The following is a 72,089-nucleotide window of genomic DNA, read 5'->3' as shown; positions in this document are numbered from 1 at the left end:
CAAAAGCTTTCTCATCCAGCGTCTGTAAAACCATTTTGGTTGTTTATCTGCCAACATTTTTATGAGCCTCCTTATGAAACTCCTTTTACTCAATGAGTTACAGTGCCTTGCAAAAGTATTCATCCCCCTTGGCATTTTTCCTATTTTGTTGCATTACAACCTGCAATTTAAATAGATTGTCAGGATGGTGTATTGGAGGTGAAGTCAAGTGTAGGAGAGCAGATTATAATAAACAGGCACACTTTTATTATAGATCCAAAAAACGAGAGCACTACATGAATCAAACTCACTCAAAAAATGGAACATAAAAGTAGAGCGCGTAAACTAACACCACCTAACATGAAAACAATTGCACACAAAACATGATGGGAAACAGAGGGTTAAATACAAGTAGCTTCATTGGGGAAATGCAAAGGCATGTAAAAAAAAAAAACAAGGTTATGTTCCTTTGAATATATAGAAATTAGTCCAGACAGCTCTGATTTGGCAATGGCTCCTATGCACAGAGGTCGAATCTGTGTGTGTGTATTGGTCATCTGTTTTTCAGACATGCACATTTCCAGCAGCAAAGTGTCACCAGGGGGTAGCCCAGTCAAATATCCAGATACATCGAAAGAAAACCGGAAGATATTGCATAATGTCAAAGAGGAGCGCTATGAGGTTCCTGTCTTGGGAACCTTCAGATCAGATACCAATTATAAGCATAAAGTGGGCTAGGTTAAATGCAAGTTCAGTTACTGTATTGCCTACTTATCAGTGATGCCAAACTCCCACATACCAGTCCGTCTCATGTACGATGGAAATATGTTCACATCCAGTCAGCTTTAATTGGAGGTTCCATGTTACACAACAGAAAGATTGATTGTGAAATCATAACCCTTTGATGTCTGGGCACTGACTCAATAGTAGGAGCATCCAATGCCCAGTGTTCATGGGCACAGAACAGCTGTCCCAAGGGAAACCTTTCCATGCCATGTCAGATACTATCTAACACAAGCACTGGCACATAATCATTACTCTCTGCAGCACACATCAATGGAAGAGTAAATCAGGTTGCTATCGAGCTCTGAGCATGGGCAACTGTGATAACTGGTTATGAGCTGTATAGCTGGTTCCCTTTAACGAGTGTACCACACGCAGTGTTGTGATCTAACAGGACTGCTGCGAAACAATCATTGATCATAAAGGCTACATTAATGAACCAGTGCATGTAAAGTGAGGTTTACATTTTTTCACGTAGTTATAGAAACACCCTTATAAACACACATCAACACAGTTTAGATGTTATTGTGGAACTGTAGTGTTGCAGGTTGAAGGAATAGCACTGCAAGATAAGGAGGAATAGTATTTAACAAGAACACATCAGAGAGCCTGTTAGGAGAGACTGTTATGTGTGCCTGTGGGATATCCTGCTACATGCAGTATGTTACTGGCCACTTAAATGTTGGTTTCTCTCTTTAATATGCTACTTAATGTCCCAGCCAATAACACACACAGCTCTTTTGGCTGATTTACACTTGAATTTGGTCCATGTTGTTCTAAGACCATTTCATAAATAATTGAATACTTCAAATGCATATACAGTATAGTTTACTGTACGATCCTATTCATTAACATAACTTTACAGTGAGTCGATTTGGATTGTTAGCGATTGAGTTATGGGGGAGAAATGAATGAATGATGGTAATCTATAGCAGCATAAACTGGACTGGCATTTTCCTGAACGCATAATATCAAATTACTAACCATGTTTATTAAGAGTAAATACATTAGGCATCATCCCTCCTGGCTCACTACTCTGGGTATCCCAGCTAACCTGGCTGAAATAATTGCAATGAGCTCAAGTGTCAATGCCTGTCTGTGCTGTGTCAATGTGTGTGTGTGTGTGTGTGTGTGTGTGTGTGTGTGTGTGTGTGTGTGTGTGTGTGTGTGTGTGTGTGTGTGTGTGTGTGTGTGTGTGTGTGTGTGTGTGTGTGTGTGTGTGTGTGTGTGTGTGTGTGTGTGTGTGTGTGTGTGTGTGTGTGTACTGGGGGAGGTGGGGCCCTTACTATCTCTCACTAATGGGAATCCCTTTCCTGTCAAGAACACTAGTCCATCTAAAAAGCAAAAATCTGTTCTTATAGAGCGGGCCCCATTTGGGACATCTGTTTCTCTTTTCCACAGTTGTATTTTCCCATCATATGGTCAGGATCAGAGCAAACTCCGTAGGTGTGTTTGCCCTCCAGATAGATAGACATTTTCGCATGTGGCCATGTTACGGAAGGGAAAGAGTGGGGGAAGGGAGGACAGTACAGTCCTTGTTTGTACAGAGAATTCTGGGAGGCAGGCAGTAAAGGTTGAGCAATAAGGAACAGTGAGACACAGAGGAGCTGTGATGTCAAGTTGCTAGACAACAGGTGAGGAGAATCTGTAGCATCACTCCTCATTTAAATGACTCTCCAATAAGAGTTCCCCGAGACATGGCACTGTATCCATCTGCCATGTTTAATCCCGGAACAGATTTAGTAACACACTAACTCTTCCAATGATGGTGGATAATGTGGTTTTAATTAAGGACATACCGTATGGGTCACAGCAATGCATTTTAATTTCAATAATTCATAAATTGATCGTCCTGTCCACTACAGTGACGAAATATACTACATGACCAAAAGTATGTGGACACCGTCTTGTCGAACATCTCATTCCAAAATCATGGGCATTAATATGGAGTTGGTCCCTCATTTGCTGCTACAACATCCTCCACTCTTCTGGGAAGGCTTTCCACTAGATGTTGGAATGTTGCTGCAGCCACAAGAGTCTTAGTGAGGGTGGGCACAGATATGGGGCGATTAGGCTTGGCTCGCAGTCAGCATTCCAATTCATCACAAAGTTGTCCGATGGGGTTGAGGTCAGGGTTCTGTGCAGGCCAGTCAAGTTCTTCCACACCGATCTCGACAAACCATTTGTGTATGGACCTCGCTTTGTGCACAGGGGCATTGCCATGCTGAAACAGGAAAGGGCCTTCCCCAAACTGTTGTCACAAAGTTGGAAGCACAGTATCGTCTAGAATGTCATTGTATGCTGTAGCGTAAAGATTTCCCTTCACTGGACCTAAGGGGTCGAGCCCAAACAATGAAAAACAGCCCCAGACCATTATTCCTCCTCCACCAAACTTTACATTTGACACTATGCATTGGGGCAGGTAGTGTTCTCCTGGCATCCGCCAAACTCAGATTCATCCACCGGACTACCAGATGGTGAAGTGTGATTCATCAAACCAGAGAACGCGTTTCCACTGTTCCAGTGTCCAATGGCAGTGAGCTTTACACCACTCCAGCCTAAGCTTGGCATTGCACATTGTGATCTTAGGCTTGTGTGTGGCCTGCTCGGCCATGGAAACCGATTTCATGAAGCTCCCGATGTACAGTTATTGTGCTGACGTTGCTTCCAGAGGCAGTTTGGAACTCGGTAGTGAGTGTTGCAATGGAGGACTGATGATGTTTACGAGCTAAGCGCTTCAGCACTCGGAGGTCCCTTTCTGTGAGCTTGTGTGGCCTACACTACCACTTCGTGGCTGAGCCGTTGTTGCTCCTTGAAATTTCCACTATATCAGCACTTCTAGTTGATGGGGCAGCACTAGCAGGGCAGACATTTGACGAGCTGTCTTATTGTCCTATGATGGTGCCGCGTTGAAATGTACTGAGCTCTCCAGTAATGCCATACTACTGCCAATGGTTGTCTATGTTGATTGCATGGCTGTGTGCTCGATTTTATTCACCTGTCAGCAACAGGTGTGGCAGGAAATAGCCAAATCCACTAATTTGAAGGGGTGTTAACATATATTTTGTATATATAGTGCAGCTACAGTAGATTTTGTGTTGACCTAGGGGTCAGCTGGAGGTCATCAATAACATTAAACAACAGAATGCCACCGGATATATACAGTTGAAATATACAGTTGAAGTCGGAAGTTTACATACACTTAGGTTGGAGTCATTAAAAAACGTTTTTCAACCACCAAATTTCTTGTTAACAATATAGTTTTGGCAAGTCGGTTTTCAAGGCCTACCTTCATTTTCAAGGCCTACCTTCAAACGCAGTGCCTCTTTGCTTGACATCATGGGAAAATCAAAAGAATTCAGCCAAGACCTCAGAATTTTCTTTTGTGAACCTCCACAAGCCTGGTTCATCCTTGGGAGCAATTTCCAAACACCTGAAGGTACCACGTTCATCTGTACAAACAATAGTACGCTCGTATAAACACCATGGGATCACGGAGACGTCACACGCTCAGGAAGGAGATGCGTTTTGTCTCCTAAAGATGAACGTACTTAAGTGCGAAAAGTGCAAATCAATCCCAGAGCAACAGCAAAGGACCTTGTGAAGATGCTGGAGGAAACAGGTACAGAATTATCTATATCCACAGTAAAACGAGTCCTATATCGACATAACCTGAAAGGCCCCTCAGTAAGGAAGAAGCCACTGCTCCAAAACCGCCATAAAAATGCCAGACTACGGTTTGCAACTGCACATGGGGACAAATATCGTACTTTTGCAGGAGGGACTGGTGCACTCCACAAAATAGATGGCATCGTGAGGAAGGAAAATTATATGGATATATTGAAGCAACATCTCAAGACATCAGTCAAGAAGTTAATGCTTTGTCGCACATGGGTCTTCCAAATTAACAATGACCCCAAGTATACCTCCAAAGTTGTGGCAAAAACAAAACTCAATCCTATAGAAAATTTGTGGACAGAACTGAAAAAGCGTATGCAAGCAAGGAGGCCTATAAACCTGACTCGGTTACACCAGCTCTGCCAGGAGGAATGGACCAAGATTCACCCAACTTATTGTGGGAAGATTGTGGAAGGCTACCCAAAACGTTTGACCCAAGTTAAATCAAATCATATCAATTTATTTATATAGCCCTTCTTACTTCAGCTGATATCTCAAAGTGCTGTACAGAAACCCAGCCTAAAACCCCAAACAGCAAGCAACGCAGGTGTAGAAGCACAGTGGCTAGGAAAAACTCCCTAGAAAGGCCAAAACCTAGGAAGAAACCTAGAGAGGAACCAGGCTATGAGGGGTGGCCAGTCCTCTTCTGGCTTTGCCGGGTGGAGATTATAACAGAACATGGCCAAGATGTTCAAATGTTCATTGGGACAGGTAGAACGTCCGGTTCCATAGCCGCAGGCGGAACAGTTAAACAGTTAAACAATTTAAAGGCAATGCTACCAAATACTAATTGAGTGTATGTACACTTCTGACACACTGTGAATGTGATAAAATAAATTAAAGCTTTTTTTCTGACATTTCAAATTCTTAAAGTAAAGTGGTGATCCTAACTGACCTAAGACAGGGACTTTTTACAAGGATTACATTGTGAAATTGTGAAAAACAGAGTTTAAATGTATTTGGCTAAGGTGTATGTAAACTTCCGACTTCAACTGTAAGTGTAATTTTGCTTTCATGATAAGGCCGGACAGAGAAATACAACACAGCACAATCACTTGGATTGGGCGTGGTGTGCGGTTATAATCACTTCAATGTGAATAGGATTGATAGTAATAATCAACACAGTGCCATTGTCCTCCCTCTGTTCACTGTGCTCTATAGAGAGCAGCACCAGAGTAGCCCCAGGTAAATGCCATGCAGTGTTTAGGCTATGATTAATTATTCATCAAATGTTCCACCCACTCAAGATGTTAATGGCCTCCAACAGCAGCCACTGCTGAACCACTCAGAAACCAGATTATTTCATCCTGACAAACAGCAGTTTGTGTATCTAATTGTAATGTACACAATACTTCCCTCATATTTGTTTGTTTGTTTTCTTCCCTTAGACCTCCTCGATAAACTTCTTAAACTTAGACGTTATAATTGAGTTTCAATTCATAATGGCCAAACCTCTCTCAAATAATCCAATATGCAAAGTCTTTGATCACATAGAGGCACAGAATAAGTTAAAGGAAAAACAAAACGAAATGGAGGAACTTATTCAACAAAGATCAAGTGTAATATATTATAAAAAATAAAGTGAACTGAATGGAAGTTGGGGAGGAATGCATCACATTATTTTTTAATCTTCAACATAGAAATGCTACCAAAAATGGTTAAATTAAACTTATGACAAATGATGGAGTCAACCATGATTCACCAAACAATATTTTGAAAGAGGAAGCAAAGTACTTTAAGCACATGTTTTTGTTTCAGTCTCCTCCATCTCCACTAACCGAAGATAACTGTATGGATTTTTTTCTTTGAATAATGTCAAATTAATAGCTGTACAGAAAGACTCATGTGAATTCCAAATTACAGAGGAAGAACTTCTTGATGCAAGCATGTTTTAACCACGCCTACAAAAATGGTAGATTATCAGATACTCAACAAGAAGGTCTGATTGAATTATTACTTAAACAGGATCCAAGTGGAATATACAGTGTAAAGATATGATCCATTTAAAAAACTTACACTTCTGTGTTGTGATGCAAAAATTCTAGAAAAATGCATAGTGCATAGAATTAAAAACGTATTGTCGGATATTATTCATCCTAATCAGACAGGTTTTTTACATGTACGATACATTGGAGATAATATATGACAAGTACTGGAAACAATAGAACACTAAGAAAAATCTGGGAAACCAGGCCTTGTATGCATAGCTGACTTTGAAAGGCTTTTGATAAAGTACGACTGGAATTTATATATAAATGCCTTGAATATTTAAATTTTGGAGAATCTCTTATAAAATGGATTAAAGTTATGTACAGTAACCCCAGGTGCAAAATAGTAAATAATGGTACTTCTCTGAAAGTAGTAAACTGTCGAGAGGAGTAAAACAAGGTTGTCCACTATCGGCATATCTATTTATTATGGCCATTGAAATGTTAGCTATAAAAATAAATCAGATCCAACAATAATATCAAGGGGTTAGAGATCCAGGGCTGAAAAACAAAGGTGTCATTGTATGCTGATGATTCATGCTTTCTTTTAAATCCATCTTTTGGATCCCTCCACAGCCAAATAGAGGATCTCTTGATCACAACCAAATGATGATAAGTGTACTACATTAGCGTGTAGTTAACCAATAAAATGGTCTGATGGGGATGTGGACATACTCTGTATTCATATCCTGAAAGAAATAAATGATCTCACTCACTACAATACATTGTAATTGAACGTTAGCAAAAAATAGATACGATTTTTCTACGATGGAAAGTAAAACATCTGTCTATTTCTGGAAAAATCACCCTGATTAACTCTTTAGTCATATCCCAGTTTACCTATTTACTTATGGTCTTGCCTACACCAAGTGACCTGTTTTTTAAAATGGTATTAGCAAAACATTTTCAATTTTATTTGGAACGGTGAGCTACATAAAATTATACGGGCCTATTTATATTATGAATATAAATTCGGAGGGCAGAAATGATAAAATATTAAAGCATAAGACCTCTCACTAAAGTCAGTCATTCAAAAGTTATACTTAAATCCGAACTGGTTCTCTAGAAGATCAGTAAGAATGCCTCACCCCATGTTCAAGAATGGCCTTTTCCCCTTTATTCAGATTACAATCACTCACTTTCAGGTATTTGAAAATGAAATAATCTCCAAAAGGTCTGTTGGCCAAAATTGGTTAAAGAAAATTGTGATAAACAAAAAAAGTATACCCGTTTCATTTAAGGACCAAAAAATTGACAGCTGTGCTATGTACCATGGCACATGGTTTATGAACTGATACGCAAACCAACGCCAGATTCAAGACCTTAAATTATTATAAGAAAGTATTGCAACCAATACAATGTTAAATGTTATATAGGTGGGTTACAACCATCCCAGCTCTGAATATTTACCTGTGAAGGGACAGAATTATTAGATCATTTGTTTTGGTACTGTCCATGGAGCTTGTTTTTGGTCTCATGTCCAGGAATGGGTGAAGAAGTGCAACATCTACCTGGAGCTAACTCTGCTGATAGCGCTAATGGGGGTTTGAAAAGTCAGTCGACCAATAATAGAATAATACTTTTAGCAAAAAAAATAATATTTCATTTACAATCTGTAAAAACTATGAGAATAGAAAGGTTCAGAACTTTTGTGAAACATCCCAGCAGAGTTGAAAAATATATGGCAAATATAAATAATATAAATAAAACATGGATGGCATTGGGGGATAGATGGAAGGGATTGTTATTGTGTGGAGCTGAAGGGTGGGATTAAAAACAACAAGACAACGAATGTAAAATATACTGTGTACGTAAAATGTACATGGTTCGGAACATTTGAGAAACAGCACAGTTAAAAATATAAAAATAAAAAAAAGTAGAAATCAAACATGAACAATGGATGGAAGTGGTTGATGGTAGCTGAAGGATGGGATTCAGAGATGGATGTGAGGGGTTGATGGTAGCTGAAGGGTGGGATTCAGAGATGGATGGGAGGGGTTGATGGTAGCTGAAGGGTGGGATTCAGAGATGGATGGGATGGGTTGATGGTAGCTGAAGGATGGCATTCAGAGATGGATGGGAGGGGTTGATGGTAGCTGAAGAATGGGCTTCAGAGATGGATGGGAGGGGTTGATGGTAGCTGAAGGATGGGCTTCAGAGATGGATGGGAGGGGTTGATGGTAGCTGAAGGATGGGATTCAGAGACGGATGGGAGGGGTTGATGGTAGCTGAAGGATGGGATTCAAAACAAACAGAAGATAACTGTTGTAAGGTGCATTGTGCACATTAAATGAATATAATACTTATAAGCTATAAGTAGAATCCTAAGTGTTGTTGTCCATTAGTTTACTCCAATTAGGAGAGGTTGGGTAGGGTTATGGGAAATGAATAAAGGAACATATATAACAAATAGAAAATGAAATACAAATAAAAAGTATTTGATCACATACTGTGCCATTAGGTGTTTGTAATTTAACATTTTGTGGTGAGAAGAGACATGTTTCTGAGACACTTCCTCACTGCTACTCAGCGGTAAATATGAGTGAAAAAGTTTTCTCCCATCAAACAAAGATGACTTGCCGTTAAGTGCTCATTAAAATTTGCCAAATGATAAATGGACACTGTTGAGACTATTGCTAATTATTGTGGTTTGGGTGCAACAACAATGGTCAAAGTCTTAAAGAGTGACTGGAAAAGCTGCCTAATGCTTTTGCAATTATGTGGTTAGTCACTTGAGACAGGTCTGGTCCAATCAGTGAACCTAATCTTAGCAAGGAAAAAGTATATTGTTTAGGATGATGAACACAATATCCTGCTACATTTCCTGTTCAAACAGTAATTTAATAGAACACACAATGCAGGAATTAGAAAGCACTTACACAGAATTAAACATAATACAATTTCTCACAAATTATAGTGTGCTAAAGTCAGTCTGTCTCCATGAGTCATCCTTGAATCCTTTAGACACTCTGACAAGGATGTGGGCACACTGACAAATCATCAGTGACTTGGTCAGGATTTAGACACAGATTCAGCCTTTAAAAGGCACAGAGAGGAAGAACTGTTGTAGCAATAGATGTTTTTCAGATTGGATTTGGTAGCAACAGATTGTCCCCTTGTAGATTTAAGTCTGTTGAAATGTTATTCACCGGACAATAGCGCCTGAAAATCGTAACATGTTCTGTAAAATAGTGGACAGTTAAGTATTTTTCAATAGAGTGGAAATGTTAAGCGAAAAATCACTGACCGAGTCTCATCTCTGGAGTTGAGAGTGAATCTATTGCTTCATACAAATGTAATGTTAATTTGTCCACATTTCCAACCTTGCTATGATGCAGAGAATGATGGTTTCACACTGCCCTCAATCATTAGCTAGCAGCTATACTCCCAGCAGGGCCATGCAAAGCAGTGACTAAGCCTGAGCTGAGTAGCAAACATTAGCTGGCATCAGTGGAGGCTCCTCAGAGGAGGAAGGGGAGGACCAACCTCCTCAGTGAATTTCATAAAAATAAAATTGTAAAACATAAAAGTTAACCTTTTTAGATAAACAATACTAAATATATTCACGTCATCAAATAATTGATTAAAACACACTGTTTTGCAAACCACACTTTGTAGGGTAGCACCATGGTGTAGCCGGAGGACAGCTAGCTTCCATCCTCCTCTGGGTACATTGACTTCAATACAGCATCTAGGAGGGTCATGGTTCTCACTCCCTTCCATAGACTTCCACAGTAATGACGACAACTTCCGGAGGACTTACTCCAAACTATCAGAGCTCTTGCAGCATGAACTGACATGTTGCCCAGCTAATCAAAGGATAATTAATATATTACTGAAAGCATAAGCTACAGCTAGCTAGCACTGCATTGCATAAAATGTGGTGAGTAGTTGAATCAAAGAGAGAGAAAGACAATAGTTTAACAGTTTTGAACAAATTAATTTCTTATAAAATGAAGGAGAAGCAAGAGAGAGATAGAAAGAGTGATTTTTTTAAACATTCAGTTTCACTTACTTAGCTAGAAAATGCAGTTAGCTAATTTTGCCTTCTCAAACACCCTGCATAATTGTAGTGGGTTTATTAACGCGTTAGTTCTATTACCTATGTTGCTATGACGTTACTTCAGCTAATATGGTGATGACGATGTAGGCTGTGTGTAGCGGTTATGATATGGTTTGGCTTGGAAAGTTTTTTCACCTGGTCACATACAGTCAATGTGTTGTGCATTGAAGCTCACAAACAAAGGACAAAAGGTGAAAGGAGGAGAGCTCATAGATGCAAGAAGGAATACAACGTGGATGCTATGAAAGTGTTTACTGTGTTTACGCTTGATCAGGGGTGTGTTCATTCCGCAGATTCCACAGTGCCTCTTTAACCTCAGGAGGCTGAAGAAATTTGGCTTGGCACCTAAAACCCTCACAATTTTTACATATGCACAATTGAGAGCATCCTGCCGGGCTGTATCACCGCCTGGTACGGAAACTGCACCTGCCGCAACCACAGGGCTCTCCAGAGGGTGGCGTGGTCTGCCCAACACGTCATCGGGGGCAAACTATCTGCCCTCCAGGACACCTACAGCATCCGATGTCACAGGATGGCCAAAAAGATCATCAAGGACAATAACCACCTATGCCTGTTCCCCCCGCTATCATCCAGAAGGCGATATCAGTACAGCTGCATCAAAGCAGGGACCAAGAGACTGAAAAACAGCTTCTATCTCAAGGCCATCAGACTGTTAAATAGCCATCACTAGGCTGCCCCATATACATAGCCTTCTGTGGCTCAGTTGGTAGAGCATGGCGCTTGTAACGCCAGGGTAGTGGGTTCGATTCCCAGGACCACCCATACGTAGAATGTATGCACACATGACTGTAAGTCGCTTTGGATAAAAGCGTCAGCTAAATGGCATATATTATTATTATTATTATAAATCACTGGCCATTTTAATCATGGTAAACTAGTCACTTTAATAATGTTTACATATTTTTCTTTACTTATCTCATATGTATTCTATTCTACTGTATTTAGTCTATGCCACTCCGACATTGCTCGTACTAATGTTCATATATCCCTTCATTCCATTATTTTACTTTTAGGTTGTGTGTATTGTGTGTATTGTTGTGAATTGTTAGATGTTACTGCACTGTTGGAGCTAGAAACACAAGCATTTCGCTACACCCAAAATAACATCTGCTAAACGCTGCCAGAGCCTTCCTCCTGTCCTGAGCCGCCAGAGACTCCCGTCTGTCCTGTGCCACCAGAGTCTCCCGTCTGTCCTGAGCCGCCAGAGTCTCCCGTCTGTCCTGAGCTGCTAGAGCCACCAGTCTGTCCTGAGCCGTCAGAGCCGCCAGTCTATCCTGAGCCATCAGTCAGCCAGGAGCTGCCAGAGCCGTCAGTCAGCCAGGAGCTGCCAGAGCTGTCAGTCAGCTTGGAGCTGCCAGAGCCGTCAGCCAGCCAGGAGCCGCCAGAGCCGTCAGCCAGCCAGCCAGGAGCCGCCAGAGCCGCCAGTCAGCCAGGAGCCGCCAGAGCCGCCAGTCAACCAGAAGCCGCCAGAGCCGCCAGTCAGCCAGGAGCCGTCAGTCAGCTTGGAGCTGCCAGAGCCATCAGCCAGCCAGGACCTGCCAGAGCCGTCAGCCAGCCAGGACCGGCCAGAGCCGCCAGCCAGCCAGGAGCGGCCAGAGCCGTCAGCTAGCCAGGAGCTGCCAGAGCCGTCAGCCAACCAGGAGCTGCCAGAGCCGCCTGTCACGCCAGCGATGCTGGAATCTGCCTCCTGTCCGGAGCTGCCAGAGCCGCTCCTCAGTCCAGAGGTGCCTTTCCGTCCAGTGGCACTCTCTACAATGATCTTCAGTCCGGGGCCCGCTGAGGGCCCCAGAGGCGCCACCTAAGTGGGCCAAGACTGAGGTAGAGCGGGGTCCACGTCCCGCACCCGAGCCGTCGCCGTGAAAAAGGCCAACCCAGACCCTCCCCTTTTGATTAGGTTTTTGTGGCCGGAGTCCGCACCTTTGTGGGGGGGTACTGTCACGCCCTGACCTGAGTATTCTTTGTTTTCTTTATTTATTTTGGTTAGGTCAGGGTGTGACGAGGGTGGTATTTGTGTTTTGTCTCATCTAGGGTTTTGTATGTCTAGGTGTGTGTGTCTAGGTATAGGCATATTGTAGGTCTATGATGTCCTGGTTTGTTTCCCAATAAGAGGCAGCGGTTTATCGTTGTCTCTGATTGGGGAACCTATTTAGGTTGCCATTTTCCAGTTTGGGTTCGTGGGTTATTGTCTATGTGATGTTGCATGTTTGCACTCAGATTTGATAGCGGTCACGTTCGTTTTGTTTGTTTGTTTAGTGTACTTCGTGTTTTTTCGTCTTTCATTAAAAAATAGATATTCACATCACGCTCCGCTTTGATCTCCTCACTACGACGATCATGACCATATGTGACAAATACAATTTGATTTGATTAGGTTGCAGCAACCTCATGATGCGTATAGGGAACATTTGAGTATCACGTAGTAGCCTAAACCTATAATAAGGTCATGCTATTCTTAAACGGCACCGACCGCCACTGGCTGGCATTGACTGTCTCTAGAGACAGAGGCTCAGCTGCCATTCCTACTAGTGTACAATGGCTCCACCACTATTCATTCACCCCAAAGCCTTAAACAGGTTAAACAGGGACAGTCAGCCCTGACCTCTCAGCATAGATCTCAGCTGCTACTGTATCTCTGATGAACTCTCAGGTGTTGAAATATAGCTCTGATTTTGGTAGCAGAGTTGCTGTTGGCCTAAAGCAATTCCCCCTCTCTTGAAACCCGAGTGCATGCAAGACATTTACACCAATTATGAAAAAAATGACAGACAAAAATAAAATGTATAACGAAACTGAATCTTGTGAAAAATAACTTTATAATTTTCCATTCAAGAACAGTACATCATAGAGTTGAGGAAGAGTTATGCTATTCAAGGGGAAGAAAATCATACTACTTGATACCCATTGATACCCAACAGTAACTTAGAATTTACTAATATCAATTCATATCCAGAATTTTGTTCACTAAAATCTAAGACTGCATTGAACTATGACAGGTACAAGGTATTCACACATCAGCATACAGATAGTTCAACCTGAAAATGTATTCCAGCTGAATATTGTATTATGTTCATATTTTGTTTGGAATATATTTAAAATGAAACAGTATGCTGTAAAGCAGTAGTATTCAAACTTTTTCAGCGGGGACCCCATTTATTTCGCAAGAATTTCCGGGGACACCATTTTATTCGCAAGAATTTCTCGCGACCCCACCCCAAATCTAAAGACACAACCTTAAAATCTGTACGTTGAGCTTTTTTTAATCAAAATTAAACTTTTACTCAATAATTTTGTTTCTAATTATCTTTCTCAAAAACATTTGTATACAGTCCCACAACAATAATCTGTACTCTTAATCTTTTGTTCCAAAAATGTTTATAAAACACTTTTATTTAAGGGTCTCCCCAGTGGCGCAGCGGTCTAAGGCACTGCTTGAGGCGTCACTACAGACCCGAGTTCCATCCTAGTGTAAATGTTTATCTTCCGTCCCTCTCCTCGCCCCTACCTGGGCTTGAATCAGGGAACCTCTGCACACATCGACAACAACCATCCTCGAAGCATCGCTCCACAAAAGCCTTGGCCCTTGCAGAGCAAGGGGAACAATTACTTCAAGGTCTCAGAGCGAGTGATGTCACCGATTGAAATGCTATTAGTGCGCACCACCGCTAACTAGCTAGCCATTTCACCAGTGCCATTTCACCAGTGTTCCGGGTCAACAGCATCAATGTAACAGTTTAGCTTCCGTCCCTCTCCTCGCCCCTACCTGGGCTCGAACCAGGGACCCTCTGCACACATCGACAACAGCCATCCTCGAAGCATCGATACTCACCTCTCCACAAAAGCCGCGGCCCTTGCAGAGCAAGGGGAACAACTACTTCAAGGTCTCAGAGCGAGTGATGTCACCGATTGAAACGCTATTAGCGCACACCCCGCTAACTAGCTAGCCATTTCACATCGGTTACACTAGTCTGTATCTGGCCCAGCGTCGTCCGGGTTAGGGTATTGTTTGGCCCAGTGGGGGCTTTTCTTGGCTCATCGCATTCTAGCGACTACTTGTAGCCTGCAGGCTGGCCTCTGTCGTCAGTTGAGCAGTGTTTCCTGGGACACACTGGTGTGGCTGGCTTCTGGGTTAAGTGGGCGGGTGTTAAGACGCGCGGTTTGGTGGGTCATGTTTCGGAGGACGCATGACTCGACCTTCGCCTCCCTAGCCTGTTGGGGAGTTACAGCGATGAGACAAGATCGAAATTGGGGAGAAAAGGGGGTAAAAAAATAAAAAAATACAATTTTTTTTATTTATTTTTGGCTGTCCGCCCTGCAGTTCTCCCAAGACCTCACTAGGGGAAGAAACCAGACTTTGAACACTGCTGTAAAGCGTATTAAGAGGCACCTAAAATTCCTGTGTGAATACAGCAATGTGGATTGTAAATAGCTAAAACTTTTTGCTGGAACGCTGCCGATGGAAGATAACAAACGATGGACAAACACATTTCTCCTCTGAAGTACACAGGGGGGAAAAAGAGGAATAGAGTACCAAAACAATATGAAATAATGAAATCAAGATGCCCTACATATATGAATGATTGCACTTACTCATATCGATCATTCAGAGCTTTGGGATTTAGGTTCAGCTCTCAATCATCCTACTAAAGTGCATACAATACAGTAGTACCATTTTCTTATGCATACTGTAATACTGTACATGCATTTACGTTTCTTGGGTTAGTCATGTCAGGAGTAGATTCAGTAACCGTAATAGTAATGGTAATAGTAATGGTTCAGCAACATCCACAGCAATTGCCAATGCATGCAGATGGAAGGTGATTGTGAGAGATGGCTGATGGTTGTTATAGCTCTTGTTCTATATAATAGATGGCTGGATTGGCATTGTGTAATTGTCTTGGTAGTCCACGTACTGTAATTCATTCCATGATTAAAGTGGCACTCCAGTCTCCTTTTCACCTCATTCTAACACCTGATTTATTTAGCAAAAGGCATTATCTCAATAACGTTAGGTGGTCCAGGTACTGTAAAGGCATGCTTTACAGCTGAAAGAGTTCGGTAGAGTTTCTGCATATGTGACGTTTTTGTACGTTTTGGACTTCGTGGAAGACTGTTTTGGCTGTTCAGCCACACACAAAAAAAATCTGAAGGCAATCCAAAGTTCAGAGCCGAAGTCTACCCCCTTTTGTCGGTGATTGGTCAACAATAGGGATCTTCAATAAAGTTTTTGTTGTCATTCAACGAGACGACTAATTTTCATGCTATTTTTATATTGAAAAATACTGCACCAAACATCTTAGATATAAAATTGTAGGACTAAGATCTCTTCAGCAAAAAAAGTCTAAATTAATGACAGATTTCTTGAGTTATCTTAGATTAATTCTGACTATTTTGAGGAAGTGTATACTGTCTACGGCATCTCAAAATGGACAAACAGTAGTATTGCTGCTATTTTCTCGTTTTTCAAGCGAAGGTCTTTTAACGGTAGTATATGAGCACCCTTGTTCAGTTCAGCTAACGGGGTTTGACTAGGCCAGGCGAACTGAAGCATGCTAGCGCCTTAAGTCATATCATAGCACAAGTAAAGGGGAAGATTGATGACATCACATCAGACCAACTCCTTGAATTGTCCACAACAACAACAAAAAAAACATATATTTTTTTACCCTTAAGTGTATGTACATTATTGTATTACTATATTTAAACTTGGGATATTGTTTCTCAACAGGATAAGTCATTTGTTTTAAATCTTTAATATATTATGACGTACTGTATTTAGTGTTGTGAAATGCAGTGTAATGGTCAGGATATACTGAATACAAATGCTTTAAAAAAAAGACTTCCGTTTAGCGACATGTGAGGCTTTACTTCTGGAACACCATAGGCAACTACATATTAGCATGATGGATTTATAGTGTTTACTGGTCAGGTCACATAATCAAGAAAAAAGTGTTCCCTGACACAGAAAAAACTCCAGGGCCTTGGAATAATTCATTTAACTCACTGGCCACTGCTTTGAAAACATTTGTTTAGTGTGCAAAACCACACTGGTAACTGGGATAACAATGTATGTATAGAGTATGTTGATGTAATGTATCGATGGCGCCTGCTAGATGACTAAAATGTAAATGGATGGCAAAGTTGTAAATTAATAGTCATAAATACGTGCAATGGAATAAATTAATATTTTACAGATATGCATTCTTTCTTTATTCGTTTAGCTTTTCAATGGGATGGGTTATAGCAATATCTTGCATGCAGTTTACTCATTCACTACAAGCATTATGCATGTAAAAGACGGGCTGTATTAACTGTTATGTAATCAAAACATGAATTGTGTATAAATGTATTATATTATGAATGTTTTTTATTACATGCGAAATATACTCCTATAAATGTATACTTTATAACATTTTAATTACAGATACTTGTGACATATTATACAGAGTGAACAGCTGGCAAAAGTAACATCCTGAAGAATTGAATAACTATACAAATGTAAACAAACGCAGGAAACCGAAGACGTGTGGAGTCACACTAGCCTTGAGACAATCACATTCAGAATTCCCTGAACCTGACGTTCCATCTTAGATATTTATTATGATAAAGCATGTGAGGTAAGCTGTGACCACAGTTTACAAATGACACATGATAAAAAAATGGCAAAAATTGAAACGAGAAGTCCACTTCCCCTTCACGAGATCACATGGGGAGTTTCAGAATGAAAAAGTGCAGTGAAGCTGAATTAACTAAAGTGGCTATGGTGCAGACAGTGTAGCCATATTGTGTAGCAAAATTGTTTACAAAGGGGTTATATAATACAAAGAAAAAGTATTATATTACAGTATTTATATAGACATTGAGTGAAATCTAAACACAATCACCTCACAGCCTCAGCAGGATGCATCATACTCTGGTCTGTCGGCCATATAGAGCAGAGAATGCAGAGCGCAATATATACCTTTATATGTACTAAATAACACTAACAACTTCATATATTCCATTATACATGAAAACTACCACCTAATATATCAAATATGTTTGTATATTTCATATATTATAGAATGTGTACATACAGATACATCAATAACAATGGAAAACTATTTGGGAAGTGAGGAAGGAAAGGTGCACACAAATGAACTTGGATTTGGTAAAAAGACAAGGACGTTTTCTAGCACTGACCAGTGATGTTGCAGTGGCAAAAACGCAGAGTCATGACGCTAGAATGTGATGAGCACATGTGTTACAGAATACAGTGTTTCTCTTGTCAGAAGCTTGGTGACTTACACCTGACTGACACAACTATACTGTGCAGGGGACGTTGGCTCATTTTAGCATCCACCACTGTGAAGACAAAAGGCAAGATAGACATGTGTTTGAAGCCATTGAGGTACAAGCTGGACAGAAGAGATGGATAATGAATACCATGGGTATCAACTCTGTGAACCAGCTGTAAAGATTCATGTATTCTGTATAGTACGGTAGATTCTGATGAATGAATGCAGGAAAACTAAGTATGTGTTACTAGATGGCGTTTGGCATTATAGCCCAAGTTATTGTTCTGAAACTGACAGTGGATGATCATTGGTGGTAATGGTATTTGGACTGTATGCTCTGGAGACATATGTTCTTGTTGATTTATAATAGTGTGAGTAAACATGTAATAATGTTGCCGATTCATCAGAGTATGAAAAACATTTAGTGCCTTCATGCAGGTCTACATTTAGATTGAACTGCAGAAATCCCCCTAACTGCACTGCAGCAATAATGCTCGCCGTGAGTAGTCAAGTCGCATGAACATTTAAAGTGAACAAGACTACCATTAAAGCAATAAATGAAACTCCTCTTTTTGCAGAAAAAAAAAAAACTGTTTACAAAAAAGTACAGTCACACAATCAAACTATGATTAAAAACAAGATTCTGTAAGAAAAAGAAGTCAGTAAATCATATGGCAGCTATAATGCAAGACACTGGATGCAGCCTTGGTAGTAGCGGCTGCAGGAGAAGTTACAGGGCACAACATAACTAAATGTTTCCGATCGGAACAACACCCATAACACATTTTTCTACCTGTCGGCGGGCAGCTATTTGTTTAAAAAAAAATATTGATCTGAACAATGGGTCACCTGACAGCCTAAGAATGTGAGTCACTACCTAATTAAAGACGCCAACCTCTCATTTAGACTCAAGTAAGCGTTGTCAGTTTGGCATAGGTATCCACGCCAAAGAAGAAGGTCCACTTGACACATTAGTCACCTTCAAAAGGCTGTAAACAATTTGTCACGAAATGAAACGTCTACGTTGCATCTACCCAACATCCGTTCACTTCTTTTTCTTCTTCACCTCCTTCTCTCTCTTGACTTTTTCATATTTGTTTTTCTCTGGTTTTGTGACACTGTCATATGATGGGGGAGAGCCTGTGGAGTATGTCATGTCAGTTCTGTCTGAGGTAGAGATCTCGTTAAATTTGTCTATGACGAGAACCTCTTTATCAAGGAGCATCTTCTCTTTGTACATGGCAGAGGCCCGTTTAACAATACGTCTGAGCAGATATCGTCTGAAAGCTCTCTGAATTATCAGGGCAGACATGTCTTCTTGTTTACGGCGTAGCGTGGTGGTGATGGGTTCGTAGGACACCTTGGAGGGGTTGGAGGCCATAAAGCGCTCCTCCATTTGACCACGGAGGATGTCCAAGCCTTCGCCCTCACCCAGGACGCGCTTGGTGAAGGCAAACAGGATGTCTAGGCAGTGGATGCGCTCCCCACTCACCATGGGCAAATCCATGTAGATCAGCTGGATCTTGTTGGGCTTAGAAATGCGTAGCGGGGGGTCCAAGGCATCAGCGAAGTCAGACAGCTTCTCATACTCCATGAACTGGGTGGCCCGTGCATCAAACTTCTCCCAGACCTCGTAGAACATCTCAAAGTCATCCTCGCTCAAGGGCTCAGCGCTCTCCTCAGTGGCCACACTGAAGTTCTCCAGGATGACAGCAATGTACATGTTGACCACAATGAGGAAACAGATTATGATGTAGCTCACAAAGAAGATAATGGCTACAGGGGGATTCCCACAGTCTCCCCCCTTGTACTTGCTGCCTGGGTGCTCTTTTCTACTGTCACAGTCTGGCTCTCTCTTGTTTAGGATGGGTGCCAGCAGGCCATCCCAGCCAGCTGACGTGGTGATCTGGAACAGGCAAATCATGCTGTTGCCAAATGTCTCAAAGTTGAACATGTCATCAATCCCAGACTCCTTCCTGACGTATGCAAAGTTCGACATTCCAAAGATGGCATAGATAAACATCACTAAGAAGAGCAGGAGACCAATATTGAACAAGGCAGGAAGTGACATCATCAAAGCAAACAAGAGTGTACGGATTCCCTTGGCACTCTTGATGAGGCGAAGGATGCGACCAATCCGGGCCAGTCGAATGACTCGGAATAAGGTTGGTGAAACAAAGTACTTCTCTATCAGTTCAGACAGAAACATACCTGAAAGGACAGAGAAGAATTACACGTAATAATCCCCAAAGCAGACTGTCAAATTGCAGTATTACAACTATGGAAATAGGTGACAAATCTTACCAATTATCGACAGGATAACAACAATAAAGTCAAATACATTCCACCCAATGGTGAAGTAGTATTGGCGGAGTGAGAACATCTTCAGAATACACTCTCCGGTAAACATGACAATAAACACCAGGTTGATCTTATAGAGAATTCCATCCATGTCATCCGTCTGGTCGTCCGTCTCCACCATCATGGTGACCATATTAAGGCATATGAGAATCATGATGACAATGTCGAAGGCTTGCTTTGTAATGAAATCAAAGACATATCCTTGAAACTTGTTCTGGAGGAAACATAAGAAAGAAGCATTCTGAAAAACCAGGAAGTAGACATAGAGGTTCACGAAACAATTAATAAGTTAAAGAGTGATATGACCCAACCTGTTCTCAGGGCAGTTCATAGGATTTGGGTTTGGTGTTCATTTGTTCCCTCCAATTGGTATGATATATTATGTTATGTTAGCTTACATAATTAATGGAATAGTGGTCGTACAATATCATACAAATTATAGGACGTATAGTATCATACGTCTTACCCGGTCGTACAATAGCATACTAATTGAATGAACTTATCAATCACTTGGAGGACTTATAGCATTATACATCTTTCTCTGAAAACCAGGTTTACTTGTTGCATTGTAACAACAAAGGAGCATTTCGGGGAGAATTTACATTGGTGGTTGGTGTCACGCCTTGATCTGTTTCACCTGCCCTTGTCTTCACCCCTCTCCAGGTGTCGCCCATCTTCCCCATTATCCCCTGGGTACTTATACCTGTGTTCTTTGTTTGTCTGTTGCCAATTCGTCTTGTTTGTCAAGTCAACCAGCGTTTTGTCTCAGCTCCTGCTTTTCCCCAGTCTCGCTTTTCTCACTCACCTGGTTTTGACCTTTGCCTGTCCTGTCTCTGAGCCTGCCTGCCTGACCACACTGCCTGCCCCTGACCCTGCCTGCTGTCCTGTGCCTTTGCCACTACTCTGGATTACCTACCTCTGCCTGACCTGACCCTGACTGCCGTCCTGTGTCTTTGCCCCTACTCTGGATTACCTACCTCTACCTGAAGCTGACCCTGAGCCTGCCTGCCGTCCTGTGGCTTTGCCACTACTCTAGATTATCGACCCCTGCCTGCCTTGACCTGTCGTTTGCCTGCCCCTGTTGCTGTAATAGTTATTTCAACACAGTCTGTATTTGGGTCTTACCTGAAACGTGATAGTTGGAAGAACTAACGACAAATGTTAGGATAATTTATGTAAAAGGTTACGAGAACTAAAACAACAGAGATTAGGAGAAAAATGTAAAAGGTTAGAAAACTGTGATTAAGCTTAGAAAAAGGGTTAGGGGACAGGGAAGCTAAAATGCTACACTTGTCCCTGACTCAACTCGAACATGCAACCTTTGGATTGCCAGATGGTATACTACCACCAACCTCCCATCTTTAGTTTCTGTCTAAAGTAACTAGACCATTAGTACATACCATACGTCTTAGAGGTGCAGAAAAATACGTATTGTATATTCGTATGGCTTTGAGACCAGGCTGCATAACCTTACCGCTGGCCTTGGGATAGGCTTTTGGGGTTTCTTTGAGCCAAGCTTCTTCATAGCATTGTAGTATTTCTTCTGTTCCTCTGTCATGAAGATGTCTTGACCTCCAAAGTAAAGAGGCAAGACAAACCTAGTTAAATTCCTGCAGCTCTTATACATTTCTAGTCCATTATTGAGGGGAGAAAATCATCAATACCTTAAATCAGAGAAAATGTATGCACGTATCATTGCTTGATTACTACAACACAAAATACTTATCTTTTTCTTTTGCTGATTGAAGTTGTCTATAATGACACCAATGAAGAGGTTGAGTGTAAAGAAGGATCCAAATATGATGAATACCACAAAGTACATATACATGTACAGATTAACTTCATAGTCGGGTTGATCTTCCAACTGTAATAGAATAGCATAGTATTACCATACATTATAGAATTCTAATCCATAATGCTGATTGGTTAAAACCGTAATCCAACCGGTGTCTATTCCCCAAGTTACCACTGGCTAAACCTATGACGTTAAAATGCCTATTTACTCTGTTCCATCAACCGTGCCAGGAACTTTATAAACTTGATCTCCACTATAAAAAAACATCTAGACATTATCTCACATTTCTTTTAGACTAACATTTTGTTTTCAACAGCAGATTTGTATAAATCTTGTTGTCTGTCTCTCCGACATTTGCAACATTGTTTCAATATTCAAATTCTATCTCCAGCTCTGCCATAGTAATGAATGTGTTGGGAGCCGGGACGAGACAGACAGACAAGCAGGCAGCGTTTCTCAGCCAGTCGAAATCATGAATCAGCTGGTATAATTTTTATGAATAAATACAGTGCATTCAGAAAGTATTCAGACCACTTTACCTTTTCCACATTTTGTTATGTTACAGCCTTCTTCTAAAATTGATTAAATAAAACAAATCCTCATTAATCTACACGCAATAACCCACAATGACAAAGTGAAAACAGGTTTTTAGAAATCTTTGCAAGTTTATTAAAAATAAAAAACAGAAATACCTTATTTACATAAGCATTCAGAATCTTTGCTATATGATTCAAAATTAAGCTCAGCTGCATCCTGTTTCCATTGATCATCATTGAGATATTTCTACAACTTGATTGGAGTCCACCTGTGGTAAATTCAATTGATTGGACATGATTTGGAAAGGCACACACCTGTATATATATATAAGGTCCCGCATTTGTCTAGCAAAAACTAAGCCATGAGGTCGAAGGAATTGTCCGTAGACAATGGTACCTCCTTGATGAACACCTGCTCCAGAGTGCTCAGGACCTCAGACTGGGGTGAAGGTTCACCTTCTAACAGGACAATGCCCCTAAGTACAAAGCCAAGACAACGCAGGAGTGGCTTCGGGAGTCTCTGAATGTCCTTGAGTGGCCCAGTCAGAGCCCAGATGAACCTGATCAAACATCTCTGGAGAGACCTGAAAATAGCTGTGCAGCAACGCTTCCCATCCAAGCTTGTAGCATCATATCCAAGAAGGCTTCAATCGCTGCCAAAGGTGCTTCAACAAATTACTGAGTAAAGGGCCTGAATACTTATATTAAATGTTATATTCCAGATTAAATTTTTTTATACATTTGAAAGAATTTATAAAAAAAAACATTTTTGCTTTGTCATTATGGGGTATTGTGTGTAGATTGATGAGGAAAAAACAAAACAATTTGATACATTTTTGAATAAGGCTGTAACGTAACAAAATGTGGAAAAAGTCAAGGGGTCTGAATACTTTCCGAATGCAGTGTACAAAGAAATGTCAATTGATAAAAGGTTGCAACTGGTCTTTCCAGCTTAAGTTTGAAGTGATTGTTTTAGCTGTGTTGTTGGCGAGCTCCTCTGAACAACAGTGTCCTGATGAGTGAGAATATTTTCTATGCCATGGGAAATTAGATCATTGTTATGGCTGTATCCAAATAAATGTCTCTAGAAAACAGCTTAATCAAATGCAAATGCAGCTACTTTGTTGTTATTCTGGCTGCAATTTTTTGAAGTGACTGTAAGTTAGCTGTAGTTGGCTAGCTAGCAAGCAAGGGATAAGAATGTTGCCAGCCAGTATGGAACATTTAGAACGAACGACTTGGTCGCGTCTCTAGGAACCAAACCGATAGAACGAACGACCAGCTGGTTTGGATAGCAACCCTAGATTTGTGTTGGGACAATATCTTGTGGAAGGATTAAATTGTTTGAATAAATTAATCTAAATAACGATTTTTTTTAAATGAAATTATGTCAATCATTATTTGAATATGTTGGTAACCCGTTGTATAAAAGTGATAATGCCCTCGAAGCCGGTGTTTGCTATTGGCATGGTTTGCCGGTACTCGACTTCATCCCGTGCTTAACAACACCGTGCCAGTATATCATTCAAACACCAACTTCTCAGGTATTGTCACCTAATTAACAATATCATACAAACAACAACACTATGATATATAAATTGAAAATGTGCAAACACAATCAGCCATTAGCCTGAAATATCTTGTGAAAGGTATTCCTGAAAATACTTACATTGCGAGAGTCCACAGCTGCATACATGATGTCCATCCAGCCTTTGAATGTAGCCTCAGAGAAAGTAAGGAAAATGTTATTACTTAGTAGTTAAGACACTAGTTCAGTAGTACATCACCCTCACACAACTCACCTGCCCACACGGAATTGGTACAAAACCTTTCTGGTGATATGAGAGAGAGCAGCTCACCACTTGTAACAGTGCCAGATAGCCCGCTCCCACGTTATCAAAGTTGATCTTGACATTCTTCCAGTAGGCACCTTCCAAAGCCAAACATTCTGTCTTGTTAGCTACGTCTCTAACTTTGAAGCGCTCCTGTGTGGTGATGTTGACACAATGGTAGTATTTCCCTGCAAACAGGTTAACGCCCATGATGCTGAAGATGAGCCAGAAGATGAGGCAGACCAGCAGCACATTGAAGATGGAGGGGATGGCTCCGAGCAGAGCGTTGACCACCACCTGTAAGGATTCACACATGGCCTCAGTCTCAGATGTAAGAGCATAGACGATATCTCATTGGGTCATTTTCAGAACTGACAAGAAATACTTGTTGACTTTGGTGATGGTGAAAATAGGAAAACACACGAGTAAAGTGTTTAAATGGCAGTGTACACATCAGTCAAAACTCAACACAAGAATCACTAACACCACAGCTTATTAACAACAATGACAACAGCAAGGTGAGAAGCAAAGGAAAGAACAAGGAGAAGAGGGGGAGTGTATCTGTAAAGGAGATACTGTAGGCTATGGTTACGTTTTAGTGAATCACATTTAGGCTACAGTGGGGAAAAAACTAAACAGAAAAAACCTTGTAGAGGCAGGATGAAGTCACGTAATTTGTTTACTGTAAATAAAAATACAAACCCACAAGTAGTGTTCACATTAAAGGCAGTCACCCGCAGCAAGACACATCCAAACACAGTACCGTTTCAGAGAACATCAATATAGAGCCAGTGAAGCAATGAGAAGTCAGTCATACAGATGGGAGAATTCAGTGACAACCACGTGAGGAGAGACCGTCGTCACAGTACTGGTGGAAATCTAGCCAACCACAACATGCGAGAATCTGATCGATAAGAGCTACATTGATTATAGCAGTCGACACCCATCCTGCACATATGACATAAGCATCCAAACCCCTGGCTAGAGCTTGTATTGCACCGTAAAATATACATTCCAGTGAGAGTACCACACATTTTTAAGATGGTGAAGTGCAGTAGCCTCCAAGACTTCCGTTTGTTCACATTTTGTTTAAGTAAAGTGAATGCGTTATTCCGCGCCTTATTGATTTGTTTTCAATAACGCTGACATCCTCTGATGAGTGCACATGGCCTGCCAGTGGGACTGACGGAAACTCTCATCCTGAAAACCAGGGTTGGGGTCGATTCCAGTCAATCAGTAAGTACACTGAAATTCCAATTCTCTTCAATGCTTTTTAAATGAGACAAATTTGGAATTGGAGTTTGGTTAACTTTCTGAATTGACTGGAATTCAAATGGAATTGACCACAACCCCGCTGAAAACACATATAGCTGGAAAATGAGGAATAGGAGAGGAAAGGTAACTCTAAATATACATGCATGGAGTGAGTGAACTTTACATTCTCCAGCTGTTGGGTTGCAGTGGACCTTAGTTTGACTACAGAGCTCTGTGCCCATGCAGGGTGCTGATGTCACGCTGGTAAAAGGCTGTGATGATATGCACGGTGAAGCAACAGGACAGGGCTCTGGTCTGATGACTCTTACCCTCATGCCCTCGAAGCGGGACAGTGCTCTCAGGGGCCTCAGTGCTCGTAGAGTCCTCAGGGACTTGATGGCACTCAGCTCAGCGTAGCCCAGGGCGTTGGCCACAAGGCTGACAAGAGACACCTGTAAACACAATGACTCCATGAGAAGAGACGAAGGACTGGCTGGCACAGGCTTTCTCCTGGGCCTCAAACAATAGTTTTAAACCAGGAAATTAGGTCACTCCATCTTCTTAGCTACACGGCAGTAGCATTTCTACATTGAAACGTCAAGGCAATGTCTCAAAACCAGCTAATTGTGAACAATGCCAGACTACATATATTTTATGCAAGTGAAAGGGTCATTTCAAAAGAAGACCTACGTCGACAATGAGGAAGTCCAGCCAGCACCAAGCGTTGGTGAAGTATTTGGCGAATCCATAGGCCACCCACTTCAGCAACATCTCCAGGATGAAGATGTGGGTGAAGACTTTGTCTGCAAACTCCAACACCGTCTTAATGGTCTTCCTCTTCTCGATGTAGATGTCCTCAAATGCCTTGATGTAAACACACTCAAATCAGATGATCCCGTCCTATACACCACAGTAATCTCACACTCTAGGGTAGTAGCTGCTGCCCTGTCAGATCTGTTGCCAGTTATTTCTGTGTCAAGCGACAACAGAATTCTCAATGACACAATACTGAGCCCGTTGAACAACAGAGCAGCTGCATGTGGTACTGCATTTCTACTCCTTTGTAGTTTTTCATAAGGGTCAGACAATGGAGGAGAATTTGCTGTCATTCGCTGAATTTGCTGTCAGAGCAGCTCACAGATCACTGCACCTGTACATAGCCCATCTGTAAATAGCCCATCCAATCCACCTCATCCCCATACTGTATTTATTTATTTATCTTGCTCCTTTGCACCCAAGTATCTCAACTTGCACATTCATCCCCTGCACATCCTACCATTCCAGTGTTTAATTGCTATATTGTAATTACTTTGCCACCATGGCCTATTTATTGCCTTTACCTCTCTTATCCTACCTCATTTGCACACGCTGTTTATAGATTTTGCTACTGTATTATTGATTGTATGTTTGTTTATTCCATGTGTAACTCGTTGTTGTTGTATGTGTCGAACTGCTTTGCTTTATCTTGGCCAGGTCGCAGTTGCAAATGAGAACTTGTTCTCAACTAGCCTACCTGGTTAAATAAAGGTGAAATCAAATGTTTAAAAAAGAATACTTTGCCAGCCCCCTCTGCCATACTCTCACATCCTTCCCCCGATTCCTTACTTCCCCACTTACCAGCGCTCCACTGCTGAGCAGGATCATGAAGATGATAAAGCTCTCAAACCAGTTGTGCTCCACTATCCTGAAACAAGTTTTTCTCAACGTCCACCACATCTTCCACTTGGCCTCATCAACGTTCACTTGGCAGCATTGGAATCTGCGGACACATCCTGAAAGCAGACAGCATGTAAGTTCATTGGAACAGATGTTACAATTCAACTTATTCCCCCAAAGAATGTGTGTCTTGTGTTTCTAGTTTCTGATCTTATCCATTCTATTTCTGGGTTCCAGCTTGTTATGCCTGAAGCTGTTATGCAAAAGACGATACCCACATCCTGAGACCTAGACTATTGTATCTCTCACCATCAGTGAAGCAGCCTTCAGGTTCCATGGACTCCTCAGGCTCCATGCCCACCGAGCCCTCTCCCTCTCCTGGGGGCCTAATGTCCACTGTACTGCCCTCTGAGGAGCTCAGCGGATGGTCTTCAGATAGCTGCTGCAAAGGGAGCCAAGCCAGAGCAACATTAGCACGGCACACCCATGACAGGCCCTGGGACACTAGCATCTGCCCGGGAGCTGACATACTGAGCCTCATTACAATGGGTCACCCAGTGATGCAAGGGTACTGCCATATGTAAGCTCACAGGGTCTGTCTCTTTGTCTAGAGTTGTATATCATTTCATGCAGAATCAATCAAAATTACCTACAGACTTAGAAGATGAGACACGTATAGTTTGGGAAGTCAAATTGCAGGCTAACACATGCATAAACGCTGTTGAAATATATTTTTTGTATCTTAATAAAAGGTCTGTAGGTAAAAATGATTTCACTTGAGTCATTATGGCATGCGTTCTCTAAAAGTGTATGCTTGAACCAAGCCTGTGATCTAAATTATAGAACATGTGTGCTCCAGTATTTTCATGTCCAGGACTCTTTTCCCCTTCACATTTTCCTCATTGACATGAAAACACATATGTCCAGTTGCTAAGCAGTAGACAAGCCGTAGTCATTTCAAGAAGAGGGCAGCCTGCATTAGCTTAACAGCAGATATAACAGTGTTGTGCACTTTAACCAAGACAGGCATTAAGGAGTCCGCATTCCAGGCTCGTGTCAGATTAGAACCACCTGATCACGCATTAAACACCCGAGACAAGGTAACTTGAGAGAGTAATGTGATCATACTGGGGAAACAATTAATAGAATATAGAATAGAAAACTGAGCGCTTAGAACATTTCCAAATACAGTGTAAGAACTAGAGGACTAACATCTGCCAACCATGTGGATGTGACCAATAAAATGTGGTTTGAGTTGGAAAGCTGATTTTAGGAGAGGTGTGCTGGATTACAAGGAATAGCAGCCTCCCCATGCAATGATGTCAAGCATCTAATACTGTTGACAATGTTCAAAGATGTTCCAGTTTTTCCAATAATTAAGCTTATTCAGCGTCTCTCCTCGAGCACTTTGTATCTTTCTACTTGGTGTGTCTTCCAACCGCCTTGAACTGAGAGCAGCCTTGCGTTAATGCCTTTCTGGGGAGTACAGTAGCACTGAGCTGTCATGGGACCCAGCTAATGCAGAATGGTGAATGATGTAAGCATGCTACGACGATATATGCGCTGGGAATACTCAGTTTGACTACGCTACCGCAATCACACAGGTGTTTGACCTTCAATTTAGGTACTATCTTCTCATTTCCACATACAGTATACTCTACTATCTGTTGGTAGCTCAAGAAGTTGCACCTCTTTTGGACTTATCCAGGTACCGAAGTCAAATATAATTAGTCGCTACTATATACAGTAAGTACACGCTTTGAAAAATGCTATCTAGAACCTAAAATGGTTCTTCAGCTGTCCCCATAGGAGAACTCTTTGAAGAACCCTTTTTGGTTTCAGGTAGAATACCTAGAACCAAAAAGGGTTCTTCTATGGGGACAGCCAAATAACCCTTTTGTAACTATTTTTTTACCCTGAGTATAATATGTCCTGTATTCTTACCTGCACTACCATTAATAACGGTATGCCTACTAGCAACAACATTCATTTTTTTTAGAAACCCAGCTGATTGAAATAAGAATGGTCCTCTTAAAAACAAGCATTTGTAATCACCTGCTTTCGTCATTCCATTATGCATCATATTTGCCAAATGAAAATGCCATAGTAAATGTTCGGGCTGTGAACCATTCCTCCAATACATTTTTGACCGTTAAAAAACCCATTACTCTACAGCATATAAGTCAAATTTGTCATGTTCCAGGTGATCTCTGGCTGCTGAAAGATCCGCCCTCCAAAAAACTAAACCAAACTAAAGGGACAAAACTAATAACAATCATGGGTTGATCTGTGGATGAAAATGGTGGTTTTGCTCATTCATAAAAAATAAAGCATTGCAAAGAAGCCTTAAAACAATCAGGGTTGGCAGCATCAGAACGGCTGCTGAACGTATATAAAAATGAAGTAGGGAGTAAAGTATGATCAAGCAGAAACAAACATAGATGATCAATCTAACAAAAAAGGTTGTTCTTTGTTGGTAAATGGAATAGGCAATCTCCACGGTTAGTGTTATGTACAATAAAGTGGTCTTACAAGTCTCCTCTCATTGAAAACCTTGAGAGCGTCTGTGAAACAGCTGCAATAACAAATGGGGTTAAGTGTGGTAAGTTACTGTGCCACATGCTACCTTGTCTGGGAGCAAAGCAAGTTAGTCACATATTAACGTCTCAAAAAGTACATTTACAAGTGAAGTACAATCTCATCAAATTTCCAACAGTCATTATTGTTCAACGAGAAATAGGAAGTACACTACCATAACAGCACAAACAGCACAGTACAACAACGTCAGCAAAATAAAACTGTAACACAGTGACATTTTATGATTGTCTGACTGCAATGATACCATAGATACTAATTGACAGTTGGCACTCAAGTTTGCACCATGTTCTGGGGGAGAGTGAGAACCTGAAATGGGCCTTTTTACAACTCCATGCAATAAAGCTCCCTAAAGAGGAGGATGTAGCTACAGAGCACTTCAATTTAAATGGCACATCATGTCATCTGAAGACGAGGATTCCCTTGTCTCTGTGGCCTCTCCTCATTAAAGGGTTGTTGTATAAGGATCCATAATGTCACATGCATCATACTTGGCTTGCCATGTGGCGTGGGTTAAGTGCGCCAGCATGACCACGGCAATGGAACGTTCTACTCATCGGACACAGCAAATGTATCCGCAGAGGACCACACCACAGACCAACATCTGAATCGGTCTTCATCCATCGCTCATGTTCTTTTCGTCTCCGGCTTCGTTCGGCCAGAACGTGAAACCGAAAGCCGCAGAGACATCGGAGGCTCACAGGAACATGTCAAAGTAATCACTAATGGCCCAAGCCTAACATGAGATCTGCGAAATGACCTCGACTCACATGTCTGTCTTTGACATCAATACGGTAAATTATCTCGAACTGTGATACGCGTCTTGGAGGGACTAAGTGTTTATGTCCCCAGGATTTTTTAAAAAAGTGATCATTTCATGCAGCGCAAATCGAGAGATTTAAGACCAGAAAAAAACAAACAGGTCTTAACGTTAATGCGGTTGGCATGGAAACACAATCTATCTCAAAAGGCTTCTGGCTCGTGAGACTGCTGCGTCATCAAAGCTTTATTATTAAAAGGTCAAGTTTGGGAGCAGTAAAACAGTGAGCGGACATCACCTTTTTCTTTATCTATGTATTATTGTGTAGAATATTTTAGCCAGCTCCCGTTTTGGGCCATATGCCCATCATGCAACGAGAGATCAGATAATGCTGGTGACCTTTGTGTTTATTTTCCGATAACAATTGCTTGTTTTCCATTTCATATGATTGAAAACCAAGCCCTCAATAGGCTACCCTTAACCTAGGCCTATACATTCTTAGAAAAGAAAGTTCTATCTAGAACCTAAAAGAGTTATTCGGCTGTCCCCATAGAAGAACCCTTTGAAGGACCCTTTTTGGTTCCAGAAAGAACCCTTTTGGTTCCAGGTAGAACCCTTTTGGGTTCCATATGCATCCCTTTCCACAGAGGGTTCTACACGGAACCCAAAAAGGTTCTCCTATGGGGACAACCGAAAACCCTTTTGGAAACGTTTTTCCTAAGAGTGTAGGCTATAGCGAAGGCTGGTTCAACAGCAATCCATTGTCTTTTTTTATCCTGTCGATTTTATGATATCACGCTTCTGACCCCAAGCTATTTACAACTATTGTTGTTGTTAGAAAAAAAAATGGACATCTTGTTTTCTGTTTAATTTTATTAAAAAACTAATCCGGCTCATGTAACAAATAACAATAACAGTATTTAGACATAACCTCCAGTATTTACACATAACCTACTGTATTTAGACATAACCTCCAGTATTTAGACATAACCTCCATTATTTAGACATAACCTCCATTATTTAGACATAACCTACTGTATTTAGACATAACCTCCCGTATTTAGACATAACCTACAGTATTTAGACATAACCAGTATTTAGACATAACCTCCAGTATTTAGACATAACCTCCAGTATTTAGACATAACCTCCAGTATTTAGACATAACCTCCAGTATTTAGACATAACCTCCAGTATTTAGACATAACCTACAGTATTTAGACATAACCTACTGTATTTAGACATAACCTACAGTATTTAGACATAACCTCCATTATTTAGACATAACCTACTGTATTTAGACATAACCTCCCGTATTTAGACATAACCTACAGTATTTAGACATAACCAGTATTTAGACATAACCTCCAGTATTTAGACATAACCTCCAGTATTTAGACATAACCTCCAGTATTTAGACATAACCTACTGTATTTAGACATAACCTACTGTATTTAGACATAACCTCCAGTATGTAGATATAACCTCCAGTATTTAGACATAACCTCCAGTATTTAGACATAACCTCCAGTATTTAGACATAACCTACTGTATTTAGACATAACCTCCAGTATTTAGACATAACCTCCAGTATTTAGACATAACCTCCAGTATTTAGACATAACCTACAGTATTTAGACATAACCTACTGTATTTAGACATAACCTACTGTATTTAGACATAACCTACTGTATTTAGACATAACCTACTGTATTTAGACATAACCTACTGTATTTAGACATAACCTACTATATTTAGACATAACCTCCAGTATTTAGACATAACCTCCAGTATTTAGACATAACCTACAGTATTTAGACATAACCTACAGTATTTAGACATAACCTACTGTTTTTAGACATAACCTACTGTATTTAGACATAACCTACTGTATTTAGACATAACCTCCAGTATTTAGACATAACCTCCAGTATTTAGACATAACCTCCAGTATTTAGATATAACCTCCAGTATTTAGACATAACCTCCAGTATTTAGACATAACCTCCAGTATTTAGACATAACCTCCAGTATTTAGACATAACCTCCTGTATTTAGACATAACCTCCTGTATTTAGACATAACCTACAGTATTTAGACATCACCTCCAGCATTTAAAACAAGTTGTTGTTTTGTCTTGATTAGAATTTGATACAATTGTTGACTCTTTTGAAGCCTTATCAATAGTGAATTTAATATTGTTTCTTGACAACTTTTGGTAATTCCATGGCTCAGACTTGGCAGACATAATGCAACTGAACAATATATTTCCATGTTGAAGCCATGTAATTAGGCTTCTTACAACGTCGACTGCAAACATGTAGCAAAGATGGGTTATTTTGATTCCGTAGGTTATTTAACAAATTAGGCAATAGCAGACTAACATCGGAATTGGAGTTGATGACAACGCAACACATAAAAGACCATAAAAACACATCCTGAAGTAACTTCATCAAAACCCAACCCTTTCGCGCCACCGCTAGCTGCTACTAATTCCGGTTGTGAAAACAGCCCAAAATATTTCTGACACCCCCCCCCCCCAAACCTATACCGCCAGCACAAAGATTCACCATTGCGTTAGGTTTGTTAAAATACAGCCCCGAGAGTGTTTATGTTAGCTCCCTGGTACATCTGAGTCACTGCAGCTGTTCTACCTCCCTAACCTACAATTGATTAACACCCCAGTGAGTGAACAGTAGGTGGCAGGCCAGCAATCCCCTCTTTATAAGCTCTAATGTGCCAAACAAGCACACTATGATTACATTTGACCATCACCTGGCTCTGGCTGTCACAATTTGCAGCAGAGGAGGCTGGTGGGAGGAGACATAGGAGGATGGGCTCATTGTAATGGCTGTAATGGAATGGAAACCACGTTTGACTCCTTTCCATTTTTTACATTCCAATGAGTCCGTCCCTCCCCCCCCCCACCAGCCTCCTCTGATTTTCAGATACTACATCAGTGCAATAATCTCTAATGAGTCATTCTAATGTACATTTTTTAGATAATGTGTACAAACAACAGAAAACAAGCAGATTTGCATAACATTTTTTTAAAGCTCATAACGTCGCTGTCCATTTTTCAAATCCTTAACCTCGATTTCAAACTATGTACAAGAATCTGAGACTGTGAACTACTTCCACATTGTTCCACATAGAATCATGCTCACCTCTTTGCTTTCCTCTATGTCCGAGGAATCGCTGCTGAAGTCCTCAGTGTTGAGGTCCGACTCTCCCACAGCGATGGGCACTGTGACGGTCAGGCTGGCGTTGTGGATGAACGGCATATAGTCAGTGTTGTCATTCATTATGTACTTCCCTGCTGCATTGCTGCACACCCCCACTCCCAACCCACTGGTGGCGCCATTGCCATCCTTTATGTAATCGGGGTCTTTCATGATCTCCACAGTGGTGTGGTTGGAGTTCCAGTTGGTCCCCATGGTTTTGTGGAGGTCATCCAGGGTCGTGTCCTCGTTCAGGCTCCTCTTCTTCTTCCTCAGACAGATGCTTTGGAAAGAGCGGCGCACCAAGGCCTTAACGAAGGCGACGCCCTGGTGGATGCGGTCTATGGCCACCGTCAGATTGTTCATCTCGCTGTCATCATCCGTGGCCGCCAGGTTATCAGCACTGAACGAGCTCAGCAGCAAGGCCAGGAACAGATTCAGGACCTGCCACACACACACACGCTCAACTGATGGTTTAAAGTTACTGTAATTGATTTACGGTGGATTAACAGTGTTGTTAACAGTCATACGGAGATACAGTAGAGCTGAAAACGTACCACTAGGTTCCCGATGACCATGACCATCAGGAAGACGATGAGACACATGCTCTGACCAGCCACCTCCATACAGTCCCACATGGTCTCGATCCACTCCCCACACAGCACCCGGAACACAATCAGGAAGGAGTGGAAGAAGTCATGCATGTGCCACCGGGGCAGTGTGCAGTCTGTAGAGATCTTACACACACAGTCTCTGTAGCTCTTCCCAAAAAGCTGCATGCCCACCACGGCGAAGATGAAGACAATGATGGCCAGTACGAGGGTGAGATTACCCAAGGCCCCCACTGAGTTACCAATGATCTTGATCAGCTTGTTCAGTGTGGGCCAAGACTTGGCCAGTTTGAATACTCTCAGCTGCATACAAAGAGAAGAATTGGATTAATATTAATTTCTATTCCAATATGTTGACAGTCTACTTTTATACCAGTGATTATTGACTGAAACTGCAGCATTTTGGATGCTGTGCTGGAGTGTCGATGCTCTTACCAATCGGAATGATCTGAGGACAGACATTCCAGACACGTTGGCCAAGCCAAGCTCCATCAAGCTCAAACTGACAATGATACCATCAAATATATTCCAGCCTTCCTGAAAATAAATGTATGGATCCAAAGCAATAATCTTGAAACACATCTCAGCTGTGAAGATACCTGTGAACACCTGAGTAAAACAACACACAAGAACAGTGACAACAGTAATTAACATGTCATGTGCTTAAAATGGCCGATTTTAAAGTGATTATGGCAAAAACAAATGACATGTGACTGCGTACCAGGTTTCCCACATAAAGCATGGTGTTGAACTCCCCAGACATTTGGTAATGCTCCATAGCCATGAACACTGTGTTCATAACAATACATATGGTGATAGCTAGGTCTACAAACGGGTCCATCACGATCATCTTGACTATTTTCTTGATCCTCAGCCACTTCGGACAACAGTCCCAGATGAGGAAGGTGTTGGCAAACTTGTACCAGCAAGGAGGGCACTTCTGTCTCGATTCTTCAAGTTCTGATACATACAGAGGATAAATAACAGAGAAACATTTGTTTTATGAATGTACTCTCATTTTGTCTGTTCATGCTATTTGTTCTAGGGGGTGTATGGGGTATGGTATAGTCGTACACACCTTCCATAGTGTTGGTTATAACACTAGCTACACTGAGCGCCCTCTGCCTGGCAACTGGGTCTTCCAGGAAGTCCATAGAGGCCTGGTACGATCCACATCGGTCCTTTCTATACTCTGTCTCCGTAGAGTTTTCCTGGAGTTACATCATTTGGAAGCATTATCAATGTATGGCAAACCAATTGCATCAGCAATATTCTGTATCTCAGCACAATGTGATGGCCATGTTCAAGGGCCAATTAATCTCTTAACCAGGAAGTCATTATCTGTTCAACCAAAAAATACTGTATTTCTAATCACATCAATAGAAATATTTTAATAGTTTCTTATCTATATGGAATAAATAAAAATATATATGAAAATCCAAACCTGTTTAATACTGCCTTATATTTATTATTTTTTAACAAAATGTAATCTTTAGTGTGTAACTGTATGTAAATATACCATAAGTAATGTTTAGGTAGTCAAGGAGAGAAAGAAGGAAGAGAGAGAAGGAAAGGAACAAGATGCACACTACAAGACCACAGCCGAGCTAGAGTAGAGGCACGGCAGGCAGAAACAGAACAGAACTGGTTTAGAGACAACAGAACAGAACTGGTTTAGAGACAGCAGAACAGAACTGGTTTAGAGACAGCAGAACAGAACTGGTTTAGAGACAGCAGAACAGAACTGGTTTAGAGACAGCAGAACAGAACTGGTTTAGAGACAGCAGAACAGAACTGGTTTAGAGACAGCAGAACAGAACTGGTTTAGGCCATCCAGGCTAAACTACACTTCCTTGCATTGTCACCAGTAGAGGCCTTATCTACTGTCACCTCTGGCAGAAGGAGTCCCTCAGGTGACTTGGGGAGTGAAGCTCCGCCCACTAGAGACACCACCCCGTTGCAGTCGACGGAGCTGTGCATCTTCCCATTTGCTGGCAGCACGAAGTGTGATGGCATGCTGTTCTGGCTCACGTTGCTGGAGCGCCGGTCGCTCCACCGAGGGACAAACAGAGAGCCCTGGCGACTGTCGTTGTCCTCGAAAGTGCTGTTCTCATCGTCGGCAAAGTCGTTCTCCGAGCCGATGTCCCGCGCACGGTCCCGGAAGCTGTAGAGGCTAGCCCGGCTGTTCCGTCTGGACGAGAACAGGGGTCCGTGGATACTCAGGAAGGACTGGGAGAAAAATACATTCCTCAGTGCCTGTTACTGGCATAAGCATGGGTTGAGAAGTGGAGTAATTTAAGATGGATGGGTCCTGCAGAGAGTGATTGTGATGAAGATGATGCAATGATGTTGATTATCTAGAGCAGTGGTTCCCAAACTTTTTATAGTCCCGTACTCCTTCAAACATTCACCCTCCAGCTGCATACCCCCTCTAGCACCAGGGTCAGCGGACTCTCAAATGTTTGTTTTTCCATCATTGTAAGCCTGCCACACACACAATACGATACATAAGAATGAGTGGCAGTTTTTGTCACAACCCGGCTCGTGGGAAGTGACAAAGAGCTCTTATAGGACCAGAGCACAAATAAAAATATAATAATAATCAATAATGTTGCTCGTTATTTAGCCATCTTACATATAAAACCTTATTTGTTCATCAAAAATGGTGAATAACTCACCACAGGTTAATGAGAAGGAAGGGTGTGCTTGAAAGGATGCGCATAACTGCAATGTTGGGTTGTATTGGAGAGAGTCTCAGTTTTAAATCATTTCCCACACACAGTCTGTGCCTGTATTTAGTTTTCATGCTTGTGATGGCTGGGAATCGAGTCTCACATAAGTACGTGGTTGCAAAGGACATCAGTGTCATAACAGCGCGATTTGCCAAGGCAAGAAACTCTGAGCGCAGCCCTATTCAGAAATCTGTCAGTGGCTTCTGATTAAAATACATTTTCACAGAACCGCTTGTTGAAATTTCGATGAGGTTCTCTTGTTCAGTTATCGTTAAGTGGACTGGAGGCAGGGCATAAAAGGGATAACGAATCCAGCTGTTTGTGTCATCCGTTTCGGAAAAGTACCTGCGTAATTGTGCACCCAGCTCACTCAGGTGCTTCGCTATATAAATAGGATCTGTCTCCCCCATGAGTTTACAGGTGGTAAGATGGGTTAAAAAAATGCACATTTGAAAAATTGCTAATTTATGCCATCAAGATATCCCTCTAGTGGTGTGGGGGCTGTGCTTTGGCAAAGTGGGTGGGGTTATATCCTTCCTGTTTGGCCCTGTCTGGGGTGTCCTCGGATGGGGCCACAGTGTCTCCTGACCCCTCCTGTCTCAGCCTCCAGTATTTATGCTGCAGTAGTTTGTGTCGGGGGCTAGGGTCAGTTTGTTATATCTGGAGTACTTCTCCTGTCCTATTCGGTGTCCTGTGTGAATCTAAGTGTGCGTTCTCTAATTCTCTCCTTCTCTCTTTCTTTCTCTCTCTCGGAGGACCTGAGCCCTAGGACCATGCCCCAGGACTACCTGACATGATGACTCCTTGCTGTCCCCAGTCCACCTGGCCATGCTGCTGCTCCAGTTTCAACTGGCCTGGGCCCTAGGACCATGTCCCAGGACTACCTGACATGAGGACTCCTTGCTGTCCCCAGTCCACCTGGCCATGCTCCTGCTCCAGTTTCAACTGTTCTGCCTTACTATTATTCAACCATGCTGGTCATTTATGAACATTTGAACATCTTGGCCACGTTCTGTTATAATCTCCACCCGGCACAGCCAGAAGAGGACTGGCCACCCCACATATGCTCTCTCTAATTCTCTCTTTCTTTCTCTCTCTCGGAGGACCTGAGCCCTAGGACCGTGCCCCAGGACTACCTGACATGATGGCTCCTTGCTGTCCCCAGTCCACCTGACTGTGCTGCTGCTCCAGTTTCAACTGTTCTGCCTTATTATTATTCGACCATGCTGGTCATTTATGAACATTTGAACATCTTGGTCATGTTCTGTTATAATCTCTACCCGGCACAGCCAGAAGAGGACTGGCCACCCCACATAGCCCGGTTCCTCTCTAGGTTTCTTCCTAGGTTTTGGCCTTTCTAGGGAGTTTTTCCTAGCCACCGTGCTTTTACACCTGCATTGTTTGCTGTTTGGGGTTTTAGGCTGGGTTTCTGTACAGCACTTTGAGATATCAGCTGATGTACGAAGGGCTATATAAATAAATTTGATTTGATTTGATTTGCTATATCACATTTGACATTGTCCGTAAGCTTAAGTTCATTTGCACACAAAAAATCATACAATGATGGAAAGACCTGTGTGTTGTCCATGTTAATGAAGAGAGAAAAGAGCTCCAACTTCTTAATCATAGCCTCAATTTTGTCCCGCACATTGAATACAGTTGCGGAGAGTTCCTGTAATCCCTGATTCAGATCATTCAGGCAAGAAAAAACATCATCCAGGTAGGCCAGTCGTGTGAGAAAGTTGTCATCATGCAGGCGGTCAGACAAGTGAAAATTATGGTCAATGAAGAAAACTTTAAGCTCATCTCTCAATTCCAAAAAACATGTCAATACTTTGCCCCTTGATAACCAGCGTACTTCTGTATGTTGTAAAAGCGCTACATTGCATAAGCAGAAAATACACGAGAGTTCAGGGGCCTTGATTAAAAAGGGTCAACCATTTTCACTGTAGTGCCCAAAACATCTTTCAAGCTGTCAGGCATTCCCTTGGCAGCAAGAGCCTCTCGGTGGATGCTGCAGTGTACCCAAGTGGCGTCGGGAGCAACTGCTTGCACGTGCATTACAACTCCACTCTGTCTCCCTGTCATGGCTTTTGCGTCATCAGTACAGATACCAACACATCTTGACCACCAATGTCCATTTAATGTCACAAAGCTCTCCAGTACTATCCTCTCCTATTGTCCTGGTTTCCAGTGGTTAGCAGAAGAGAATGTCTTCCTTAATTGACCCCCCATTAATGTATTAGACATATAGCAGGAGCTGTGCCAGGCCCTGTTGACTCATCCAGCTGTAACGCATAGAATTCACTGGCTTGTATGCGAAGCAGAAATTGTTTCAAAGCATCTCCTGCCATGTCACTGATACGTCGTTGAAACAGTGGTGTTTAATGGAGGTTTTGTCTGTATAGTTTTTTGGGCCTTTCCCCCCAGCATTGTACCAGCCATATCCATGGCAGCAGGAAGAATTAAGTCCTCCACAATAGTATGGGGCCTGCCTGTCCTAGCCACTCGGTAGCTCACCATATAAGACGCTTCTAGCCCATTCTTCTTAATGGTATCTGTTGCTTTTATACGTCTTACTACTCTAAAGTTGTCTTTATTCTCGCTTAAAAAAATTCCCGTGGCTTATTTTTCAAACGGTCATGTTTCGTTTCTAAATGTCTGCGCAAGAGTGAAGGTTTCCCGCGAGACAGTAACGGTTAATGTGATTGGATGTTAATTATTTGACACGTCTACCTGTATTTGACATTGTGTTGTTATTTCGCTGAACAGTAGATGGTTTCATTTTATTTTTGGCAGTGAAATGAGGGTACTCAGGCGGGAAAAAACCTCACCCAAATGTATAGCCCCGTTGGAAAATATAAATGTTTGAAAATGTGAAGAATAATTTATTTTGATTTATTTGGCATACCCCCGACGGCATTGTGCGTACCCCAGTTTGGGAATACCTGATCTAGAAGACGATCTCAGGGATAATATAAAAGGAAATGTGCAAGAGCACGATGAAGGGGATAATGATGATAATGACGACAAGCACAATCCTGTTGCCTCTGCTGAGGAGGATGCTGATGAGGAGGATGCTGATGAAGCGGATAGTGATTACGATGATAATGCAATTGAAAGATGACGGTGCTGCTGAAAATGGAGATGATAGAGTAGCGTTGATATTGATAATGCCGAAAATAATAATGATGATGAGATGAATAGATTCACTAAGGAGTGTGCAGCATGCACAGCAATTCACCAATACAGCGAACACACATGCTTTTGACAGCCAAAGGTAAAGGTAGGGTAAAGCAGTATGTTAAATTATCCTGACCTGGTATGGTGTTGAACAGCTCATGTCATAGTTGTGCAGGTTAGAGGCATCCATGGAGAAGCGGAAGTGACTCTTTTTCATACTGCTTTCGGACTCAGACCTGTGACACTTGTCATTGTCCTCTCTCTCCTCCTCCTCCCTCTGCTTCCTCTTCTTGTGCCTGTTGCGCCTCTCTTTGGCGCTCTTGGAGCTGAGTTTGGAGGCCTCTGCGGAGGACTCAGTGAGGTCGCCTCTCTCACTGAACTCCCCACTCTCAGCCGCCATCACCGTTGCCGCCGCCTGTAAACCAACCAACACACCTAAGCTATGGCCGTCAGGGGAAACACGTGAGAAATAGACACAATTAAATGCCTTCTAAATTTAAATTAAATGACATTTACCTTTGAATACCTTTGAACATTTGTTATCCGAATTCTTTAAAAAATCTTGGCCATTTTCAGTTTAAGATAAATAAGAATATGAAGAGTATATTTCCAAAATGCTATATCCACTATTTTTTCACATTTGTGTTTTTTCACGAGAAATGATTGTTTATGGGTGCCTTCATATGTTTGTAAAACTGCTGAGCATGAAAAACTCAGCAGTGTTGCAGTTCTTTATACAAACCATACCCCGTTCAAAGGCACATACTGTAAATCTTTTGCCTTGCCCATTCACCCTCTGAATGGCACACATACAAAATCCATGTCTCAATTGTGTCAAGGCTGAAAGATCCTTCTTTAAGAAGATCCGTCTCCTCCCCTTCATCTACACTGATTGAAGTGAATTTAACAAGGGAAACAAATCAATAAGGGATCATAGCTTTCATCTGTATTCACCTATGTCATGGAAATCATGTTTTGTACACTCAGTGTATATCCATTGTTTAGCTGGAATGGAATGTTCATATCCTCTATATTTGACTGTAATATGTGGTTGTTTTACCAAGCTTAAGAGGAATGCATGTATTGTAAGTTGCTCTGGATAAGAAATGTTTGCAACATTTGTTTTAACATAGTAATGTCACAAATGTATAATTTGTACAGCTCTATTAAAAATGCCATTAGTTGTTACATTTGACTGTGTAAAAACTAGCAGTACTACTTATTTCTCTGAGAATGAGGCAGATATCTAGCATTTTTGCAACAAAAAAAACCTTGATTATTTGTCTCTCTGAAATGAAACCATCACGCGATAGATTTTAAACAAATACATGTCTGTCACTGAACAATTAGATAGTGGAAAAAACACACCCATCTCTTTCACCATTTCTTTAAACAACAAAAGGTTGTACCTACATTTCTGATAATGGATATATAGCGTTTAGGAATGAAACTCTTCATACATCACCAGCATTATTAAAGAAATTCCATGGTTGTTGTAATTAATTAGTGTGCTGTAATGTTTGGCATATTAGAGTTGAAATGGGGGGATATCCTGTACCTGTGCATCCTCCTGCTGTCTTCTCAGCTGCTCCAGCATGGCCTGGAACTCCTCCTCCTTCTTCTGAGCCTCTTCCATGGTGGCCTGGTTCTGCTCGTCGTACGCCATGGCAACCACAGCCAGGATCAGGTTGATCAGGTAGAAGGAGCCCAGGAAGATGACCAGCACAAAGAAGATCATATACGGCTTCCCAGCAGCCCGCAGGGTCTGGAAGAGGAACAACACCTCTTGTGACACGTTTCTTACAACCTCTTTGAACATATCTCCCAAGTAAATCGGCAGTCGTTCGTGTTACACCCCGGATAACATATCTCCATTGAGAGGATGCTAGTGGAACACTAAAAGGACCATGATAAAACATGCATAAAATGTCTGCTCACGTAACAAGCCATTTGGAACATGCACCTGAACCCTGTGACACTGCACACCTGATCTGGTGTATTGTTCTGTATTATTTGCTCAGAATGCTTCGCTGATCTCTCTTTTCAAGGGACAACAATGCATTCAAAAAGGCATGGTGTCTTTGCTTTAGTCATGATGCGACAGATCTCTGTTTCCTCGAGCAGAAATGTACCTGCCCTCCATTAGGAGGTTGTTTGAACAGGCGACTGGCAATCTTCTTTTTGATTTCTGTTTTGTAATGGGAGAATGTACTAATTTTCATCACACAGCAAATGATGTCTGTCTTTGTGTTTTCAAGAGAACCTGTACCCATCAGGTTAAACATGTCACAAACTAGGTCCGGGATCTATTTGAACAAACCGAACGCATTGGTAAATCTAAGCACAGTGTTATATGTCCAGGGGTGTGTCAGAAATATTGTTGCTGTTTTCACAGTCGTTATTTTGAGCGCAATTGCTGGCGGTGGTGTAGGTGTGATGAGGGCTTGGCCACTCACTGGCCAATCAAGGTGTTCCATGGCTTATTACTGCATGCTTTTGTCTCAAGTTCTGCAGGTCTTTGTGTTGTTATCAACTCCAATTCGGCTGGGGACACGGAATATTCTGATCCTAGTCCATTGTTGATTGATCCTACGTTTTTTAAAATAGCATTGGTTACAGTAACAAGGGATAGCAACAGTAAAAAAAAAAAAAGAAGAAACATCCAGTGGTTGCTCAATATGGTTGGTGTTGACAGTCAAAATTGTTGTAGTTGGCTTCAATGAGTATAGGCCTTTCCGCTCCCGTAAATTGTGGTTGTATGTGCGAGGCACGTTCTCAATAAGCAAGATGTAGCCTAGTCATTATGTAGCCTGCCATTATAAGACAGCACTATTTTATTAGCCTACGTTTGGAGGAGCGTATCTGGTAACCGGACAAGAGGCTGGTTACGTATCTGGTAACCGGGCAAGAGGCTGGTTACATATCTGGTAACTGGACAAGAGGCTGGTTACGTATCTGGTAACCGGACAAGAGGTTGGTTACGTATCTGGTAACCGGACAAGAGGCTGGTTACGTAACTGGTACCCGAAGAGGTTGGTTACGTATCTGGTAACCGGACAAGAGGATGGTTACGTATCTGGTAACCGGACAAGAGGCTGGTTACGTAACTGGTACCCGAAGAGGTTGGTTACGTATCTGGTAACCGGACAAGAGGTTGGTTACGTCTCTGGTAACCGGACAACGGGGATGGACACAAGCCGAATGGAGCACTGCAGGTATGCCGATGGGAATTGTGAATAATACAAAAGCATGTTGGCAAAAGCCTCGCGACTAGAATCCTTTTATGGATAGGCTGCTCGGGAATTATAAAGGCACCAGATGCTTTGCTGTTGAAGCAGCTTTCGTTATAGTAGGGTACGCTTTTTTAAAAATCAAACGAAACGGAAAAAACTTAAATGTTTCTAAATATGAGTGTCCCCGGATTAACTCATCTTTTGCTCCATTATGGGTGTTAAGGTTTTCTTCGGGTGAAAGAGAGGAGGACCAAAATGCAGCGTGGTAATTTTGATACATGTTTAATTAAGAAAGAACACGATCAATACAAAAACAATAAACATAACGTGAAAACCAAAACAGCCTAAACTGGTGCAAACTAACACAGAGACAGGAACAAGGAACACTCAAAGAATATGGATGCCTAAATATGGTTCCCAATCAGATACAACGATAATCACCTGCCTCTGATTGAGAACCACTTCAGGCAACCATAGACTTTACTAGATAACCCTACTAAGCCACAATCCCGATACCTACTAAAACCCCAAGACAAAACACACCACATAATAAACCCATGTCACACCCTGGCCTGACCAAAATAATAAAGAAAACACAAAATACTAAGACCAGGGCGTGACAATGGGCATACAACCTAGATGGAGAGTTTTTTTATGCACTTCCAAAATAATAACAGGAGCCAGCGAAAACAATGTATTAGCCTACATAGATCAAATGTGGATGTCCACTCACTGTTTGCTGTGAAAGCTTTGGTGATGAAGATTCATTTCAAAGCGGCCTCACGACCCAAACCCTGTGCTTTCACATGTACATTGATTGTTTGTTTTTTTATCTGATGCTACACTAAGATAAGATCAGAAACGTACATTTTTCTAAACTAATCCAATCTGTAAGTGGTTGGATTCATAGCAGCTGTTAGTGAGATAGTTGTTCCAGTTTGATGTTGTTCGTCTCCATGTACTGTATTGTCTTCCCTACTATGACAGGTGTTCTGAATGCAAGTTAGGGGTGATGTAAAAGTGCCGGATATCTTCCTCCAAATTGGACCTAACAGAGATTGAATATTATATTGCAAACTACCATAATGTGACACATTAAGAAATATTCAAATAAGGCTTAACACTCTTATTTACTTAAAGGAAGCCAACCGAAAGAGAAATGTACTCTGCTGGAGTTGATTGTCAATTCATTTAGTGTCGTGTTAACTCCAGCAATATCAACACCATGACCAGAGTAGTTTTAAGACAAAATGGGGGTTGGACCATATAAACACCAAAATGTTGTTAAATTCGACTCCATATGAGTTTTACAATTTTACTGTGTATGCTTGGTTTTTAATGAAAGGAAACGAAATGGGGAAAAAACATTTGTTTTCACGTTTCTAAATACGAGGTTTACAGGCACAAAAAGCTCATCTCACTTGCGCCATGTGCACATGGATAGGCTTTGCTTCCATTGTTAAAATCCATTGTTAAAAGTCCAGTATTCGGTTGGTATTAAATATCCCAAGCAGGGCATACTGAAATTGGCACTTTGGCGCACGTTTTTAAGGACACACCTTAGATAATGCCAACCCTCCAATCTTAGCACATGCAAGCTCATTTAAGACAGGTAAATGACCAATCCTGGCATATGTTTTGAAAATAGAAAAGTGCCCGGCTTTAACAGGTTGAAATTGCAAACAAGCATGCATTTGACAATTGCGCTGGGCGTTGGTTTAACACCAGACAAAATTAGAGCCCATAGTGTTCCTCACAGGTGCAGTCAGAAGCACAGGAACACAGGGATCTCCACTGAGCACAGAAGCTGGCACAAATGGGTCTGTCCAATGCAACGACAACACTAGCAATCCTTTTGCCTGTAAAAAAGCCCCCAGTATCACTTCATAATGCAGACAGACCATAGAGTTGGATAGAGGGCGCACTTGGCCCAAAGCCTTTTTTGGCAAGGGTAGTACCCCTTGAGGTAGGCTTGAGGAACCAGCCTGATCGCTGCCTTCACAATTCTGTAAGGGATGGCAATCAGGCTGGTTCCACCAGGCTTCCAATGAGAGCTTTCACCATTTTGAAGTAGTCAACATGGTGGGACTTGCTATGGGTTAACGAACGATCACAAAATTCCATCCTGGTCAGCGGAAGGGTTAAGCCAATGAATTATACTGCTGAGCAAACATTCCACAATTACAGGTGGCAGTTAATCACCAACCTTGGCTTTATACCTGTTTAGATTATACACTCCAGCACAGTAAGTGGTATGCACCTATTCAATCTATGTACAAACTACCAATACACTCATAGAAGTAAAAGAGGAAGACATGGACTACTTTAAAATGGAGATAGCCCTCAATGGCACTTGCCAAGCTGTCACAAAAAGCGGCCATTGCAAAGACAGGAGATGAGCTCTCTAGTACATCTCTATGAGACAGACCTGCTGGTAGAGGTTCTCCCAGTAGTCCTGAGTCATCAGTCTGAACAGAGACAGGAAGGCCCAGCTGAACGTGTCAAAGCTGGTGTAGCCGAAGTCTGGGTTCCGGCCCGCTTTGACGCACCAGAATCCCTCTGGACACAGCCTACAACAAACAACAAGCCTGGGAAACTCAAACAGAATCAGAATCACCATCACTGCATTCCCAATATCCTGTGAAGTCTATTTTGATGTTAAAGCACAAAGTCATGCACGACCGCACGCAGGTACGCACACGCACACGCACACACACAAACAAACGCAAGCACAATCAGTAGTGCATCCTGACAATCAGACACAAATGTAGTAATGTGGGCTCAATCTTACCCAGCACCACTGCCATTTCCACAAAGCAAAGCATCCCTTTTACCTGGGAGGTAGTAATAATTATCTACAGGAAAAAGAGACAAGTCAATCTTTCGTCAACTGCAAAAAAGAGAAATGATTTTCATTCTCACCTCCATCATCACAGCATTGTAACTAGTGAACAGTTCAAAGATTTAGTCCTGAAAAGCCCTTTCCTTTTCTCTTATCTATTGTCTCCCCTTTGACTCCATGGCTGCCCAGGTCCTAGTGTCATGGCCATCCAGGTGCCGTTTTTCCCATTTGGGAGGTGACTCAAAGCCCTCCATGTTGACAAGCTAAACATGCCACTAGTATCATCCACAAACCGGCAGTGTTATGATGAGCAGCCACACTACTTCCCACCAGAAGCTCTTACAAACCCCTCTCAGCCATTCCTGTCATTTTACATTACGCTCTTCAGCCAGGGCTGCTTGTTTGGCTATTAACAATGAGCTGTGACTCACTCACTGTGGTCCGTGGTTACTAGCGTGGCTTTCACCCTCCAATGACTGTCTAAAGCCAAAGAAACATGCTTACCAGGATTATTAGTGTAATTGGTCCAGTTGAACGGGACGGTCTCGTTAAAGTCCCCATCATTATACTCCTTCCCATTAAAGTCCAATGTATCATTCAAGAGGTTGGTTGAGTTAGGACGGATCCTTAAACATTTGTTTCTTAAATTGCCCATAAACAGCTGCAGCCCTACTAGGGCAAAGACACTTAGGCAGAATACAGTGAGGATCATCACGTCTGACAGTTTCTTCACTGACTGGATCAGCGCTCCCACAATGGTCTTGAGGCCTGCAGGACACGACAGAACCTCACTGTTATTCGCATAGGAGTCTTATACAGTGTACGCAAAGAAGAAGTGTCATTTGTATACAATGTGAACATCACAGCATGAAACGTCATCTCCGTTGCTCATATGTTTAAAAACAAACCGTGTGGAGGTGTCCAAAAGAGTTTATTTCCAAAACGCAAAATCCACACATTTTTAATTTTGTGATTTTTTTTCTCACTAGAAATGATTGCTTAATATGTGTGTAAAATATCACTGTTCTCAGATTTGTTTTATTCATAGATTTCTAGATGTGTATTAAAATGTGTTTTATTTTTTCCTAAACGCTATATTTCCGTTGTTTAGCTGGAATGGAATGCTTGTATACAGTGCATTTGACTGTATGCGGTAGTGTCACCTAGCTATCTTAAGATCAATTACCTAACTGTGAGTCTCTCTGGATGAATAACTAAAATATTACGTCAATGATTTACATGCAGATGTTGCATGACTGTATTGATTTGTTTTATATTGATGTCACAAATGTATCATTTCTACAGTCCGTGTTATTTGTTCCTTTGGACTGTGTAAAAACCCTAGCAGTTCTACTTATTTCTCTGAGAGGGAGGCGGATATACACTGAGTGTACAAAACATTAAGGACACCTTCTTAATATTGAGTTGCACCCCCCCTCTCCCTTTTTGCCCTCAGAACAGCCTCAATTCGTTGGGGCATGGACTCTACAAGGTGTCAAATGCATTCCACAGGGATGCTGGCCCTTGTTGACTCCATTGCTTCCCAAAGTTGTGTCAAGTTGGCTGGATGCCCCTTGGGCGGTGGACCATTGTTGATACACACGGGAAACTGTTGAGCGTGAAAAACGCAGCAGCTTTGCAGTTCTTGACACATACCGGTGCACCTGGCACCTACTACCATACTCTGTTCAAAGGCACTTAAATCTTGTGCCTTGCCCATTCACCCTCTGAATAGCACCCATACACAATCAATGTCTCAATTGTTTCAAGGCTTAAAAATCCTTCTTTAACCTGTCTCCTCCCCTTCATCTACACTGATTGAAGTGGATTTAACAAGAGACATCAATAAGGGATCATAGCTTTCACTTGGGTTCACCTGGTCAGTCTGTCATGGAAAGAGCAGGTGTCCTTAATGTTTTTTACACTCAGTGTATAGCGTTTTGGAAAAAAACATGATTATTTGTCTCTCTAAAATGAAACCATCAAGCGATAGATTATTAAAAAATACATGTCTGTCACTGAACAACCCCATGCCATGATTAGATAGTGAAAAAAACACACCAACCTCGGTCATACGTTCTTTAAACAATAAAAGCAAATGTACCAACATTTTTGAAAATGGATATATAGCGTTTTTGAAAGAAGCTCCTCAATTGTCAAAGAATGGTACGCTGGCAGTGCAGTGACACATTCTACTGTCTCAATTGGTGGTCTTACACCATAAGAATGTTTCATCTTTTATATAACGTTCTTTTCTCCACTAGAATTATATGAGCCGTGATAAGCACATCATATTTTCTGACGAAGATCCAAATCCCAGTAATATGTTTATAGCACCACAATGTAGCTTCAAATTAAGTCCCTGGTTGCTCTACGGTTGATTCAGAAAACAAATAAGCTGAGGAGCATAGTTGTTCTAATGGCCAGGCAGTTCTGGCCACAAATTGACATTTGTTGTAGTAGATATTATACCTGTGTGTTAGACACCCTACCAAGAGTTTGGATCAGTAAATATGTCGTAGAGTATAATAACAAAAGCATGAATGTCTGTGAGGAAGGGGCATACGTCACAATCAGCTCTGACATATAACCCACCCTTACCAGACCAAAACACAGTCTGTCTTCACTGAACAGGAACAGTTGAATGAAGACAAACACCAGTCAGGGAGAACACTGACAAGCAACCATCTCAAACAGCGAAGGAAGGAGAGAAGAGCTGGACAGCACCACAAACACAATTAAAGCTGGATTTAAACCATGTCCCATGCAAACAAAATCGACAAGACCCCCAAGGCTGTTCAATAAAAATGAACAAATCAATAAATACAATAGTCTAAAAGCAAGAAATCATTTTCCATTTGAAATGAACTGCTTCAGATTTCTGCTTTTACTGGCAGCATGAGAGGCAAACCTAAAGAAAAGCGTAAAGGTGTAGTAACCCTTCGGCCCCGAAACCTTGTCCCTTAACCTGGCTCTCACCTGGGATGACCGATATCGTTTTCAGTGCTCGGAGAACCCTGAACGTTCTCAGTGCTGACACGTTGCCCAGGTCCACAAACGATGTGACATATCTGTAATAAAAGGGAAGTCGCACACAGACGCCATGACAGGACAACAAAGAGCAGTCGGAGGATACATCACACAAGGAAGGGGCTGGCTGACAGCTGGCAGCAGGCACTCCTTACCTGGGATAACTGAAATAGTTTTCAAAGCTCTCAGTACTCTGAAAGTGCGAAGAGCTGAAACATTGCCTAGTTTTACAAACTCTGTTACATACCTGCAGGAAAATTCACAATTACAATAGAGCTTGTGTAGTTCAAATACATTCATGTCACGTGGCAACGTCCCTAAACCCCTCAAACACCATTACATGGTGGGATAGACAATAGGTCTGAGGAGTCTGAGGAAGGACACTAGCCAAGCTAAGGTTAGACTGAGAAGTGCCTCGATATTCCTCATGTCTGCATGGTATTTGTACTTACAAAGACGTGCAACCATTCCAACACAGTATTGCAAAACAACTGTTGTCTTGTGTATGCTCAAACAATTAATACACTAGCAACACAGAGAATAAACTAACGGGACTTGTTGCCCCTGAACAACAAACAGAATAAATGTATTAAACAACATGAACAGTTGTATACTTGTAACTCCTCTGCCTCAAGCAGCAAAAACAAATGGTAGTGAAGTCTGGTAGCTGTTAGTAGAAATAGGCTAAATGACTTGTAGTGTAGAAGTGGGTTTGTCGTGAGAACTTTACAGACTGAACATTAGTGCATAGTGTTGCCACTAGTTACGTCATACAGCTAGGCACGCAGGATACAGTCTCCTGTTTCAGCTCATAACAGGAAAGCGTGTGAATACTTACGCCATGACAATGACACAGAAATCCAACCAGTTCCATGGATCTCGTAGAAAGGTGAACTTCCCAACACAGAAGCCCCTTGCCAATATTTTTATAAGAGACTCAAATGTATAAATTCCAGTGAATGTGTACCTGTTGGAAACAAAGGGGACTGGTTAGTCGACATAGATCATTGTGGATGTGTATTGTGGATGCATGTCGATTTTTTGCATAAGAGGATGACTTACTCTATATTCTTTGCCCAGTCCGGGGGCTGACTCAGGGTCATAAACGCACAGTTGGTAAGGATGGTGAACATGATTACCATGCTGAACAATGTGGAGGCAGTTGTCAAGGAAACTGAACTGTCCAGAAGGGTTAATTCAATGTTGACATGACATACGATACAACGCCTGACATCGGGCATAGAACGTATCAGGTGACCACATATCTTCAGTACACAAATCACTATATTGCAGTAATTACTAGGATAAAGACATGGGATATAGGATATAGGTTTAATTTGACCTATAAAAAAAACGGAATAAAAAAAAAACATGTCAATGAAAGGATATGAGTGAACCAAAACCTTAATTGATATTCTTCTAAGAGGGTTGAAGGGGTTTAAGACATACAAGGCAGGAGTGGCGTTGAAGCGGAAGATGGCCTTCCCTCGGTTCAATACTATAAAGGTCTGTGTGTGAGAGAGAGAGAGAGAGAGAGACCCCATGAGACTGTTAACACATATTCCTGGTCAGTTAGGAGTGATGTAAATTAACTAGTCACTAAACAAAAATATGTGAAAATTACATTTTTCTCTTTGAGAAGTGATACTCTGTGGTAGAGAGCACAGTGATACTCTGTGGTAGGCCTGGGCGATATGTATATACATATATAAACGTCTATCGTTTCATATTATGCTCTATCGTTTATTTCATTGGTTCGCAAATAACACTCTTTACTGCAATATTTTCTGTCAATTGGACGTCGCTTTGCATTCTTCCACACGTGCCACGTGGAAGGAAATTTGTAACACAAACAAACATGGAGGAGAGTGAACGCGACACAGAGCACGGAGACTGTACCTAAAAGAGGGGTTACGTCGGTCGCATGGACGTGGTTTGGGTATGAAGTCTGACACAGACCAGAAAACCGCTCTCTGCAAAATATACCAGAAAACAGCCCTCTGCAAAATATACCAGAAAACAGCCCTCTGCAAAATATACCAGAAAACCGCCCTCTGCAAAATATACCAGAAAACCGCCCTCTGCAAAATATACCAGAAAACCGCCCTCTGCAAAATATACCAGAAAACCGCCCTCTGCAAAATATACCAGAAAACCGCCCTCTGCAAAATATACCAGAAAACAGCCATCTGCAAAATATACCAGAAAACAGCCCTCTGCAAAATATACCAGAAAACAGCCCTCTGCAAAATATACCAGAAAACAGCCCTCTGCAAAATATACCAGAAAACAGCCCTCTGCAAAATATACTAGAAAACAGCCCTCTGCAAAATATACCAGAAAACCGCCCTCTGCAAAATATGCCGCAGGCCGGTCCCGAAAACAGGCTCAAACACCACTAACCTCTTTTACCACCTACGCAAGAATCATGTGAAACAGTATGGAGTGTCTACGGATGAGACCCCAAAAAGTAGTCGGGTGCTCAAAACAAACCCCCGTCTCAGACGCTGTAAGAGGCTCTGCCCGTGGCACACCATATGGCAAAGAACCACGAAGATGGAAGGAGAGAACAGCTGCCGTAACAACTTACATCGGCAAAGACATGGCCCCAATTTACACGGTTGGGAAACGGGGGTTTCGTGAGTTGGTGCCAACACTCGACCCAAGGTACCAAATGCAAATACCTTTTATTTTTTGAGTATAATTGAAAATGTAATAATAAATAGGCCTGTACATGTGGTCATTTTATATAAACTATTTATTCATTGAATTTACAGAAAATGTGTATATCGTGATATGTATCGTTATCGGGATATGAAATGACCTATATCGGGATATGATATTTTGGCCATATTGCCCAGCCCTACTCTGTGGTGTGGTAAAATGTCTTCCCTGAAATTGTCAGATGGTATCCCTATCGATCCTTGCTTTCCTGTCACCTTGAATACAAAGGCTCTGGTTGGATGACAGCGTGCTCCATCACCTGACCAACACAATAACAACTGAACCTGGATCTGAAAACAGAGAAAGCCTGTGCTACGACAACTCTGGGTGTCACAGCATCACAGTGCCCGACCCAGAGATCTCTCACAGCACGGTACACTGTACACATGACTGGATAGACAGGAGTATGCATCAACATAAACACTTTGCTCAAAATATTATGCAGATCCAAAGTTGAGGGCTACTGTATCCAAAAACCATAAGCTACTACATCCGTTATGCAACGTTACAGACAACTGTGTGTCTATGCTTTCCAAGACTGCCATAACCCTTCACAACTCCTTCAAACACCCCCTTCCTTGGTTTCAAAGCCCAGCTCTTTGTGAAGACCAATCCAACTCACTTTCTGGTTGCTGTAGAAGGTGTCCAGGTCCTCCAGTGGTGTGGACACCAATCCTTTGGGAATGTCCCCGTATATGAGTGGCAGTGATTTGCCTGCCTCCAGGTCACTGCTGGGCTTGGGTCCGTTGTCGCCATCGTCATTGGGCTTCCCCTTGGGTTTCTTGGCGTTCTCCTCAGCGATCCGCCTCTCGATGGCATCAAGGGACTCACGACAAAACAGCCGGAAGCTGTCTGGTCCTGGAGGTACAAGCAGCTGTGCCATCTTTTCATCCTGCACATTCAGAGCGACCGGCTAGCCTCCTTCAATAGAAAGGACTGGAGAAACAAGAGGGAGAAGCTCCAGTTAGAGGCAAGTGTAGTGACTCTGTATCAACTCCTGAGGCATGGACATCCAAAGAACGACATAAAACCTCCGAAATATTTCTACTGAAGGAAATGTGCAACCTGTATGAGTTTAGAACACAGTGACTTGGACAATATTCTTCCGATATAATCTTACACTCACAATCATCCAATGTCACACGGATACCAGTGACAAAGGGAAACAGAAATGCTTTCCATACCGCATCTCTTTGGCAGTATAACAATCAATATGAGGTACTTTACAGTCTATTCTTCACACCTATTACTTTACTTTAAAAAAAACAAGCCCATGAGTGGAGGGAGATCTGCCTGTGGATCCCCCAGAGGACAAGTAGTAATCCTTTATCAGCCTAGGGAGACCTGACTTCACTCTTTAATCCACAGCAACTACCTGGTAATAATAAAATCAGACTTGCCATATAATACAGGCTTCTAGTTTAACCCATTACTCTCTGCTCCAGAGCCAATCCTACCGACAACAGCTAGAAGGCATGGTTTCGTTCCGAGCCCAGAGTTTCCACCTTAAAATGAGTAAAGAAATTACAGAGGGAGAGGCAGATGTTCCAAATAGGCTCAGAGAGTTGTAAGATGATGCACCGGGACACTGCAAGGGCAATATCGAGCATCCCTTTTACTACAGCTCCCCTCTGCATCTGTCCCGCTGTGGAGAGGCCTCAGCTTTATCTTCTATCTCATAGGCTTTATAGTGCAATAGTGTCATAAAATAAGTCCATTGTTTGTCTTGACAGATCCAAGAAATCAATCACTAACACATTGATTTGTTACATATAACAGAAAAGCAAATCCTGCCTAAGGCAGCATAATACACTATAATATAAATACCTTAATAGCCAGCTACACACAAATGTTAATTCATATGAACCTGAATTTGGAACGTTCTCATAAGTGTGTGTCATCAGCATTTGTACTCTATACTACTCACACATCTTCTATTCCCTTTAATGGCTAGAAGCCACATCTAATTTCCCTTCATTAAATGGAAGAAGTCATTAGGAAATGGCTTAGTTTATCTGTACAGAATTGGCCAGTTGTAGCTGTGTATCAAATTCAGCTACAGTAGCTTATCTAGAATTCCTCCCTTAATGCATCTGACATGTTGACTCCGAAGACAAAAGGCAACCTTTATAGTTGCCTTTACAGGTATGAGTGCATGCACGGAAGGAGCAGAGCACATACACAAGTAGAAGCAGTCATGAAAAGAGTACAATGAAGAGCTGACATTCTGCATTCTGAATAATATAACCAATTATTCAGAATGAAATATTTTATATCGTTGGCTATAAAAATATAAATGTTACATTAAAACACGGATGAATGACTAATCTATGTAGTATAGCAAATATTTTCTATTAGTTTAGAGTCTTTTTATGTTAAGTGTCTTTAAACCTTTTAGAGTTTTCCCACTGGGCACAGACATCAGTTGAATGTCTAGTTTTGATTTGTCTTTGATTGAGTTGTCAATGAACATGACTTCAACGTAAAGATCAACACACATCTTAACCATGTAATTGGTTTTAGGTTCAAAGTTGGGTGAAAAAAAAGACAAACATTCCTGAAATCTTTTTTTACGTTGATGACTTTGTACAAATCCAATCAGTTTTCCACGTTGATTCAATGTCATCACATTGAATGTTTTGGTTGAAATGATGTGGAAACAACGTTGATTCAACTAGATTTTGGCCCAGTGGGTACCTTGCTTGACGAAACAAAATCCCCCAAAATTGATTTAAAGATGAATGTAAATGTCTGTATGAATCATTGTATCTTTTATACGTGCACCACTTCCCAAAAGGTATATAGGTGAGAATGCGCCGTGATGTAAAAAAAAAAATACTTCCTGGCTTCAATGGTATCTGGGAGCAATCCCCACTTTCCAAAGTAATCGCTGAGGTGTTGGAGTCGTGCTATAATCCTGGTACTAACCTTTCTCTAGGCTCAGGGAGGTCGGCCTCTCCATCGGACCTACTACAAGCTGTTTAGCCTTCCATTTATTTTTAGATTGCTTCTACCAGAGAATACAGGTAAACGTTTGGTCACAATCCAACTGCAAGACAACAAAAAAAAACAGGCACAATCATTCATCCATATAACACAACAACTCATTCAACACAATATAAAATAATGTCATTATTCCTATAACCTTGGTACATCAAACTCAATGTGCATTAAGATAATAAACAGATAATAGACTCGATACAAGATGTCAACTAGAAGGAATTCAGTCAAACGTATCTTACAGTCAGATGTGACCGCAGGTGTGTGGCCAAACTGTATCCAGCGAAAACATGGTGACTGTTGGCAGCGGTTGAAGAATTTCTGTTGGGTAGGCTATGTCCTGGGTTAACTCCTCGAATCTATGTTTATTGCCATACTGTAAATACTGACTAGTGATTAGACTTAATATGTGAGCCAAAATAAATACTGAAGCGACTGGCCACCAAACATAGGCAGCATAAACAGATGGCCGCCATCATTCGAGCTCCCAAGAACGATAAGGCTTCATGCCACAATGTCTATCGCTCTGTAGCACTCACATCTGTAATCATGAAGTGTTTTGAGAGGCTGGTTATGGCACACATCAACTCCATCATCCCAGACACCACTCCAATTTGCATACCATCCCAACAGATCCATAAACGACACAATCTCAATTGCACTCGACACTGCCCTCACCCACCTAGGTAAGAGGATTACCTTCGTGAGAATGCTGTTTATTGACTACAGCTCAGCGTTCAACATCATTGTCCCCTCCAAGAACATCACCAAGCTTAGGACTCTGGGACTGAACACAGCCCTCTGCAACTGGATCCTGGACTTCCTGACGGGCTGATCCCAGGTGGTGAGGGTAGGCAACATCACCTCCGCCATGCTGACCCTCAACACGTGGGCCCCACAGAGGTGTGTGCTTTGTCCTCTCCTGTACTCCCTGTTCACCCATGACTACGTGGCCATGCACGACTCCAACACCATCCTCAAGTAGGGCTCCCGAGTGGCGCAGATGTCTAATGTACTGCATCTCAGTGCTAGAGGCATCACTACAAACCCTGGTTTGATTCCAGACTGTATCACAACCGGCCGTGATTGGGTGTCCCATAGGGCGGAACACAAATGACCCAGCATCTTCCGGGTTAGGGTTTGGCTGGGGCAGGCTGTCATTGTAAATAATAAGTTGTTCTTAACTGACTTGCCTAAAGGTTAACTAAACATTTTTAAAAGTTTGCTGACAACACAACGTTGATAGGCCTGATCGCCGGCGATGATGAGAAGGCCTACAGGGAGGAGGTCAGTGACCTGGCAATGTGGTGCCAGGACAAGAACTTCTCCCACAATGTCAGTAAGATAAAGGAGCTGGTCATGGTCTACAGGATAGCACCTTCCTAGATTGCATGGCACTACAGAGGGTGATGCAGACAGCCCAGGACATCAGGGGCCGAGCTCCCTGCTATCAGCTAATGGGGATTCTAATAAAATACCAAATATCAAAATCCAGCACCTCCAAATCAGGCAGTGTGAAAGGAAGGCCCAGAAAGTCAATAAAGACTCCAGCCACCCAACCCATAGACTCCGCTTCCTTATGGCAAGCGGTACCGGTGCATCAAGTCTGACACCAAAAGGTTCCTGAACAGCTTCTATCCCCAAGCCATAGAACTGCTAAATAGCTAACAAAATGGCTACACAGACTCTCTGAGTTGATCCTTGAATTTTATTTGTATTTTTGCAGTCTATGTACACTCACAGGGCCCAATAAACTCATGCACAATGACACTCTAACTCACACAAACACTCACTCCATCATTTGCTCACATACACATAACATGCACATACATTTATACTGACTCTACACACACACACACACACTCACATACAATCAACATATACACTGCTGCTACTCTGTTTATCATTTTACCTGATGTCTATTCACCTTACCCCTATACAGTTGAAATTGGAAATTTACATACACTTAGGTTGGAGTCATTAAAACTAGTTTTTTAACCACTCCACACATTTCTTGTTAGCAAACTATAGTTTTGGAAAGTCGGGTTAGGACATCTACTTTATGCATAACACAAGTAATGTTTCCAACAATTGTTTACAGACAGTGGGTCAGAGGTTTACATACACTAAGTTGACTGTGCCTTTAAACAGCTTGAAAAATTCCAGAAAATTATGTCATGGCTTTAGAAGCTTCTGATAAGCTAATGTAATTACTTGAGTAAATTGGAGGTGTACCTGTGGATGTTTTTCAAGGCCTACCTTCAAACTCAGTGCCTCTTTGCCTGACATCATGGGAAAATCAAAAGAAATCTGCCAAGACCCCAGAAAAAATTGTAGACCTCCACAAGTCTGTTTCATCCTTGGGAGCAATTTCCAAACACCTGAAGGTACCACATTTATCTGTACAAACCATAGTATGCAAGTATAAACACCACGAGACCACGCAACTGTCACACCTCTCAGAAAGGAGACGCATTCGGTCTCCTACAGATTAAAGTACTTTGGTGCGAAAACTGCAAATCAATTACAGAACAACAGCAAAGCACCTTGTGAAGATGCTGGAGGAAACAGGTACAAAAGTATCTATATCCACAGTAAAACGAGTTCTATATCGACATAACCTGAAAGGTCGTTCAAAAACCGCCATAAAAATGCCAGACTACGGTTTCTCAATTGCACATGGGGACAAAGGTCGTACTTTTTGGAGAAATGCCCTCTGGTCTGATGAAATAAAAATAGAACTGTTTGCCCATAATGACTAATGTTATTTTTTGTGGAAAAAGGTGAGGCTTGCAAGCTGAAGAACACCATTCCAACCGTGAAGCATGGGGGTGGCAGCATCATGTTGTGGGGGTGTTTTTCTGCAGGAGGGACTGTTGCACTTCACAAAATAGATGGCATCATGAGGAAGTAAAATTATGTGGATATATTAAAGCAACATCTCAAGACATCAGTTAAAGCTTGGTGGCAAATGGGTCTTCCAAATGGACAATGACCCCAAGCATACTTCCAAAGTTGTAGCAAAATGGCTTAAGGACAACAAAGTCAAGGTATTGGAGTGGCCATCACAAAGCCCTGACTTCAATCACATAGAAGATTTGTGGGAAGATCTGAAAAAGCATGTGCGAGCAAGGTGGCCGACAAACCTGACTCCGTTACACCAGCTCTGTCAGGAGGAATGGGCCAAAATTCACCCAACTTATTTGTGTGAAGTTTGAGGAAGGCTATCCAAAATGTTTGACTCAAGTTAAACAATTTAAAGGCAATGCTACCAAATACTAATTGAGTGAATGTAAACTTCTGACCCACTGGGAATGTGATGAAAGAAATAAAAGCTGAAATAAATCATTCTCTCTACTATTATTCTGACATTTCAGGTTCTTAAAATAAAGTGGTGATCCTAATTGACCTAAGACAGGGAATGTTTACTAGGATTAAATGTCAGGAATTGTGAAAAACTGAGTTTCAATGTATTTGGCTAAGGTGTATGGAAACTTCTGACTTCAGCTGTACATATCTACCTCTATCACTCCACTATCCCTGCCCATTGTAAATATGCTACTGGAACTGACTGACCCTGTATATAGCTTACTTACTTTCTTGTGTTCTTATTTCTTGTGTGTTTTTGTTCCACCTTGTGTTATTTGTAATATTACATTGCTATTGATTACTGCATTGTTGGGTTTAGAGCTGTCAAGAAAGGCATTTCACTGGACTTGTGCATGTGACATTAAAACTTAGAACTTGAAACCAGTGTTTCATATAGGCCTCTAGTATCTATTGCACACAACTATGAGCTGCTAACGTGCTTCAGATATTTTTCTTCATCTGCAAGCTGTTGCCTTGACATCAAGACCACGAGGAGGCCAGCAAAGATGGCAACTCATTTGTCTCCTTTATCGTTCACTGACCTCAAATGACACCCCTTTTGTTTTCTCTATCTTTCACCATGCATATTAGCCCTGTCCTGTTCATCAACAAAAACTGAGGAGGGGCCTTGACCTCAGTGACCTACACCCCCAGCCTTCCCCTCCATGTTTCATTAATTCAATCAGGTTATCCTCTTTCACATGGAGTTGACAGAAACCCCATGGTAAGCTACTGGTCTCAATGTGCTTTTTTAGCCTAAGTGCTGGTATGTTTTTTCTCTCTTGTCAACACATTATGGAATTATCATGGACAATTGCCATGGCTGATAAGGAGTTAGCAAGAGACGGGCACTCAGGCTGAAGTGTTTTAGTCTTCTTACTTGAAAAATGTACTGTGAACTCGGGAACAATGAAAAGACTCTAGGGAGGGAAGTAGCCCAAGGCTATAGACATGATATAGCATCGATTATTTCAAACATAATTCCCATGCATTATGACGTTTTAGTAGCTTGTTGTGTAGGCAAAAACATTTAGGCATTTCATAGCATCTGCATATTTCCTACTGTAGCCGACCATAAACCACATTGAAAGTCCAATTTGAGTTGCTCAGTCTGTTATCAAAATATACAATCCCAAATCAATCTAACAGAGCAACTAAGGCTACTTGCTCGACCTCTCTTTCGTGGACGGGTGCTGTTGATTGACGGATTCTACCGGGTAGTCCTACTTTTCGCGCATGTGCTGCTGTCCATGGTGCTCAAAGGATAACCGCACTAGACTAAACTCAGAAATGCCAGTGGGTCTATCAGAAATGCGTGATATCCTCCCTCCAGAGTGTCTACTCGTGTGAATGGCACTGATTTATCCTCGATTATTTCACAAGAGATATGCCCAAGAGGGAGAAATATAACGTTTATGCCATTACTCACATAAGAGTGTACAAAATGATGCAGTCGAACTAACTATTCAAATCATACTCGCCTTCGGGGTATATCACTTAGCCAACTGTAAATCATGTTCAATTTCATGACAAAATGGGTCACTCATGCAGGGAAATGTATGATATGATTTAGGAAAGTTGAGATAGGACTTAAATGAATAAAAGCGCTAGGAATTGCTGTTTTGTCGACTACCCCAACGAAATGGTACAAAAGCAACGTTCTATATCAGCTCCAAAGGGCAAGCAACACTAAGTGATTGAGGTAAAATAGCTTACATATGTGTTAACTTAACCAATCAAACAGAAGAGTATTGAGAATGTATGCCACATATCGTATTTATACCGGCAGCCAATAAATGACACATTTATGACATCTGCTTGACTATTGCCACAACCTTGACACGCATCTAGCTGACTGACTTCTGTATGTTTATGCATTTCTGCGTCTCGTCCATAAGAAGGTCCACCCTGAGAGGCGCGCTGAGGGAAAGTATATAGAGATATGGCGCTTGTAACGCCAGGGTAGTGGGTTCGATTCCCGGGACCACCCATACGTAGAATGTATGCACACATGACTGTAAGTCGCTTTGGATAAAAGCGTCTGCTAAATGGCATATATTATTATTATATTATATATGTCCACACAACAGAAAAGGAGCAAGGTGTACGGATACATTCGAAAATGAATAACTTGATTAGGCTAATATGTTGGATATGAATATGAATATGGCCGCATGCGATGATACAGGAGGGCATCAAACAAGTTACCTTATCAATGGTAGATATGACGTACAACTGCTGTCGCCATATTGGAGGCTTCAATTATTTCCATGGAGAAGGCGCTCTCATAGCAAAATCTCCGCCCTGCCCAGCGAGTCTGGTAGAACCAACACCCTCAAGTCACCCTTCCCATTCACATACACGACAGTAGGCTATAGCCAAGAGCCCACAACCACTGCTTGCATCACGCCTGGATTTTTCTGAAGAAAAAAAATGGGCTAAGTTGTAGAATGATTTGAGAAGTCTGACACATTTAGCGCGTCGGCGACACTATAAATAATGTAGACCTACCTATACATTGTGATGACTTTAAACAGAAGGGTTACGATTTATAGCCTATAAAATATATGTATATGGAAGAGTTAAGACAGGCCTATGTCGCAGATAAATGCATACAAACATGTTTTGCTCGTGGGATACAGTAAAATCGTTCTTTACTGGTATATGTTCAATTCGCATAGTCTTTATATGGCAATAATCATATGACAGCTTATCTAGTCCCAGGTGATGAAGTGTTGGCTACAGTAGGCTATTTGTCCGTCTAATCCAACGTCGCTAGCCTTATTGCCACTCTGTTGACATTAATATAACAGGTTGGAATACCTGGAAATGACACCCAATTATAAACACCATTGATGGGTCAGCTGAAACAATTCTGCAGCAGCAGACGGGACACTATTATGATCACAGTGATCAATAACATTCGATTCATATATCCGCTCTAACAAGGTTAAACTAGGCTACAGTATTATATTTTGTGTTGAACTATATTCTCTATGGGAGATTGGACATGCCGAAAGAACAATGTTTTCAGAGGTCAGAGGGGTTGGGTTAAATGCGAAAAGACACATTTCAGCTGAATACATTCAGTTGGACAACTGACTAGGTATCCCCTTTCCTTTCCCCTTATATTTCATGCCTGATCCAAGGTTTGATCCATTGACGTTATAAGAATAAGGTTTGATCACACAAATCTGTAACAACTAGCAGGATCATAGTATTATCTGCTAAAGAGCTTATTTCACCCAACAAGAATTACCTTTAAAACCTACGCCACAGTTTTTTTTATTTATTAATAAAATACAGATCTGTAAAATCTGGTAATCCCCTGTCAAAATGACAAGATGCCCATAGTACGGATTAGCCTAAACTACATTATCTGAGTATATATATATAATAAGGCCTATCATAATTATTTGAATAGGTCAGCTATAGGTTACACATCATGGAATATTATGTTACCAATAACGGCTCATTATTGTATCAGGGCCCTCCAGGCATCTTCTTTACCCACATTTTTCCATCAGCCTTGCAATGCTTCACTTTTGAAAAATAGAGACAGCCCCCACTCCGTTTTCACCTGAGACATTAAAGATGGTAGAAATACATATTTTTGAGAGATTTATTTAAATTACGCAATCATTTCCCACCTTTGGGAAGCCCTAGGGCATCCTTTCCCATCCCCTATACTTACCATTCGTTTTTCATCCAAGGCAGGTAAAGACAATAATCGCTAGGCACGCCTTGATGTTGCTTTCTCCCGAGTAAGGTGATTGAAGGACACATGTGTATAGTATACTTGACTAAGTCAAATGTGTTTTCTTCTTTCGATCTAGTATTTCCCAGAGATGGACAAAAAAAATCACAGGAGAGCGTGATTAACTTGTTGCCACAGTCGTCTTGTTCAGAGCGTTCTGTTGCTCTTCCGGTTGTTACCGGGTACTAATGACGGCAGAGAGTCGGGGTTGTGTGCGTGATCAGAAATAATGTCTGTCTGTGGTCGTGGATATCGGGAAGAGATAATGGACAGCCTACAGTTTAGTATCACTTAAATTGTGATTATTTGTAGGCATACCTACTGTAAAGAACATTCTAAAAGAACATTCTAAAAGTGTTAGTCATCTCTGGATGTTGGTGAAGTATGGGGGCAGTTTCTGATACACACAGTGCGTGACTGTGGTAATACGATGTCAGAGTGTGTTTTTCCTCATTATGAAAATGCTGAAGGCTTCACAACACATACACATTGTCACTACAATGTGTGCATCAATTTTTAAAAAACACATTGTGGCACTAGACAGTTTCATATCATATTAGTATAAAATACCAGATTTCTGTGTGATTTCTTAGTATTTTCAAACATTTTTATTAGAGGAAATCTGTGACAAATAAGAAGGCAGAGAAATGCACTTATTAACAAGTGTGAATATTGCCCTCTGTCGTTCTAGCCCAAAAATAACCCCAGACTATATGCTTTCAAGTGTTCTGATGGCACCTGGTGGCTGCAGGCAGCATTGTTCAGGGATCTACTCCACTGCACTGCTCTTTGTACATATCATTCATGTGCTGAAATACAGCAACCATCAATTCTGTGTTTCCAGAAAAAAAAGCTTTATGAACATCTTTGTAGTTTTCCATTCAACATGAGAGGATCTCTTTAGTCTGATCCTGACTAGAGGTGTATGAGTGAAGGGAGTACATATAGATTGGTGTTACAATGGGGAAAAATGGGTCAATTGGTCAATTCCAATGGGACTCATTTTTAATTAACTTAATTTAGATGAATCTCTACAGGTTTTGTTTTCTGTGTAAATTCATTGTGTTGCCAAATGGGCCCACGCTGATGTATGACCAACAAACCGCTGTGGGACATTTACAGACTTCCCTGTTAAATGTTTTTCCCTGGAGCCTTTTTTTCATTTCGGCACATTGCTGGGTTCATGTTGCTATAGCACGGTTGGCCAGTGTGTGACTTTCCACCCTAACCCACTTCTCTGAATCATCATTAACTACACTGACGGGTTCAGTAATTTCTAGAACATCAGTGCTCAAAGACAGGGATCCTAATGGATGGTGCCCTAGTGAGCCAGCGTTTGTCGGAGTGCCAGATAGCCAGACAATGGGTGCGTTCCCCTGCCTAGACATTGCTGACGAATACCCAGATTTTACAATGCCTGGACAAGTATTTTACTTATCAGCTAACCGCATCATATGTTACAGCAATCTGTCAGTTGGTGACACAGTCAATGATGTGGCACGCAATCATTGGTTGATGCATGCAACATCTGAGCAGGGGGACGTGACCAATGTGACCCAGACTGAGCTAATTCAACCCTGGGCAGCACAGCATGCATCATGGGAAGTTCTTGAGAGCGATGCCATATGGAACCATTTTTGGGTCTCCAAAGAACCATGAATGGGATGTTCCTTTAAAGAACCCTACCAACATAAAAAAAAAACACAATATGAATATCAAGAGCTCCAAATAACCATTATTGGTTACACAAGGATCCAGCATAAAAAGTTCTAGAAATATCCATTATTGGTTCTACAAAGAACCCTAGCCCTAACCCAACCGTTTGTAGCAAAGCATTGATGGTTCTTTGTGGATCTCTAAAAGTTTCTGTATAGAACCTAAATCAAATGTTTCTTTAAGATATGGTGATTCTTCAGCAATTTTGTTCAAATACATTGATCCTTTCAAATGTGTTGAAATAATAATCAATAATGACTAAACAAATGTCAAATGTACCAATAGTTTATTATACAACCAAGAAGTACAAAACAAAGTGGAATCTACAATTTCAAACAAAGTACCATTTCCATTCATTTCAAAGTACAATTTAAAACAATGTAATTGTTCAATGATAGAGGTACAGTATAATCTAAGAACATGAGCCCATCCAGTATGTGACAGGACATTGTAGTAAATCGGAAAGGGCCATCACTTGAACATCGTTAAACCTTTGTAATTTAAGAACATGATCTTCCAATCCATTATCGTTGCATTTCTCTCGTCAGACATTCTGTTGATTTATTGTTCCTGACAGATTAGGATAAATCATTGGAGTCTACAATCATTTGACAGCAGACCACACACAGACACAATACAGAGAAAAACAAGTGGACGAGTAAAGAGTGAGTGAACCATGAGAATAAATGTCCCAAGGGACTGTACAGATATGTGTCCTTTTGAATACACCCATATAGGCTTATCGAGGTGCCTTTGCTGGGTGTGCAGAACGCAAAGTGAATTGAACCTTTTTCAATTAGAGAACCTAAGTGTAGAGCCCTGCACTAATGACTAAAAAAAAAGTAATGAGCGTTGTCGTGACAATTCTTATTTCACTTACCTCATCGACCACAAACAACTGTGCTGGATCGTCTTTGAGGAGAAATGGCAGCAGGAAAATGGTTCCGCTGACCGTCTGGCCTGAAAAACAGAATTAAACATCTTAATTCATCGCATCTCCGATATTATTATTTAACATTGTTTTAATTCTCTCTGCTCAAGCTTGAATGAGCATCCCCTTTTTGCCTGGACTCATTTAGCTAATTGTGCAGTCTGTTGTCAATACCTTAACATTTCACATGGTAAACACAATTTGCAGATCTCACTTAGAATTTTCAGCAAAACTCTAAACACATTCTCATTCTCAAAACACATTCTGCACTCTAATGCACATGTCATCCATACTGGTAAACACAGGTGGAAACAATCAAATACAAATAGAGAAGACATGTCATCGATTGAACACAACCGCTCAAAATTGATTTAAACCTGTTTCAAATGATGTGACACAACCAATATAAGCCAGTTCAGATGGGTAGGAGAAAGTCTGAGAATGGATAGAAGAAACAATGTGAGAGGACAAGTGCGTATGTGAAGTGGGCGACGAGGAGGGCAAGAAAGAGGAAGAGGACAAAGAGGGAGACAAAGAGTGGAAATATCTGATGAAATTCGAGCAAGTTATAGACCATGTTCTTATCCATGGACTGACAATGAGGGAAGCAGGACTTCGAGTGCAACCCAATTTGAGACGATTTTCTGTGTCCACCATAGTAAGGACATTCAGAGAAGAGAACAGGTACAGTATACTACTGTATTTTTGTAATTGCAAATTTAGTGTACTACACTATATGCAGCTGTTTCAATAGACATTTGTAAAGTCAATCACTGTATGTATTGTACTGCATGAATATGTTTTTTAACTGCACAACTACTTTTTGTAGAATTGCAAGGCTGCCACATGCAGGTGGAAGGACAGTTATATTCACTCGGGAGCAAGAGGCAGTTATAGTTGGCATGGTCCTTCAAGATAATGCTATACAACTCAGAGAAATCCAGGAACGAGTGATACAAGACAACACACACTTCCAGGGAATCGACAGTGTGAGCATTTCCACAATTGACCGTGTCCTCCATCGTAACAGGATGCGAACGAAACAAGTATACAGAGTACCTCTTGAGCGCATCTCACCAAGGGATAAAGAACTGCGAGCTCAGTATGTGCAAGTAAGTGTACATTCAGAAACATTTACTGTAATTCAGATTCTCTACAGTACTATGTGAATGACATTACTCATCAGTACATACAATGTATGAGAATCAGAAGCCTAATTGTACTCTACAGTATAGCACTGTCTCTGTACGACAAAATCCTACATACAGTATATTGTATTTCTACACAGACAATATTTGACTTGGAATCCTTGGACAGACCCCATGAGTTCATCTTTGTCTATGAAGCAGGCTTCAATCTAACAAAGAGGAGAAGGAGAGCCCGAAACATGATTGGACAGCAGGCCATTGTTCAAGTCCCTGGTCAACAAGGTGGCAAAGTCACAATCTGTGCTGCTATCAGCAACCATGGTGTTCTACATCACCATGTTATACTCGGGCCATATAACACCCAGCACCTTCTAAGATTTATTGCCAATCTAAGAGATATTTTATTTGAGCAGCAGGTTCAAGAGCAGCAGGGTCAAGAGCTAAATGAGAATCCCATTCCCACTTTTGTGATAGTGTGGGACAATGTCAGTTTCCACCGGGCTGCTCAGGTAAGGGAATGGTTTAACATCAATGGGCAGTTTATGAACTTGTACCTCCCTCCATACTCGCCTTTCCTGAATCCGATTGGAAGAGTTTTTCTCCTCTTGGAGATGGAAAGTGTATGATAGACAACCCTACACCAGAGTAAATCTACTGCAAGCCATGGATTTAGCCTGTGGTGATATAGGTGAGGAATCATGTCAGGGCTGGATATGGCACACAAGAGGCTTCTTCCCCCGTTGCCTCAAGAGGGACAATATTGCTTGTGATGTCGACGAAGTGCTCTGGCCTGACCCAGCCCAAAAACAAGAAGAAGCACATTGATCACATGTTTACTCCTTTGATTTTTGTCCCTTTAAGTATTGTATACTGTAGTACAGTGCATTGTAGGCTGCATACTGTACAATGGACAAATTGTATGGCCCTGAACATTGTGCTTTCCATTTATTAACAGTACTGACAGGTTCAGGTTCATATCAACAAAGAACAATAATTACAGTATCACAGAGACAAAGGACAAGTTTGTGAGATGCAGGGTACAGTTGTAACGTCGTTCTTCGTTTGTGGAACGAGAGTCGGACCGAAATGCAGCGTGGTTGTTACTCATGATCTTTAATGAAGGAAAACGGAACGATACATGAAATAACTCAATACAAAAACAACAAACGGAACGTAAAACCTATACAGCCTATCTGATGAAACAACACAGAGACAGGAACAATCACCCATGAAATACAAAGCGAAACCAGGCTACCTAAATACGGTTCCCAATCAGAGACAACGAGAATCACCTGACTCTGATTGAGAACCGCCTCAGGCAGCCAAGCTTATACAACACCCCTAATCAGCCGCGATCCCAAATACTACAAACCCCAATACGAACCACAACATATAAACCCATGTCACACCCTGGCCTGACCAAACATATAACGAAAACACAAAATACAATGACCAAGGCGTGACAGAACCCCCCCCCCCCTAAGGTGCGGACTCCCGGACGCACCTCAAAACCATAGGGAGGGTCCGGGTGGGCATCTGTCCATGGTGGCGGTTCCGGCTCAGGACGTGGCCCCCACTCCATTAAAGTTCTAGTTCCTCCCCTTCGCGTCCTGGGATAATCCACCTTCGCCGCCGACCATGGCCTAATAGTCCTCACCCAGAACCCTACAGAACTGAGGAGCAGCTCGTGACTGAGGGGCATCTCGGGACTGAGGGACAGCTCGGGACTGAGGGGCAGCTCGGGACTGGGGCAGCTCGGGACTGAGGGGCAGCTCGGGACTGAGGGGCAGCCCGGAACTGAGGGGAAGCCCAGTACTCAGAGGAAGCCCAGTACTGAGAGGAAGCCCAGTACTGAGATGAAGCTCAGGCAGGTAGTAGGCTCCGGTAGATCCTGGCTGGCTGGCGGATCTGGAAGATTCTGGTTGACTAGCAGATCTGGAAGAGACTGGTTGACTGGCAGATCTAGAAGATCATGGCTGACTGGCGAATCTAGCTGCTCTATGCAGACTGACAGCTCCTTGCAGACTGACAGCTCTGGCTGCTTTATGCAGACTGACAGCTCTGACTGCTCCATGCAGGCTGACAGCACCCTGCAGACTGGTAGCTCCTTGCAGACTGACAGCTCCTTGCAGACTGGCAGCTCCTTGCAGACTGACAGCTCCCTGCAGACTGGCAGCTCTGGCTGCTCCGAACAGGCAGGAGGCTCCGGCAGCGCTGTAGAGGAGGAAGGCTCTGATCGCGCTGAACAGGCGGGAGACTCCGACAGCGCAGGAGGGAAGGAAGGCTCTGATAGCGCTGAACAGACAGGAGACTCCAGTAGCGCAGGAGGGAAGGAAGGCTCTGGCTGTGCTGAACAGGCGAGAGACTCCGACAGCGCAGGAGGGAAGGAAGGCTCTGGCTGTGCTGAACAGGCGAGGCGCACAGAAGGCCTGGTGCGTGGTGCTGGAACTGGTGCTACAGGATTGAGGACATGCACAGGAAGCCTGGTGCGGGGAGCTGCTACCGGAGGACTGGTGTGTGGAGGTGGCTCTGGATAGACCGGACCGTGCAGGCGCACTGGAGCTCTTGAGCACCGAGCCTGCCCAAGCTTACCTGGCTCGATGCCCACTCTAGCCCGGCCAATACGAAGGGATGGTATGTGCCGCACCGGGCTATGCACCGCACTGGAAACACTGTGCGCTCCATAGCATAACACGGTGCCTGCCCGGTCTCTCTAGCCCAACGGTGAGCACAGGGAGTTTGCGCAGGTCTCCTACCTGGCATAGCCATACTCCCATTAAGCCCCCCACAATAATTTTTTTGGGCTGCTTTTCGGGCTTCCAACCGCGTCGCCGTGCTGCCTCCTCATACCAGCGCCTCTCCGCTTTAGCCGCCTCTATTTCTTCCTTGGGACGGCGATATTCTCCAGGCTGAGCCCGTCTAATTCCTCCTCCCATGTCCAATTCTCCAAGTGGTGTAGCCTCTCCCACTGCAACTGCTCTTCACGATTAACAGGGAGAGTTGGCTCAGGTCTGACTCCTGACTCAGCCACCCTCTCTCTGAGCCCTCCCCCAATAAATATTTGGGGATTACTTTCGGTTTTCGCTCTGCGCCGCCGCGTCTTTCTTTTCGACTCCATTCGCCTATAGCCCTCTTCGCACTGCTCTAGCGAATCCCAGGTGGGCTCCTGCACTCTCTCTGGGTCGGCCGCCCACCTGTCTATTTCTTCCCACGTCGTATACTCCATGCCTCTGCTGTCCATAACGTCCTCCCTTCGCTGTTCAAGCTGTCGCTGCCTGTTAACACGCTGCTCGGTCCGTGTGTGGTGGGTGATTCTGTAACGTCGTAATGAAGGAAAACGGAACGATACATGAAATAACTCAATACAAAAACAACAAACGGAACGTGAAAACTATTACAGCCTTTTTAAAAATTTTTAAAAATAATTATTTATTATTTATTAATTATTTATTATCTTCAATACCATTCATTCTTTACAACTCATAATTTACATACATACTCAAATAATGGTATTTTAATGAAACTAATTAAACTAAACATAAACCCCAAACAAAACCTCAGGGGAGCATCTTCCCTCCCCGTCACCCTACAAAATACCTTTCCCTATCTCCCCGTCCCTAATCTATCCTCTTACAAATCTAAATGACACCCAGCCCTAAACCCCCCTTCCACCTCTCCCGAGCAGCATGCTGCCCCCACTTCCTCTCCTCCTTCTTCATCCTCCCCCTCAAATCTCCTTCCACCCTCCTCACTATCCCTTCCACCCGCCAATCTCTCCCTGTCTTCACCATGTTCTGCCTTGCTTCCCACAGCCCCCGTTTAAAGAGACTCATGAGAAGCCAGAGCAGAAACCTGTCCCTCTCGCTCTCCCTACACCCCTCTCTAACCTGGCCCACGTCAATACAAAATCCCCCTTTACCAAACCTAACAACACCCGTGCCCTAGCCCATACTACTCCGGCAAAGGCACAGTCCCAAAATACATGGCGCACAGTCTCCTCCCTGCCACAAGAGGATCTTGGACAGGTGGGGATTGCACCAAACTATACCGGTACAAGATGGAACGTACCGGCAAACACTTATGAAGGCTCAACCAATTCAGGTCCTTGAGCCTGTTGTCCAGACCCCGCGCCTGCACTCCCTCCCAGACCACTTCCGAGATGCCCACTACAGGTGCCGGACTCCCTGCCTTTCTGACCTCCTCGTACAGGTGCCTGTGATCTAAACCTACTCGGGCAACTTCAACCTCAGGGTGCGCACCCAGCCACTTAGCCACATGACCAAAGTGCCACGGCAGCTGTTCCCGCCCGAGGACCCGTGTTAGACCACACCATTATGCTTCTCGCCTGATACGAGAAAAACACCCGCAGGAGGTAACCGGACGGGTGTATCACTGGCTGAGCAAGCTCCGTTAACAAGAAAGAAACAAAAATTGTGTCCAGCTTGAGGGGGAAATGTGGTACCCCCCTACCTCCCTCCCCGATGGGACAGATCATGCGTGCCCTGGCGACCCACTCGCACCTGCCACTCCACATAAACTGAAACACAAGCCTCACTAGAGGCCTCCTCAGACAAGCCGGCAATGGGTAGATGTATGCCAAATACAAAAGAGACGGCAACACATCCACCTTTAGGACCAGGACTTTGCCCATAAAAGACAAATACCTAGCTTTCCACATTGCTAGCTTCCTCTGTACCACTGCGATACGCGTGTTCCAGTTTAGCGTCGCTGAGCCGGAGGTCTCAAAATGGACCCCGAGAATCCTCAGGGCCCCCTCACAGAGAGATAACCCCCCAGGCACATCCGTTCTACCGCGCCATCTTCCGAAAAACCTGATGGAAGACTTTGCATGGTTCAGAACTGCTCCCGACGCTCGGGTGAAATCCCCAAAGATGGCAAGGGACCTTGTCAGGCACGAGTCCTTGCACAACAGCAAGGAAGTGTCGTCGGCGTACTGCGTCATCTTAACACGCAGCCCACCACTTCCAGGGATCAGCAAGCCTTCCACCCCTGTGTCTGCCCTAATGGCAGCCCCCAGAGGCTCCATGTACAGAACGAAGAGGAGAGCTGAGAGTGGGCACCCCTGCCTGACCCCAGACGAGAGGTCAAAAACGTCACCCAAGTGACTATTTACACTAACTCGGCACCCCGCTCCGACATATAATGTACGAATCCATCCTATAAACTTCTCCCCAAATCCTACTCAACCTAACACTCTGAATAAAAAGGATCTATTCACGCTATCAAAGGCTTTCGCCTGATCTAGCGCTGCTACCATTAAAGGCAGTCCTCTATCTTCAACCCAAGCGATGGAGTCCCTGATTAACTGTAGGTTCCATCTAATAGAGCGGCCCTCTACCCCGCACGTCTGATCCTCATGAACGATGTCGGGAAGGGCTGTGCGCAACCGGTCTGCTAAAACCTTTGCAAGTAGCTTGTAATCTACACACAGCATGGTCAACGGCCGCCAGTTGCCAAGGTCTGTTACTTCCCCCTTCTTATATAAAAATGACAGCACACCAACAGCCATTGATCCCCCCGGGACCCCCGTCTCAAGGATGGCCTTCAAGGCTTCGAGGACCACTGGTCCAAGTATACCCCAAAACTTGAGATAAAACTCAGCCGGCAGCCCATCCATCCCAGGCACCTTCCCTTTTCCCATCCTCCTAAGAGCGCTCTCAACCTCTTCTAGTGAGATCTGGGCCTCCATCACTTCTCTAATGTCCTCCGGCAACCGCCTGGACAAGTGTTCTAAAAACACATTTCCCTGCACTACATCTATTTCCCTTTCCTTAAATAAACTTTGGAAAGGATCAGTTGTCACCCTGACCATATCCTCTGGTTCTCTAACTATACGACCATTTTCTTCCCTAACACCATGCGTTACCTTCCTACTCTGTCTGGCCCTAACCAACTTAAAGAACATAGCAGAACAAGTCTCATTATGTTCTAGAAAGCCACTATGCGCACGCTCCAGGAAAGCTCGAGCCTTCCGCTCCTGCAACTCCCTGAGCTGC

At 42.3% G+C, this 72,089-nt stretch overlaps 1 protein-coding gene across 2 annotated transcripts; it reads right to left on the bottom strand.

Annotated features, from left to right (window-relative positions):
• Positions 1–16,858: 16,858 nt before the first annotated feature.
• On the bottom strand, positions 16,859–62,452 carry scn1laa (sodium channel, voltage-gated, type I-like, alpha). 2 transcript variants are annotated; one of them, XM_035773345.1, is made up of 27 exons: positions 62,215–62,452; positions 52,774–53,087; positions 50,817–50,935; positions 50,490–50,579; positions 50,266–50,394; positions 49,377–49,468; positions 46,902–47,165; positions 46,347–46,410; positions 45,984–46,125; positions 41,881–42,087; positions 40,459–40,737; positions 36,298–36,636; positions 35,486–35,618; positions 35,129–35,367; positions 34,843–35,016; positions 34,354–34,710; positions 33,743–34,240; positions 27,530–27,662; positions 27,182–27,336; positions 26,255–26,428; positions 25,894–26,016; positions 24,338–24,607; positions 24,148–24,201; positions 21,874–22,011; positions 21,622–21,726; positions 20,091–20,361; positions 16,859–19,997 (listed from the first exon to the last, which is right to left on the bottom strand). In XM_035773345.1, exons 2-27 carry the CDS (start codon positions 53,032–53,034, stop codon positions 18,832–18,834), a joined length of 5,976 nt encoding a protein of 1,991 aa, XP_035629238.1. In that variant the 5' UTR covers positions 53,035–53,087; positions 62,215–62,452; the 3' UTR covers positions 16,859–18,831. The 2 variants fall into 2 exon arrangements, with proteins under 2 accessions (XP_035629238.1, XP_052377947.1); XM_052521987.1 differs by lacking the exons at positions 36,298–36,636; positions 50,817–50,935; positions 52,774–53,087; positions 62,215–62,452 and having other exon boundaries at positions 50,490–50,574.
• Positions 62,453–72,089: the final 9,637 nt, after the last annotated feature.

This window comes from Oncorhynchus keta, chromosome 7 (assembly GCF_023373465.1).
Source record: "Oncorhynchus keta strain PuntledgeMale-10-30-2019 chromosome 7, Oket_V2, whole genome shotgun sequence".
Taxonomy (NCBI): domain Eukaryota; kingdom Metazoa; phylum Chordata; class Actinopteri; order Salmoniformes; family Salmonidae; genus Oncorhynchus; species Oncorhynchus keta.
This window is presented reverse-complemented; position numbering and strand designations above follow the sequence as displayed.

Excerpts from the sequence above, each read along its gene's own strand:
- scn1laa (XM_035773345.1), bottom strand. The coding sequence starts at position 53,034 with ATGGCACAGCTGCTTGTACCTCCAGGACCAGACAGCTTCCGGCTGTTT. Across the intron at positions 49,469-50,265 it reads TTCTGTGTCATTGTCATGGC|ATATGTCACATCGTTTGTGG; the intron begins GTAAGTATTCAC and ends CTTTTATTACAG. Across the intron at positions 42,088-45,983 it reads GGGAGAACCTCTACCAGCAG|ACCCTGCGGGCTGCTGGGAA; the intron begins GTCTGTCTCATA and ends TTCCTCTTCCAG.